The sequence below is a fragment of the Crinia signifera genome, chromosome 6 (genome assembly GCF_055691185.1).
Source record: "Crinia signifera chromosome 6, ASM5569118v1, whole genome shotgun sequence".
Classification (NCBI taxonomy): Eukaryota; Metazoa; Chordata; class Amphibia; order Anura; family Myobatrachidae; genus Crinia; species Crinia signifera.
Window position 1 is genome coordinate 222228626 of NC_139222.1, and position 62316 is coordinate 222290941.

The 62316-nt window shown below is 43.9% G+C and overlaps 1 protein-coding gene across 1 annotated transcript; it reads left to right on the forward strand.

Moving 5' to 3' along the window:
• Window positions 1-22049: 22049 nt before the first annotated feature.
• On the forward strand, window positions 22050-59921 carry VPS26A (VPS26 retromer complex component A). Its single transcript, XM_083148950.1, has 9 exons — window positions 22050-22206; window positions 29471-29620; window positions 44843-44918; window positions 51260-51416; window positions 51593-51757; window positions 53386-53492; window positions 54181-54249; window positions 55909-56051; window positions 57112-59921. Exons 1-9 carry the CDS (start codon window positions 22204-22206, stop codon window positions 57220-57222), a joined length of 981 nt encoding a protein of 326 aa, XP_083005076.1. The 5' UTR covers window positions 22050-22203; the 3' UTR covers window positions 57223-59921.
• Window positions 59922-62316: the final 2395 nt, after the last annotated feature.

Sequence of the window (62316 nt, forward strand, 5' to 3'; positions counted from 1 at the left end):
GGTGAAATCCAACAGCTCCGTGAAAACTGTTCAGATGAATACATACATTGTATTCTTCCCTATTATTTCTTAACCCTTTGAGTGCCAAGTGAATTTGTCAAAAATAGGTATTAAAATTGCAAAGAAATCATTTTTATTCATCATAATGACCTGTAATGTTTACCTTATATAGGGAATATAATCTTATTGTATACAATATTTTTTATTTGAATTTGTATAACAAATGTGAGCGACACTGGCACTTTTAGCGGATATTTTGAACATCTCTCACAGAGATGTTGTCACTCAAAGAGTTAATGAAGTCCTAAATAAGAATACAAATGTATTTCTCAAAATGGTCTTTAACCATAAAATCCAGGTTGTCTAGTTTTAATCCTCTAACTGGAGATCTTATTTATCAGCACATGATTCGGCAAGAGCAGGGGAAGCAGTATATTCACAATACGCTTATGATTCTGAACATATGGATTTAATTCATGTAATAGATTCATCTATTTGTGATTAGTCTCAGATTTATCCTCTTCCGCTACTTACTTAAACCATTTTATTCATGGTCTATTTCCCTATAAGTGGAAAGCTGAGATGGAAAAGTACTAAGGAAAACGATTTAACAGAAAGCAAAGTTTTATTACTCTCAGGGCCTCATCTCTTGTGTATGCATTACACTGGGTGCACATCCTTTATACCCCTTTCACACCAGCCTAAATTCCCGGGTTGAGTCCGGGAACAACCCGGGACTAGCTCTGGTGTGAAAGGTTCCAGGGACAAATTCCCGGGTTAATTTGCCGACAATTCAACCCTGCTAGGTAGCAGGGTTGCTCCCGGGTCCTTCCAGGGTTAGTGGCTGGTGTGAAAGGTGCAGGGACATGTCCCTGCTTCCCGTGTTGCCTCTGCTAGTGCTGATTTGCTAGCAGGGCAACTTACTGTTGTGGTGGACACTCACAGACACGCCCAGAGATAGCATACAGCGTGCAGGGAGACAGTGTGCATGTTCTGTAGCACCACAGACCCCAGAAGTGCATTTTAACCCCTGAAAACCTGCAATGTGTGCCATGTCTTGGACAAATGAGGAGGTGAGAGAGCTATTAATCATTAGAGGAGAAGATGCTTTCATATGCCTTTTAATTTGTTTTACACAAGTAAACAGAGGCTGAAACACTACAAATGTTTTGTGACTTAATTATTAATAATCAATAGTCTAATGTGAGCCTAAAAAAGGCCATTTTCAATGCTATTCTCATAGAAATGCAGGGTCATCCCGGGTTCAGTGTGAAAGGTGCCGACCCGGGTTGTCCCTGCTTCAAAAGCATGTGTGAATGGGTCCCAACCCGGGAATGTCCCTGCTTGTCCCGACATTTCTGGTGTGAAAGGGGTATTAGTGTTTACCCTCTAGTGCTGGTGTATCTGGGAGTTACTCCTGAAATGTATGTCTCACTGCCTGAGCGGGACAGAGATAAGTGGGCAGTGTGTGCTCCTTCCAGTTCAGTGGCATAGGAATAGCCCCGCAGACCCTGTAGTCGCGGGGGAGGTGCTGTGTAAGTGCGGGCACTGGGGGTCTGCGGGGCCTATTGTAATGCTGCTGTGCTGCAGCTGGGACCCACAGATTTACCTGTCTGCGCATCGGTCCTGGCTCCCCTCCAGGCTTCTGCTGAAATTAAAATGGTCCATCATAAAATGTCCGGCAATACAGCAGACAGTTCTGAAACTGTCTGCTGTATGGGGGCGGACATTTTGCGATGGTCCATTTTCATACCAGCAGAAGCCAGGAGGGGAGCTGGGACTGACTGCAGACAAAATCTGCGGGTCCCTGGCACAGCAAGCAGAGGGTAAGGCACGGGGGACACGGGTGGCATGGGCGGTGGGGGGGTGTTAACTTTACTGGGGGGGGGGGAAGCTACTTAGATAGTTACGCCACTGAGTCTGTTATACATATGAGTAAGTTACTGCTGCTGCAGAACATCTTCCACATTAACCACTATTGTCTTTGTATGATAATAAACTAGCGTTCTGGCTAAGGATTCAGTATTAAATCCCGGCGGTCGGGATACCGGCGTTCAAAATCCCGACGCCGGAATCCCGACAAGGGGGGAGACGTGGATAGCCCCCCCTTGCGGGCTCGCTGCGCTCGCCACGCAGCGGGCCCGGTGCCTCGCTACGCTCGCCACGCAGCTGGCCCGGGGCCTCGCTACGCTCGGCACACTCATTTATTCTCCCTCCGAGGGTGTCGTGGACACCCACGGAGGGAGAAAGTGTCGGGATTCCGGCGTCGGGATTTTGAACGCCGGGATCCTGACCGCCGGGATTTACACTGCATCCCCTGGCTAACTATCAAACTGTGTGGATTAACCTCACTATCAAACACAGCTACACTCTGCCATCAGGTTATGGGTCCAGCTACGTGTGTTTGTGATAGCTCAGAACAGGGGCACACAAAATATAAGTACAACAGAATAATTTTAAGAGACATTTTATTTAAACTCTGAGAAGATGCATAGCACAGGGCACAGCATACACTTAGCAAACTTGAAAGGTTCAGAGAACTACACTACATGGAAGTTTGCCATGGAGATTCAGTTGAAGCAGGAAAAATTGTGGAAGTTCGCAATAGACCCACAAGCAGATGCTAACCCAGATTATATAGATTGTCCATATGGACAATAGGTTTAGCTGTAGACACTGGCAGATTTAGGGGGGGGGGGGGGGCACCCGGGCACGTTCCCCCCCCCCCCCCATCATTTAATTTTGTAGCTGAGGACCAGGGCTTTCCGATGAGCCCAGCCCCGTGTCTCTAGCCCCCCGGGAACCAGAGATATCGCCTGGCAAAGCTGTAGCGTTTTTCCCCATAGGATAATATGGGACCCGTCAATTCCGACCCCACCTGGTTCCGACGGCTGCCCCCTGCCATCACAGAAGATTGTGGTTGATCTCATTCAATTACAAATCGCTGGGCCTTCAATATGATAACAGGTTGGTCCATCGGTTCCAGAGATATTGCGTGTAAACCGATTTTTTTATTTTTGAAATGTAATTTTATGGCTGTTGATGTTATTTGAGGGCAGATTACTCTGGAACCAGACATTCCAGTTTCATGGGACCAAAATCATTCAAAGCCCACTCAAAAGTTCTTCAATATGATTCTTGTCTCATGTAAATGGGTCAGTTGGTTCTGAAGATATAACCGGTTAAATTAGATAACTGGTTAAAGGGGGAGGGGTGGTTTTCTCTCCCCCTCACACCAGAAAATGCAGGGACTAGGCTGGTGTAAAAGGGGCCAACCTGGGAATGCATTTTCTGGTGTGAAAGGTGTATTATTTCAAATAGCCGGAACCTGCAGTGCTATGAATACAGCCAGGCTCTGCCACTGTCAGTGGCTATCACTTCTGCCTGGCGGCTGCTGTCCCCCAGTTACCGCAAGCATGTATTCCCCCTTGGCAATGAGCATGTAATCCCACATGGCAAGGAGCATGGAACCTCTGGCAATGAGCATGGAACCCTTGGCAATGAGCATGTAGATAAGCAGCACTTATGTAGCATAATTTTTAATAGGCATTATGGTGTTTGGCATAATACATAATGGACATAATGGCGTGTAACTTAACGTGTAATGGACATTATGGTGTAAATGTTTAATGCACGCCTTTGGCGGACAATGTCCCTGTTTATGAAGCGTATTGTGAATTTTGGTTTAATCTGTGTGGCATTATGTGAATTCTGGCTCAATTTGTGTGGCATTATGTGAATTCTGGCTCAATCCGTGTGGCATTATGTGAATTTTGGCTCAATCCATGTGGCATTATGTGAATTTTGGCTCATTCCATTTGGCATCATGTGTTAGGGGCAAGTATAATGGGGTCTAGTATTTTGTTGCATAATGTGTAGAAGTTGTGTATGGTGTTGTACACTACACTCAAGGACACGACCCCTGTTGAGTGGCCACACCCCCTTTTCGGCGCACGCACAACTACATCCTTCACTTTTGTCGCCATGGTGGGCCTACGTACTTTAAATGCCAGGGCTTATTTTTAATCCCATTCCCATCCTCTCTCTGCCGATCTCTTAGCATGTACACTGGCACCACTAACACCGCCCCTCCCCCACCTAAACCCTCTTTTATCATGGTGCCCCTCTGTCATTTTATCCTGGATCCGCCCCTGGCTGTAGAGCAGCATGTTTCTTCTATAATCAGTGGGAAAGTGTCAGCAAATGGCGTATGAGGACAGAGTTTGATCAAAATGATAAGCTTGAGATGCATGCTATGGGCGGTATTCAATGTGAATACCTGCGAGGTGCAGCGAATCCTTTTTTGGATTCGCTGCACATTCGCCACGTTCCGGAGCCGGCGGGCTCCGGTATTCAACGAGTCAGGGGCAGCGAGCCCCTGACTGGCGAATATGAGCTCCTGCGGCGATTTCACCATGATTCGCCAATAGTGTATTCAATGAGAAGTTGGCGAATCTATTTCTTGATTCTTATCGCCGTTCTTCACGAGTTTCCCTCGTCATCTTTTTATGGTGAACTTTTATATGAACTTCTGAAATAATTGGTTTTAAGTGTTCAAATTAACTCTGCAAGTGTAATCTAATATTATTTGCTGCCCTTGTGTGATTTTATGGTTGTAGAAGTGCTATATAAATATATATTTAATTTTTTCTGGTATTTTTTTTTCTCCCACAATGCATTGTTATTACCCATGATTCACCTCAATTACCCATGAATCTCCTCCCCACCTCACTCCTTCGTTTGGCCTTTGAGGAGATTACACAGCTTTTGCAGTCTGCTGTATTGGAATCGTTTTTTCAGGGTAATTTGCATTTTTTTTGCATTTCACTGCAATTTCTTAAACACTGACTACAGTAATGGAGCTGTTTAGGGATACGCCGGATTGGCTGAGATTCGACGTTAGGGGCGGCGAATCTCAGCCACGTTGAATAGGGTGACTCGTCGAGTCCCGGCGAATCGCTGCAAAAAAGCCGGCGAATTGATGGCGAATCTAAAAACAGTATCTGAAGGTGGTCTTGGATGTAGGGGACTGGGCGAACCTATTTAATGCAATTCACACAATGACTAAATCTAGCTCCCACATTGAAAAATGTATGAGATTGTTTTATGGGGTATACTTAACACCAGAAAAGATGAACAAATTCTACCCTGAACAATCAAATATATGCTGGAGATGTATGGAGGAAAGGGGAGACCTGCTACATGTCTTTTGGGCATGCAGCGGACTAAAAAATGTATGGCTTGGTGTAGAACATCTAATCTGGCAAGTAACGGGAGTAAAAATAAACCTGACCCCCCAAATGGTGTTACTACACATATAAAAATAAATATGTAATAAACCAGATATATATTGCAGTTAAAACTGCAATAGCTCAGAATTGGAAACAGAACTTAGCACCAAGCCTAAACTTAGTAATAAGTAAAATAAATTATGCATATAAGATGGAAACACTAGATATGCAAGAGAATAACTTAACCAAAAAATGGCAAGTGTGGGGAAAATATATTTAAAAACAAGAAACACTTGGGGGGACCCAAGGAGATAATAATAGAATTTAGATGAATTTAGAAGAACAATGAATATGGACCTGTAATTGTTAATTGTTAAATGTTAAATGTATGTATGTATGTATGTATGTAAATGAATATAAGTGTAATATATGTGATATATATGACATACACGTGTATGCCAGAATATCCAAAATGTATGTAAGTGTTTTAAAAATCAATAAATAAAAAAATAAAAATAAAAAAATAAAATAAAAATAAAAACAGTATCGCCGTGACTGGCGATAAAAGTCATTGAATACCGCCCTTAGTGTTTTCTGATGTCCTTAAAGACAGATTCTGATTATTGTTAGTACCCCTGGATGTTTTTAACCAATAGATGTTTGTCCAATCTTATTTTAAATGTATATATTGTGTCTGCCGACACCACCTCACCAGGAAGAGAGTTTTGCTGCCCTGACCGTAAAAAAATGTTTCCTTCTAAGGGAGCAGAATCTTCTTTCCTTCAATTTAAACTCATACCCACGTGTCCTGGACTCCTTCTTTACAGTAAAAAGGGCACCTGACAGTTCCCTGTATTGGCCCCTGATGTATTTGTACATATTAAGCATAACCCCCCTTAAGCGTCTCTTCTCTGGTGTAAACAATCCCAATTTGTTCAACCTGTTCTCATAGCTTATATTCTCCATTCCCTTGATTAGCTTTGTTGCTCTTCTCTGGATTTTTTCCAGTTCTATAATGTCTTTTTTATAGTGTGGGGCCCAGAATTGCTCTCCATATTCCAGATGTGGTCTAACCAATGCTTTGTACAGTGGTATAATTACTTTTGAGTCCCTAGTTTCCATACCCCTTTTTATACATGCTAGTATCCAGTTGGCCTTATTAGTTGCTATGTGACATTGAGCACTGTACCCCAGTTTGCTATCAATTATGACCCCTAGGTCCTTTTCAGTTTCTAAGTTACCCAATGCCTCCCCGCTTACTGTAGGTTATAGCTAGCACATTGGTTATGTCTCCCAAGATGCATAACCTTGCATTTGTCCACATTGAACCTCATTTTCCACTTTTTTTGCCCACTCATCTAATTTATTACGATCGTTTTGAAGTGTGGAGACATCCTCGGTTGATCTAATTACTCTGCTCAGTTTTGTGTCATCTGCAAAGATAGAAACATTGCTAAATATGTTAAACAAAATGGGCCCCAGTACCGACCCCTGTGGCACTCCACTTAGAACTGGTGTCATATTTGATACTGTGCCATTCACAACCACTCTCAGTTCTCTATTACACAGCCAGTTCCCTACCCATCTACAAATTATTACCCCTAGTCCAAGTTCCTCCATTTTATTTATCAACTTCTTATGTGGCACTGTATCAAAAGCCTTGGCAAAATCCAAGAAGATCACATCTACTGCATTTCCATTATCAAGGTTTTTTCTGACATCCTCATAGAAGCCTAGCAAATTTGTTTGGCATGATCGATTTTTCACAAACCCATGTTGGTTAATACTAATTAAGTTCTGAAGATCAAAATATTAATATTATTATTATTTTTTTTAATATTAAATGAAGATCAAAATATTTTGGGATACTATCCCATAAAATCCCTCAAATATTTTACCCACTATGGATGTTTAACTCACAGGTCTGTAGTTAGCTGGGTCATCCCTTTTTCCTTTTTTGAATATTGGTACTACCTCTGCTATTCTCCAGTTCTTTGGTACCCTACCAAAGTGAGTTCACAAAAACATAATACACAAATTGAGGACCTGTAAAGACATGGCATCTGTGGTGGCACAGGTGGAGGATAAGGAAGTGTGATGGCGATGTTACAAAATCTGATGCCAGAATTTAATTTCCTGGTGGTTGCAGAGAGAATTAGATTTGGGTATCTTATTTTGTTTCTCTGCAGGGAAAATACTGACTGCTTTATTTTTACACTGCTACATAGATCTCACTTTGAAGTAAAACCCCACCCAAATCGAATTCTCTGCACAAATTACATTTCCCTCACCTGCAGTGCACATGTGTTTAAGAATTGGAGGAGAAACAGTTGTTAAAGTTATCCAAGATGTATTATTCGTGCCATATTTGAGAAGTAACTAAATCAAGTCACTGCGCTTCTTAATAAATAAAGAAAAAATAATGGGGCATAGATAATGGCTGAATCAATCTGAGTCATACACCGGTTGTCCAAATTGCAACAATGTAGATTTATTACAAATATAACAAAACGGGATTTCCAAGTCCTTGGCGCAACACTTGAAGTAGGTAAGTCTGGAGATCTTTTCCCTCAAAGGTTTTCTTACTTTTCAAGGATATTTTCAACAGTACATAAAAAAGAGGGGGATCATTGGTTAGGAATATCTCAACCCCAGTATGAGGAAACTGCAATGAAGGAGATGTAGGTATAAGCGTACCCCTACTCACGGTAAGTTAGGTGGTGTATAGGCCCGTAGCGGTTTCTTTATGGTTTTCTTCCTTTGGTTTTCTTTTTTCTTCCTTTCTCTTTCCCTCTGTTAAGGAGTTTTGTTCTCCGTTTGGACGTGCAAATGAAGATAAGGAGTGAAGATTAGTAAGTGGATAATTCGATGTAATAAACACCCCGTGCAGGTTCAGATGTGAGAAAGGTGTGATTATCGTACCTTACTCACCCCAAAATAGAGTAAGATACACATATAAAGGTTTCTTTGTGAAGGATAATTGGTTGCTACAATAGGAAATGGGTATGCGTACCGCACTCACGTTAGTAGGTGCGGGGTATATACCCGTAGCGTTTTCTTTGTCTGTGCAGATATCCGTTAATCCGTGAAGGGCGATATTTTCTCCCAAGTAAATGGAAAATGAAGATATAGGGTGGAGATTAATAAATTATTGTAATATAATAAACACCCAGTGTAGATTCAGACGTGAGAAAGGTGTGATTGTCGTACCTTACTCACCCCAAGATAGAGTAAGATACACATAAAAAGGTTTCTTTGTGAAAGATGACTGATTACTACGATAAACCGTGGGTATGCGTACCGCACTCACGTAGGTAGGTGCGGGATATGTGCCCGTAGCGTTTTCTTTCTCAAACGTGGGTATTCTATTAGTCCGTGAGGAACAAGTGTTTCTCCCAAATGAATGGATAGAAATAAATGTGAAGATAAAATAGATTAATATTATATCTTGTGTGTACCCCTATACATATGTTAGAGGGTATGGGAAAAGTAGGTGTCTTTTATGAACCAAGGAGGAGGTAACTGCGGCGTACCGTGACTCACAATGAGGTGTGTAGATAAACACCCAGAAAGGTTTCTTTTTATAGAGGAAGATACAGCTTCACCACGTGATATATATAAGTATATGGCGATATATACCCAAGCATAAACCAATAGGAAATCTGCGTACCCAAACTTACAATGATGTAAGTTTTTTCACCACTTATAAAGGTTTCTTTACACTTTTGACGGAGGTCAATCAGTAGAGGTGTTTTTTCTCCCAGATACGACAATAAGTTGTTTAAAAATTGTTAGTCCTTTATTCCATAGTAAAAAAAGTTAAAAACGAAAAATCCTCCATCCCAACAATGGTAGGATTATACAAAAGTCCAAAGATTGTCCACAAATATCCACATTAGATCCCAGAGGGAATACAAAAATGCAAAATAACAAATGAAAAAATGAAAAAATAAATAAAAAATAAATAAAAATAAAAAATAAAAAATACCGATAAAAATGCAATGTTTAAAATACATACAGTGAATCCAAGATGGAAAGGATGATGGCTGCTCACTCTCCACAGAACTGGTCAACGCGTTTCGGTGTATACAAACACCTTTTTCAAGACCATGTCTTGAAAAAGGTGTTTGTATACACCGAAACGCGTTGACCAGTTCTGTGGAGAGTGAGCAGCCATCATCCTTTCCATCTTGGATTCACTGTATGTATTTTAAACATTGCATTTTTATCGGTATTTTTTATTTTTTATTTTTATTTATTTTTTATTTATTTTTTCATTTTTTCATTTGTTATTTTGCATTTTTGTATTCCCTCTGGGATCTAATGTGGATATTTGTGGACAATCTTTGGACTTTTGTATAATCCTACCATTGTTGGGATGGAGGATTTTTCGTTTTTAACTTTTTTTACTATGGAATAAAGGACTAACAATTTTTAAACAACTTATTGTCGTATCTGGGAGAAAAAACACCTCTACTGATTGACCTCCGTCAAAAGTGTAAAGAAACCTTTATAAGTGGTGAAAAAACTTACATCATTGTAAGTTTGGGTACGCAGATTTCCTATTGGTTTATGCTTGGGTATATATCGCCATATACTTATATATATCACGTGGTGAAGCTGTATCTTCCTCTATAAAAAGAAACCTTTCTGGGTGTTTATCTACACACCTCATTGTGAGTCACGGTACGCCGCAGTTACCTCCTCCTTGGTTCATAAAAGACACCTACTTTTCCCATACCCTCTAACATATGTATAGGGGTACACACAAGATATAATATTAATCTATTTTATCTTCACATTTATTTCTATCCATTCATTTGGGAGAAACACCTGTTCCTCACGGACTAATAGAATACCCACGTTTGAGAAAGAAAACGCTACGGGCACATATCCCGCACCTACCTACGTGAGTGCGGTACGCATACCCACGGTTTATCGTAGTAATCAGTCATCTTTCACAAAGAAACCTTTTTATGTGTATCTTACTCTATCTTGGGGTGAGTAAGGTACGACAATCACACCTTTCTCACGTCTGAATCTACACTGGGTGTTTATTATATTACAATAATTTATTAATCTCCACCCTATATCTTCATTTTCCATTTACTTGGGAGAAAATATCGCCCTTCACGGATTAACGGATATCTGCACAGACAAAGAAAACGCTACGGGTATATACCCCGCACCTACTAACGTGAGTGCGGTACGCATACCCATTTCCTATTGTAGCAACCAATTATCCTTCACAAAGAAACCTTTATATGTGTATCTTACTCTATTTTGGGGTGAGTAAGGTACGATAATCACACCTTTCTCACATCTGAACCTGCACGGGGTGTTTATTACATCGAATTATCCACTTACTAATCTTCACTCCTTATCTTCATTTGCACGTCCAAACGGAGAACAAAACTCCTTAACAGAGGGAAAGAGAAAGGAAGAAAAAAGAAAACCAAAGGAAGAAAACCATAAAGAAACCGCTACGGGCCTATACACCACCTAACTTACCGTGAGTAGGGGTACGCTTATACCTACATCTCCTTCATTGCAGTTTCCTCATACTGGGGTTGAGATATTCCTAACCAATGATCCCCCTCTTTTTTATGTACTGTTGAAAATATCCTTGAAAAGTAAGAAAACCTTTGAGGGAAAAGATCTCCAGACTTACCTACTTCAAGTGTTGCGCCAAGGACTTGGAAATCCCGTTTTGTTATATTTGTGATATTCTACGGTTATTGGGTGATAACCAGGGAAAGTACATCTCATAGGCAGCAGCGCGCCATTACAGGTCATATCCCGATTTTTTTTGCATAATGTAGATTTATTGTTACCAAAAGTATTTATAAAATATCATACATTTAACACATCCACTAAAATGTATCAATAAAAAACACAAGTGGCCACCTGTAAGGAAAAAAGAAAGAGTTCCTAATATACGCAAGAAAAGTTGTATAAAATATCAAAAATAGAAAAAACAATTAAATTCACTTGACGTGATGCAAGGAATGCTGTATAATTAATTTAATGTGTTCTGATGTCATTGTCGCTGCTGCCAGATCGGCAGAGTTTACATACAATCTTGTGTAGTTAATTAACAAGCGGCTGTTAATGAACTTTGCTTTGGAAATACTCTGTAGTGAAGAAATCGCTGTAGTGTAATATGTAGGCTTCCAATATACAAATGAGGTTGTGAGCGGCTCTGTAGCCTTAATGTTTATGTACCAATTTGTCTCGATATACGCAGCTGCTTGCCTGGACGCTGTTCACGGGGCTACTCCCGCTCAGAGGCTCCATCCTGGACCAGACATGAGCGCTTTTAGCAGGACAGTGGCCACGTTGTAACGACGGACTGGTGCTCGGTCGGGCGGCAGGCAGATGACTCATATCAGTTCTTCTGACTGCTTTAGGTGTTACTACCTCCGTGTCACAGCACAAATGGCGGCTGTCAGCTGGATGATCAAACTGCGGTTTGAAGGCAATTGTAACTCCACAGCAGCTGGATAAGTATGAAGACCTGTGATGCTTTTTGCTCCACTAGGGGCTTTCTCAAAGATTTTTTTGGTACTTGTTTCCTAGCACGGCGCCCGTCGGGGTTGATCGCATGCCTTAAGTTAAGGTACTTAAGGCATGCGATCCACGCGATTTTATGTCAATCACCAGCTTTAATTGCCAGTAAAAGAGAAAATCGCGTTCCCATAGAGAACAATGTTAAATGAGTTTTAAAGTTAAAATTGCGTTGATCGCGTCAGTTGCATGCCATTATAATGGCATGCGATGTGATCGACGCAATCAACGGGATTTTACATAGGGAACAATAAGAAATGGGCCAATATGGCCAATTTGTCATTGTATATGCCCCCTCATGGGTATAAAGTATGGTTAATGCCCCCCCATTGTTAACACCACCCCACTATTGACGCCAATCCAAAGTGTGGCGAGCGCAGCGAGCCCCGCGAGGGGACGCGTATACCTGTGAAGTTATACGCGTCACGCTTCGGGCTCACCACACTTTATAAAATCAACTCCACGCCAACGTGGATAGTGGGGGTATGAATAGGTCGTAGGATGCGTACCGCCACCCCTTCTAGGGCTCGCTGCGCTCGCCACACTTCGGGTTGGCGTCAATAGTGGGGTGGCGTTAACAATGGAGGGCCATTTCACCCATCAGGGGGGGGGGTTTGATATTAAAATGGGGGGTTTTGGGGCTTTTTACATTGAAATCAATGTAAAATTAGGTCTTAGGGACCATTTTACATTGGTTCCAATGTAAAAATCGCGTTGATCGCATCGCATGAGATTTGGTTGGCAAGTGATGTGGTCTATGCGATTTTTGTAGCTGAGGACGAGGGCTTTCCGACGAGCCCAGCCCCGTGTCTCTAGCCCCCCGGGAACCAGAGATATTGCCTGGCAAAACTGTAGCGTTTTTTCCCCATAGGATAATATGGGACCCGTCAATTCCGACCCCACCTGGTTCCGATGGCTGCCCCCTGCCATCACAGAAGATTGTGGTTGATCTCATTCAATTACAAATCGCTGGGCCTTCAATATGATAACAGGCTGGTCCATATCGATCAATCGGTTCCAGAGATATTGCGTGTAAACCGATTTTTTTATGTTTGAAATGTAATTTTATGGCTGTTCATGTTATTTGAGGGCAGATTACTCTGGAACCAGACGTTCCAGTTTCATGGGACCAAAATCATTCAAAGCCCACTCAAAAGTTCTTCAATATGATTCTTGTCTCATGTAAATGGGTCAGTTGGTTCTGAAGATATAACCGGTTAAATTAGATAACTGGTTAAAGGGGGAGGGGTGGTTTTTCTCTCCCCCTCACACCAGAAAATGCAGGGACTAGGCTGGTTTAAAAGGGGCCAACCTGGGAATGCATTTTCTGGTGTGAAAGGGGTATTATTTAAAATAGCCGGAACCTGCAATGCTCTGAATACAGCCAGGCTCTGCCACTGTCATTGGCTATCACTTCTGCCTGGCGGCGGCTGTCCCCCATTTACCGCAAGCATGTATTCCCCCTTGGAAATGAGCATGTAATCCCACATGGCAACGAGCATGGAACCTCTGGCAATGAGCATGGAACCCTTGGCAATGAGCATGTAGATAAGCAGCACTTATGTAGCATAATTTTTAATAGGCATTATGGTGTTTGGCATAATACATAATGGACACAATGGCGTGTAACTTAACGTGTAATGGACATTATGTTGTAAATGTTTAATGCACGCCTTTGGCGGACAATGTCCCTGTTTATGAAGCGTATTGTGAATTTTGGTTTAATCTGTGTGGCATTATGTGAATTCTGGCTCAATCCGTGTGGCATTATGTGAATTTTGGCTCAATCCATGTGGCATTATGTGAATTTTGGCTCAATCCATGTGGCATTATGTGAATTTTGGCTCATTCCATTTGGCATTATGTGTTAGGGGCAAGTATAATGGGGTCTAGTATTTTGTTGCATAATGTGTAGAAGTTGTGTATGGTGTTGTACACTACACTCAAGGACACGACCCCTGTTGAGTGGCCACACCCCCTTTTCGGCGCGCGCACAACTACATCCTTCACTTTTGTCGCCATGGTGGGCCTACGTACTTTAAATTCCAGGGCTTATTTTTAATCCCATTCCCATCCTCTCTCTGCCGATCTCTTAGCATGTACACTGGCACCACTAACACTGCCCCTCCCCCACCTAAACCCTCTTTTATCATGGTGCTCCTCTGTCATTTTATCCTGGATCCGCCCCTGGCTGTAGAGCAGCATGTTTCTTCTATAATCAGTGGGAAAGTGTCAGCAAATGGCGTATGAGGACAGAGTTTGATAAAAACGATAAGCTTGAGATGCATGCTATATGGGACAAAATTACATAGTTACATAGTAGTTAAGGCTGAATAAAGACTTGCGTCCATCTAGTTCAACCTTGGTTTTAGTGAGTATAATCTATTATTTTATCCCATAGTTATACTTAGGGCGGTATTCAATGAGGCAGATTCGCCAAGTTTTATGGCGAATCTGTGATTTTTTCGTGTGTGTCTGCGATTTTTGGAGCTCCAAAAGCGAATCACCCTATTCAATGAGCTATATTCGCCAATGGCGACCGGCGAATGAAGGACACTTCGCCATATGTTATTCGCTGCAAATCGCCGGGCTTTGTCAATTGGATTTTTCATTGTGATTCGCCATGATTCGCCAATAGTGTATTCAATGAGAAGTTGGCGAATCTATTTCTTGATTCTTATCGCCGTTCTTCACGAGTTTCCCTCATCATCTTTTTATGGTGAACTTTTATATGAACTTCTGAAATAATTGGTTTTAAGTGTTCAATTTAACTCTGCAAGTGTAATCTAATATTATTTTCTGCCCTTGTGTGATTTTATGGTTGTAGAAGTGCTATATAAATATATATTAAATTTTTTCTGGTATTTTTTTTTTCTCCCACAATGCATTGTTATTACCCATGATTCACCTCAATTACCCATGAATCTCCTCCCCACCTCACTCCTTCGTTTGGCCTTTGAGGAGATTACACAGCTTTTGCAGTCTGCTGTTTTTTTCAGGGTAATTTGCATTTTTTTTGCATTTCACTGCAATTTCTTAAACACTGACTACAGTAATGGAGCTGTTTAGGGATACACCGGATTGGCTGAGATTCGCCGTTAGGGGCGGCGAATCTCAACCACGTTGACTAGGGTGACTCGTCGAGTCCCGGCGAATCCCCATGCATGGCGAATCGCCGCAAAAAAAGCCGGCGAATTGATGGTGAATCTAAAAACAGTATCGCCTTGACTGGCGATAAAAGTCATTGAATACCGCCCTTAGTGTTTTCTGATGTCCTTAAAGACAGATTCTGATTATTGTTAGTACCCCTGGATGTTTTTAACCAATAGATGTTTGTCCAATCTTATTTTAAATGTATATATTGTGTCTGCCGACACCACCTCACCAGGAAGAGAGTTCCACAGTTTTGCTGCCCTGACCGTAAAAAAATGTTTCCTTCTAAGGGAGCAGAATCTTCTTTCCTTCAATTTAAACTCATACCCACGTGTCCTGGACTCCTTCTTTACAGTAAAAAGGGCACCTGACAGTTCCTTGTATTGGCCCCTGATATATTTGTACATATTAAGCATATCCCCCCTTAAGCGTCTCTTCTCTGGTGTAAACAATCCCAATTTGTTCAACCTGTCCTCATAGCTTAAATTCTCCATTCCCTTGATTAGCTTTGTTGCTCTTCTCTGGATTTTTTCCAGTTCTATAATGTCCTTTTTATAGTGTGGGGCCCAGAATTGCTCTCCATATTCCAGATGTGGTCTAACCAATGCTTTGTACAGTGGTATAATTACTTTTGAGTCCCTAGTTTCCATACCCCTTTTTATACATGCTAGTATCCAGTTGGCCTTATTAGTTGCTATGTGACATTGAGCACTGTACCCCAGTTTGCTATCAATTATGACCCCTAGGTCTTTTTTCAGTTTCTAAGTTACCCAATGCCTCCCCGCTTACTGTAGGTTATAGCTAGCGCATTGGTTATGTCTCCCAAGATGCATAACCTTGCATTGTCCACATTTGCCCCTTATTTTCCACTTTTTTTGCCCACTCATCTAATTTATTACGATCGTTTTGAAGTGTGGAGACATCCTCGGTTGATCTAATTACTCTGCTCAGTTTTGTGTCATCTGCAAAGATAGAAACATTGCTAAATATGTTAAACAAAATGGGCCCCAGTACCGACCCCTGTGGCACTCCACTTAGAACTGGTGTCATATTTGATACTGTGCCATTCACAACCACTCTCAGTTCTCTATTACACAGCCAGTTCCCTACCCATCTACAAATTATTACCCCTAGTCCAAGTTCCTCCATTTTATTTATCAACATCTTGTGCAGCACTGTATCAAAAGCCTTAGCAAAATCCAAGAAGATCACATCTACTGCATTTCCATTATCAAGGTTTTTTCTGACATCCTCATAGAAGCCTAGCAAATTTGTTTGGCATGATCGATTTTTCACAAACCAATGTTGGTTAATACTAATTAAGTTCTGAAGATCAAAATATTAATATTATTATTATTTTTTTAATATTAAATGAAGATCAAAATATTTTGGGATACTATCCCATAAAATCCCTCAAATATTTTACCCACTATGGATGTTAAACTCACAGGTCTGTAGTTAGCTGGGTCATCCCTTTTTCCTTTTTTGAATATTGGTACTACCTCTGCTATTCTCCAGTTCTTTGGTACCCTACCAAAGTGAGTTCACAAAAACATAATACACAAATTGAGGACCTGTAAAGACATGGCATCTGTGGTGGCACAGGTGGAGGATAAGAAAGTGTGATGGAGACCTCATTTCTGAAGTGATACAACTAACCCTTCCCCCTGACCCACTATTAGCTTTATTCCATGTATACCCACAAGACCTCCCGATTGGGAAGACATATGTCCTCGGACACATTCTTATAGCGGCAAGGGCAAACCTAGCTCAACATTGGAAGCAGCCTTCTCCCCCCCCCCCCTTCCCTCAGGTTATACTAAAAATGAATCATCATTTCCTCATGGAAACCGGCTTCCAACCCCACTCCCCCAACCCCCCCTCGCCCCACCCTAAATGGGCTCCCTGGCACACCTATGCAACTGAAAGGGAGGGTACCAGACTCTTCCCCTCAGGCACGCCTGGACAAACATCTATCTTCAGCCTAAATGAGCCCCCCGATTCAGATGCAGAACCTCCCCCATCCCAAACCTCTGTCTAAATGTGCTTTCTTACCCTAGACTAAATTTATAATAGATTCTGTATTTATATGTCTATGTACAGTCGCTCTGTGTAGTGACCTAATGTGTTTTATATGATCAATGTATAATACCCAGTGTGTAAAGTGTTACCGTTTTGTATTGCCCCTACCCCCGACTGCAGTCCCCCCCCCTAATGTCTCCCCTTTTTTCATTTCTGTACCCCATATACAAATATGTGTCAATAAAAATCTATTGATGGAAAAAAAAAGAAAGTGTGATGGCGATGTTACAAAATCTGATGCCAGAATTTAATTTCCTGGTGGTTGCAGAGAGAATTAGATTTGGGTGGCTTATTTTGTTTCTCTGCAGGGAAAATACTGACTGCTTTATTTTTACACTGCTACATAGATCTCACTTTGAAGTAAAACCCCACCCAAATTGAATTCTCTGCACAAATTACATTTCCCTCACCTGCAGTGCACGTGTTTAAGAATTGGAGGAGAAACAGTTGTTAAAGTTATCCAAGATGTATTATTCATGCCATATTTGAGAAGTAACTAAATCAAGTCACTGCGCTTCTTAATAAATAAAGAAAAAAAAATGGGGCATAGATAATGGCTGAATCAATCTGAGTCATACACCGGTTGTATAAATTGCAACAATGTAGATTTATTGTTGCCAAAAGTATTTATAAAATATCATACATTTAACACATCCACTAAAATGTATCAATAAAAAACACAAGTGGCCACCTGTAAGGAAAAAAGAAAGAGTTCCAAATATACGCAAGAAAAGTTGTATAAAATATCAAAAATAGAAAAAACAATTAAATTCACTTGACGTGATGCAAGGAATGCTGTATAATTAATTTGATAATGTGTTCTGATGTCATTGTCGCTGCTGCCAGATCGGCAGAGTTTACATATAATCTTGTGTAGTTAATTAACAAGCGGCTGTTAATGAACTTTGCTTTGGAAATACTCTGTAGTGAAGAAATCGCTGTAGTGTAATATGTAGGCTTCCAATATACAAATGAGGTTGTGAGCGGCTCTGTAGCCTTAATGTTTATGTACCAATTTGTCTCGATATACGCAGCTGCTTGCCTGGACGCTGTTCACGGGGCTACTCCCGCTCAGAGGCTCCATCCTGGACCAGACATGAGCGCTTTTAGCAGGACAGTGGCCACGTTGCAACGACGGGCTGGTGCTCGGTCGGGCGGCAGGCAGATGACTCATATCTGCCTGGGAGTTGGTGCGACCAACAGGGTTGTAGTTCTTCTGACTGCTTTAGGTGTTTCTCCCTCCGTGTCACAGCACAAATGGCGGCTGTCAGCTGGATGATCAAACTGCGGTTTGAAGGCAATTGTAACTCCACAGCAGCTGGATCAGTATAAAGACCTATGACGCTTTTTGCTCCACTAGGGGCTTTCTCAAAGATTTTTTTGGTACTTGTTTCCTAGCACGGCGCCCGTCGGGGTTGATCGCATGCCTTAAGTTAAGGTACTTAAGGCATGCGATCCACGCGATTTTATGTCAATCACCAGCTTTAATTGCCAGTAAAAGAGAAAATCGCGTTCCCATAGAGAACAATGTTAAATGAGTTTTAAAGTTAAAATTGCGTTGATCGCGTCAGTCGCATGCCATTATAATGGCATGCGATGCGATCGACGCAATCAACGGGATTTTACATAGGGAACAATGGGAAATGGGCCAATATGGCCAATTTGTCATTGTATATGCCCCCTCATGGGTATAAAACATGGTTAATGGCCCCCCATTGTTAACACCACCCCACTATTGACGCTAACCCAAAGTGTGGCGAGCGCAGCGAGCCCCGCGAGGGGACGCATATACCTGTGAAGTTATGCGCGTCACGCTTTGGGCTCACCCCACTTTATAAAGTCAACTTCACGCCAACGTGGATAGTGGGGGTATGAATAGGTCGTAGGATGCGTACCGCCACCCCTCGAGGGCTCGCTGCGCTCGCCACACTTCGGGTTGGCGTCAATAGTGGGGTGGCGTTAACAATGGAGGGCCATTTCACCCATCAGGGGGGGTTTGATATTAAAATGGGGGGTTTTGGGGCTTTTTACATTGAAATCAATGTAAAATTAGGTCTTAGGGACCATTTTACATTGATTCCAATGTAAAAATTGCATCGATCGCATCGCATGAGATTTGGTTGGCATGCGATGCGGTCGACGCGATTTTTGTGTCCGCGATCAATACAATCAAAATCGCGGGCGCCGTGCTAGGAAACAAGTACCGATTTTTTTCTTTCTTTATTAATTAAGAAGCGCAGTGACTTGAATTAGTTGCTTCTAGATAGGCTTACCTAATTATTCCACCTTAGGTGAGGAAACCTTAGAGTTAAGTCTTGAACATGTATGTACAGACACATTAGTAAACTGCAGTTGTAAATACAAATTTACATATATATAAAAAATGATTTTAAGTATTGTCAGCACCAAACTTCTAGATTTGGGAAGTAATCTCATTTTCCTAGAGAAACAAGGTTACAGAGTTCAATTTGCAAAAGGCGAGTGTATGATGCAAAATAAAAGAAGGATTGTAATTGCTTCAGCATCCCGGTGCAACCAACTATATGTCCTGGACAATGAAGAGTGTTCTGCAATGATGGCTACTGATTCAAACCAATCGATGGAGCTGTGGCACAGACGCTTTGGTCATCTGAGATATGAAAATGTCTAGAAACTGTTAGATGGGATGGTAACAGGGATCACCATGCGTAACGCTGAAAAACAATCAGTAGATTAGGGACACCATTAGCTCTATTGCAAATCAACTTATATGGTCCAATGAAGGTAGTATCAATCAGTGGGTACAGATATGTCATGTCTCTCATTGATGATGCCACAAGAATAACTGATGTATATTTTATTAGTGAAGTTGTCAACAAAATTGTGGAATACAAAAACCTGGTGGAGACTCAGACGGGGCTGAAACTTAAAGCTTTTGAAATTCGGCAATGGTGGAGAATATGAAAACAGAGTGTTAGCCGCATTCCTTAAAAAATATGGAATAATGCTTCAACTAACAATTGCCTACACACCGGAACAAAATGGTGTTAGTGAGTGTCAAACTGCACAATTGTTGCGAGAGCATGGACTATGCTGTGACGCAGGCTTGGAAAAAAGATTTTGGGCAGAAGCAGTGTCTACTGCAGTATACCTAAAAAATCGTGCACCTATAGAAGCTGTACAAGGTAAAACGCCATTGGAGGCATGGTCCAGCAAAATGCCAAGTGTCACTCATCTTCTTGTCTTCAGAAGCAAAGCTTACTGTATCTACATAAGTATAATTGAATGATGTTTGTACGTGTGTGTATGGATATTCTACGATAACTCTCGAAAGCTTTAACTAATCATCTTCGATTTATAATCTTAAGTGACAATCTAAGTTCGAAGATGGGTTTAATTGGATGACCCCTTGTTTTCATACATTGTGATATGTCGTTGAAAAGCTTATGACTTTCTGAATAAAACCAGGGTGGCTGAAAGCGCCGCCAGGCCCCAATAAAAAAGAAGCATGGTCAACAGGAGGGCATGGCCAATGGGAGTGGGCGTGGCCATGCCCCAGTTAAAAAAAGGGGGTGCGGGCTGCATGCTGGTGCACAGGCTGTTGCTGCCTTTCTCCCCTGCTCGGCACATGGCACTGAGCAGCATGTGCTGAGCAGGGTATAGAGGCTGTGAAGCTGCAGCAGCCTCTGCTCTCTACTCCCATTGCCCGGTCTCTGCAGCAGGGGAGGGGTATGTGACCCTCCAACAGACCCTAGCACAGGTAAAAAGTACCCGCCCCCTCTCGACAGCACTGAATAAAACACAATAAACAGACTCCCTTAAGTGGACCCTTAACCCATTGAGTGATGGGTTTTCCTGGCTTTGGCTGTTTGCGGTGGCATGGAGAAGTTTGGGGCCACTTGGGTGTCTCGTTAGTGTTTGCATGCTCAGCCGTTCATCTGTTTGGGCGCCCGAACACATGAAAGGCCGAGCGTGGCCAAACCGAGTGGCCCTGATACTCCCTGAGAAAGTGAGCTGGGGAGTTCCTCCTGAAGCGTATGTCCCACTGCCTGAGTGAGACAGAGGGCAGTATTCAATGAGAAAAATTCTCCGTGTTTTATGGCGAGTTTGTGCTTTTCTCGCGTTGGACGGAGACTTTTGCTCTCAAAAAGCGAGCAACCCTATTCAACATGCACTTCTCGCCGTCTTTCTAAGTGATTTTCGGCTTGTCTCTACGTGTAGCAATTCTCCATCTTTTCATGGAGAAGTGGAATATGAACTTTTACAATAAAAGTTTTTTTGTTTTAATTTTGGTGTAAAAAAATCAGGAATTTTAATCTGTGAAAGGGCATGCTATTTTTATTCATGTGCTTATTGACAGCGAATTAAATGACTTTCTTTATATAGAGAGAACAAATTTGGGGACAACTTACTATAGGATTGCATGTGCAATGCAATCTGGGCGGGATCTACAGGTGCCCATACACGGTACAATATTCACTGTGTGCTTTGAACTAGATCGCATCGCATGCGATCAAATAGCATGCAATTTTCATGTGATTTGCAAGCGATGCAATTGGGACCCAGTTTAAAAAGCACGGGCTGCACAGACTTTATGTGCTGTGCGATGGGATGCCCACAGGAACGCGCATCGCATTGCACAGCACCATTGTACCGTGCATGGGCACCTTACCGCCCAATATGCAATATTGCAATCCTTTTGGCTGAATTTGTGTCCCTGCAGACGCAGTGCCTGCGTGTAGTCTTCAGGGGTCGGGTTCCAGTTATTACCCATTTCCAAACCATTTTTCCTCATGGGCAGCTCTACCACTTCTCCACGCTTTTCGATGCTTAATACATAAAGCCCTACATTTCTGTCCTGCGTGATGTGACGTGTACCGCCAGTAGTACACTGTGCATGTTCTCCCTCATACAGTGCTCGCAGCTGCTGGCCTGGTCCTATGAGCCGGGATGAGGGCGCCGGCGGCCGGCACAGGGAGGTATTGCTGTTGCTGCAGCCCTTCCCCCGGCAGCGGCGCTGTGGGTGTTTACATCACCCGGGTTCGAGCAGCAGCAGCAGCAGCAGCAGGTCAGCTGACCGGTCACACGCATCTCGTGGCGTCAGGCGGTCGCCGCCCCTCCGGAGTCACGTGACTGGCACGGCGGGTGGAGCTGGTCGGTAGTTGCGGAGGGTCCGGCCCGGTGGGAGAACATGGTGAGTACGCGGAGATCAGTGGAAGGTGGGGAGGCTGCCCAGCCCGAGGTGGAACACCTGCACACCAGCCTCCGGGATACGACAGGCTGGTTATCCATCAGGGCCTACCATGGGGCGGGCCACCGGCCTGGGCTGTCACTGCCTCTGTACCCCGTGTCACTAAGTTCTGTGCAACTTCCACTGGTGACCCGGGGACATCTCTTCTAGCCACCCTGGCTCGCTGTACAAAGCTTTAATACATATAGTTCACCAGCAGCTCCTGTCAGTGTTGCACTGTGTGCGTGCGTGTTTGTATGTATGTATGTATGTATGTATGTATGTATGTATGTATGTATGTATCTATCTATCTATCTATCTATCTATCTGTGTGTTGCACTGTATGTATGTATGTATGTATGTATGTATGTATGTATGTATGTATGTGTGTGTGTGTTGCACTGTATGTATGTGTGATTGTGTGTTGCACTGTACGCATGCATGCATGTAGGTAGGTGTGATTGTGTGTTGCACTGAATGCTTTGCTACAGGAGCTGTACTTACAGACAAGCAAACCAGAGTGTAGTGTCTTGTGGGCACTGCCAGTTCTGGGTAGTGATGGAGGTGAGGCAGCTGAGTGTCAGTGATGGGGCAAGGCAACTGAGTGCCAGTGGTTGGTATTGGTGGGGGTGAGGCAGCTGAGTGCCAGTGTGCAGGAATGATGATGCCACCATCTCCTAGAACAGGCCTGGACATCCTGCGGCTCTCGAGCTGTTGTGAAATGACACATCCCAGGTTGCCACCTTTTTTCTTGCTACGGTTCCCATGCACTAGTCAGATTCAGATGGATCTGACAGACCAATCTGCCGAAAAAAGGCCAAATCTCTGCTTCATCAGATGTGCGGAGTCACAGATTCATCTAACAAAAAAATAATTGGTGCTGAATTAAAGATCCGTCTGAGCTGAAGCTGTCAGGAGTTTATCATAGGTCTGAGTCAGACCAGATGTATCTGAAGCAGGGCTGGGCAATTACGGCCCTCCAGATGTAAATGAACTACAGGTACTTGTGTAGTATCACGGCCCCCATCGCATGCCATATGTAGTGGCATGCGATGCGATTTTACCGTGCTTTTATGCATTTTTGATAAAAATCGCATGCGACCGCATCGCTTGCGATCGCATGAGATCGCATGAGATCGCATGCGATCTGATGCGATGCGATGTCATTTTTCACTGAAATTATGGACATGAGTTGAAATCATGTAAAATGCACCCCAAATGTCAAATGCACCCCAAATGTCAAATGTCACCCCCACTATCAACGCCAACCCGTGGCGAGCGCAGCGGTACGCGTCCTACGACCTTTTCATACCCCCACTAGCCACGTCGGTGTGGAGTTGAGAATAGAAAGTGTGGTGAGCGCAGCGAGAGGACGCGGATACCTTCACAGGTATCAGTGTCCCCTCGCGGGCTTCACAGGTATCCGTGTCCCCTCGCGGGGCTCGCCACGCTTTGGGCTCGGTGGCTCGCTGCGCTCGCCACACTTTCTATTCTCAACTCCACGCCGACGTGGATAGTGGGGGTATGAAAAGGTTGTAGGACGCGTACCGCCGCCCCTCGCGGGCTCGCAGCGCTCGCCACGCTTCGGGTTGGCATTGATAGTGGGGGTGGTACAGTGTGAAAAATTACATTTGGGGTGCATTTTACATGATTTCAACTCATGTCCATAATTTCAGTGAAAAATGACATCGCATCAGATCGCATGCAATCTCATGCGATCGCATGCGATGCGATTTTTCCGTATACGATGCCCATCGTGGGAGCCGTGATACTACACAAGTACTGAACTACACATACCAGCATGCCTTGCATCAGTTTCAGCATGGCCACATAGCAAAACTAATGCAAAGCATCCTGGGATGTGTAGTTCATCAGCATCTGGAGGGACGCAATTGACCAGTCCTGAAAGTGAATAGTGACAAATTAGCCCAGGGTCAGATCAGATATCTGGGAGAGTTCAAGGGAAATCTGAAGAGTAATGTAGCTTCAGATATGTCTGCGTAGTGGATGGGGTGCTTAAATCTCATACACTAGTGAGATTTGTTCCGATGGATAGGGCCAAATCTCATGTTTTGACATTGCATGTGACCCGATGCACGGTCCCGTGCGCGTCGGATCAGTGTCTGGAGGTCGGACGGGCTTATGTGCAGCCCAGAGCCGGGCGGGGGGATGAAGAGTGGTGGGCGGTGGACTCACAGAAGCAGTGAGCGGACATGGGCGGGGGGAGCCGAACGGCGGTGTTCTCAGAAAGCCAGGCAGGGGAGCCGGGAGATGAGCTGCAGAAAAAAAATACTTATACAAAGAATGGGAGGCCGCTGGTTTCAGCCTCCCATTAATTTTTATGGGTATTTTTTTTTCTGCAGCTCATCTCCCGGCTCCCTTGCCTAGCTTATTGAGAATACCACCGTTTACTCACCGCTTCTGTGAGTCCCCGCCCGCCACTCTTCATCCTCCCATTGCATAATATCATATGTGATTTATCACATGCAAAACTTGGCACATCATTTGCCAAATTGGAGAGCTGCCGTGTAAATGAGGTCCGACTTGTCCATCGGACAAGTCGGCCTAATGCTGGGGTAGCCAACCCTAGTCCTCGAGAGCTACCAACAGAGCATGTTTTGCAGGTCTCCTCACGAATCACAAGTGAGCTAATTAGCTCCATCTGTGTATCTTTTAAAATGTGTCAGTGATTAATGAGTGCAGCTGTGCAGCAGCTAGGTTGTCTGGAAAACGTGAACTGTTGGTAGCTCTCGTAGGCTAGGGTTGGCTACCACTGGCCTAATGCATAGGGACCTTTAGTACAGATCTGTACTAATATATAGTCTAAATCAAATGTGTACACAGTGCTGTGTGATTCGATTGGGACTGATTGCACAGTGTGTACACCCCTTTAAGTGCAGTTAGCCAAAATCAGATTTTCAAAATTGGCCATTAGCCTGAATTGCACCGTGTGTACACACCAGTAGGTTGCGAAACAAACAAAAACTGAGCTGCTGGTGATTAGGGAGGGGACATTTTTTTCCCCCTCAAATATTTCAGAGATAGTGCTGCAATAATAAAATGTGTATAGATTAAGTCTAATGGTCCGTATGCTTTTTGACAAGCCAAAAATGAGCTTCTATAAATCTCACAACATTTATTAATTCAGTACAGGTATCATATATAAAAATATAGCTAATGGATGCATACGTGTACGTGCATTAGGAGAATAAGGATCCTGTAAGCACCAGCAGAGAGTAGTAGATTACAATGTTGTACAATTACAATGCTATGTGCAGTTGGTTAGGTTGAAACATATTATGAAGTTGTTGTGAGATGATTATTATAATGTTCCAGTATTAGTAATACCCCTTTTACACCAAAGTTCCCGGATCCGACCCGGCAGTTTGAACACAGATCCAAGCCAGGTCGGATCCGGGATTGTCACCATTTACACTGTGGTGACCACCCGCAGTGTAGACTGAGGCGGCGCTTGGAGATTACATCATCTCCAAGCGCCAGGACCATGATCGCCCCCGCTGGGACCGCCGATCGCTGCAATGGGGGCAGCCCAACACCAAAGTAAGCTGCTGGGCTGCACCTAACCCTCGTGCACCCCCCCAGCCGCCGTCCGTGAGTTGAATGGATGCCACACACCGGCATCCATTCACCTCCTCCCTGCCGCCGCTGCTGGCTGCATGTGCCCTCCATCCGACGTCCCCCATTGATGTAAATGGGAGCCGGGTCGGATGACTCGGCGTACCTGTTTACACTGCCCTCTACCCAGGTCCTAGCCGTGTTCAACCCAGGTCAGGACCTGGGTAGAAGTCCTGTGTAAAGGGACCCGGCATGACCCATTTACACTGCCGCTGACCTGGGTCTGACCCGCTGCTGACCCAGGTTTTGCGGTCGGTGTAAAAGGGGTATAAGGCAGTTGTTAGCAGTATATACATTTAGCGATATCGTAGTAACAGTTAATGATGAGCAGTAATGCACTAGTTTAGTTAGATAGGCAGCACATATATGACTTGTCAGAAATGTAGGTCCCATTAGGAAGTATGAGTTGGTCGCATTGTCCCGATAGTGTTCCTTCTAGCACCCGCTATTTTTGAAAACCCATGCAGTTCCTCTTCCCTGCCTGGGGTGTCGCTGCCTGCTATGGTGCTTCTGGCACAGTGTGGTCTGTATGTCAGCACTTATATGCAAACCAGACCTGTGCTACAAACACCACAGCAGACAGTGACACCCCAGGCAGGGAACAGGAACTGCATGGGTTTTCAAAGATAGCGGGTGCTAGAATGAACACTATCCCGATGTTAGCTTGCATGGTGAATAAATATTGCTTACACAGTCCAGCGATATACCAAGTGTACTTTACTGAAGTCCTAGACGTCAGCAGTGGTTCATAATATGGTCCATATTCAATGCGGCCAGCTAGAGGGTTAAACGGCGGGGATCGCAGAAAACAAGTGATCCTCGCTGTTTAACCCACAGGCCGGCCACTCACTCTATTCAATGTTCCGGGGCAAGGATTCCCCCAAACAGCGAGGCTTGTGACTTATGCAGGGAGCCCGCTGTATTTAGCTGTGAGCATCGCTGTTTTAGCGGCCACATACGCCGATTTCCCTTCGCTCCAAAAATGGAGTGAGGGGGAATCGGCGTGGAGGTTAATCGGCGTGTGCAGGGGGTCAGTTGAATACTGACCCTACGAGCTGTGACAGCGAGCAGGCAGCACTGCTCGCTGTCACAGCTCACCTGAAGTATTGAATACTGGCCTTAGTGTATGAGTGTTGTGTTCTGAAGCAGTAGGCAGCCTGTAGCTGTGTACTTGGCTACCAGAGGTATCTCTCCTGCACCCCATTCTGATACCTCTAGCTGTGCCCCCAGCTCCAGTGCCTAATTTTTTGGCACTCCAGGCCTTTTTTTCATCTTAACATCCACTGCTGCAGATGAAAAAAGTACTACAGTAGGCTCTAGGTGTTGCAGAAGGTTTCCCTATGTATATAAGCAAAGTTTTAGGTACAGAAGATCTGTCATGCATATCTTACCGTGTCATTTGCCTTCCCCTGCAAGGAAAAAAAGGATGGGTGTAACTTGCGTCAACAGTTGGTGGCAATAATTAAAAAAAAAAAAGTTTGTGTAGCATTGCTCCTCACGGTATCTGGACTCATGATACATTGACTCTAGGTCGACCACTAATGGTTGACAGTGGGTAAGTCGACCTTTTAAATGGCTGACATTGACAGAAGGTCGACATGAGTTTTTCATATATAATTTTTTTTGTTTAGACCGACTTGGTTCATTCTTTACCATCCAAGTGGACATAGGGGTATGCAATTTGGGATCACGGCTGTCGATCCCCGCCAACAGCCGTGATCCTGGCCCGTTTGCGGTCAGATCGACCGCATAAGGACAGATGGGATTCAATGTCCCGTCTGCCGATGTGCGCAAAGGGGGCGTGGCCACGAAAACGGCCGTGGATTGTCGATCTGCGGCCTGGATCACGGGCCCGACAGCTTCTGAAGTCGTGCCCGTTCTGCCCTGAAACAGGCACATCTGAAACAGCGGTGGCACATTGCATACCCCCCATAGAGTGAGAATAAAATAGTGTACCAAGCGAGGCACTGTGCCCAAAGCATGGCGAGCGCAGCGGTACACTTACACTTGTCCATGTCGACATAGACACGAATAACTTGTGTTGACCTTTTCAGTGTTGACTATGTTTATGTTGATCTGTTGCCTGTGTCAACCTTGAGTATGTTGACCATTTAAGTGTCGACTTACGCACTGTCGACTATTATTGGTCGACGTAATGACTGTTGACCTAGAGTCAATCTATCATTTATACCATAACCGCTCCTCACAGTGGTCCAATTTTCATGGATGAGATACTGTATGCAAGAGAAACATACCAGAAAAAAAAGTTTGGTATATGCTTTTATAATACCAATGTCATATAGGTCAAAAAGAACTGATGACAGGTAGGGATTGATGGAGTCAAGATATTCCAAGAATACACCCGATGGTGAAAATAATCACACAGTTACTAGTACAAAACTAGTAACTTATTGACTCTTAACAACAATGGATCCTAGTGTGTGTGTTTCTGCCTGTTTGTGTGGTAAGTAATGTAGACTGTAAGCTCCAGTGGGGCAGGGACTGATATGCTTGATTAAATATTCTCGGTATAGTGCTATAAAAATCCATTAAAAATGTTCCCACTGAACATTCAAACCCTATTTGTATTGTAGTCTGCTCTCTCTTCCTGAAATGTAACTCCCTTCCCCACAGATGCAAGCCTGAGCATGACATTGCACCATTATTGCAGACACTAATCCTCTTCATTATAGCCTGTGTATGTCACTTTCAGTTGGTAATATGTGGTTCTGATTCAGTACTGAAGGGTTAACTAGACTACAGTCACTTTTTCCATAGGATGCTATTTCATGTTGCTTTCATGTCATCCTTGCTTGCTGACTATTGTAATTATGCACCTACTTCAGGTATTCAATGAATATCCGTAAAAAAAAAAAAAAAACACATCCAAATGTACAGTATTAAGTGTTCATTCTAGCACCCGCCATCTTTGAAAATCCATGCAGTTCCTCTTCCCCGCCTGGGGTGTCGCTGTCTGCTGTAGTGCTTCTAGCACATTGTGGTCTGTATATCAGCGCTGATATGCAAACCAGAACTGTGGTAGAAACACCACAGCAGACAGCGACACCCCAGGCAGCGGACAGGAACTGCATGGGTTTTCAAAGATAGCGGGTGCTAGAATAAACACTATATTAAAGCTTAAATCAATTCTATTTGATTTTTTTTAAATTCCTATTGTAAGACTTTATTAAATGTGTGTAGAATGAAGCAGACATTCTGCATGTGTAAGTCTTAACATTCTTCGAGAAAAATAACAGCCATTAATCTTATAGCAGTATCATATTGCATACAAGTGTCTGGCCTGGAATTTTAAACTCTGTTCCAACCTGGGTCCCACCTATTCACACTTAACCTGGGTCACCCATTATACACAAGGAGACGTGGGTTGCTCAAAACGGGTTATTCACCTTGACCAGGGTCGACCTGGCAATAACCTAGGCTTAGAAGTGCAATGTGAAAGGGTTAATAGTGACTTTCATCAATGTTCTAATTTCTTTGACTATTTTTTTCCTTCCTTAATCAGCTGACTTGAAATGCTTTGAATCTTAAAATCCCTCACACTATAATATATAAACATTTTTATTTTCTGCAGAGTTTTCTAAGTGGTTTGTTTGGTCCGATTTGTGAGATTGAAGTTGTGCTCAATGATGCTGAAACAAGGAAGGTATCTGAGATTAAAACTGAAGAAGGCAACATTGAAAAACACTTCTTGTTCTACGATGGAGAATCAGTAGCTGGAAAGGTAAATAGTTTGCTTTATGAATCCACATACCCACCCTGGAAACAATTCTCCTCCCAGCAGCAGGGGACACTGCAGTCTACACGTGTGGGATAGTGTGGGTGCATTGGAGGAGTCGGCACTTTAAGAAATTTGAATACAGCTGGCTCCTCCCCCCGCTATCCCCCAGCAGACTCCAGTCTTAGAAAAAGTGCCCGGAGGAGTCGGACTCCCGGGCTATGTCTCCTAAGGAGATTAGGCTTTTCATTTTTTTTTTTTTATTTTTTTTTTATATATGCTTGGACACAGACAGGCTGGGAATGCCTGTCTGCGACGTGGGACCCTGGAGGGACATGGTCGGGCCTGCATGCAGCCTCCCTCCACTGTCCAGCCACCGGAGCCTCCGTTCCGGGGACCCGCCCGCAGCTGCATGCGGTGTGCGTCGCGGGTCCTGGGCTATCTCCCCCGAACTCCAGGGACGCCGGTGACATGTAAGGGCGCTGCGCGCCAGACAGGGGGCGGCCATTAAGCGCGATGGTCGGTGGCAGAGAGAGCTGAGTCGCGGTGGTGACGTTAGCGCACCCTCCAGTATGCCGGCTGTTTGGGGCGGGCTTGGTTTTCGCGCCTCAGCGTAAGAGAGGAGGGCGGAGCTTGCTTCTCTCTCTTATCTCTGAGCTTTGGAGCTGTGAGGTGGTGTTTGCGGTGCTCTCTCTCTGCAGTTGCTGTACAGAACGGGACCTCTGTTACCTGTGCAGCTCAGCGCTCCCCAGCGGACTACAGGGACACTGTAAGTCTTAAGGGGTACATTACACACACAAGAATCGGGGGTTATTAATTGGCTCCTCTTCCCCTGTAACTTGCCAGACTTCAGGGCTACTTTACTGGGTATTTCCCTGCTGTTGGGCTGTATTTGGGGTGTTCTTGTGTGACTGGTGTTGTGTGTCTGTCAGTATTGTTACATTAACTGGGCAGGATGGCAGGAAAAGCAACTTCATCTAAGGCTGCTTTGAAGGTTTATTCCTGCAAGAGCTGTAAGCAGCAATACACACAACATGTTAGAGGGTGTTCCCTCTGTGAGATTTGCTATAAGGCTTCTCAAATTACTGCTGCTCCTGCAGCACCTGGGCAGACACCTGCTGTTTCCTCAGAGGTGCTGCAATCACTGCTGTCTAATCTGAATGCTGAAATGGCTGCCTCTAGGAAGGATAGAGAGGTGTTTCAGACTCAGCTCTCTAGATTGACCTCTGCAGAGCCTGCTTGGGCTCAATCCTTAATTCAGTCAGTGGACTCTTTGACTCAGTCTATGGCAGGTCCTGCTAGAAGACCTTCGCCTGCTGCTGTAACTAAAAGAAAGGCTATGCCCTCTCTGTTTTTGGCTGATGATTCAGACCATGAGGATTATATTATAGAGGAAGGAGAGGTTCTTCCCCCTGTGGAGGATATCCAACCCTTGGAGGTAGGGGAGGATGAATCACAGGGTGTGGAGGGGCTTATTAGAGCTGTTAGGTCCACTCTGAAATTAGAGAAGCCTGAGGTTACTCCCCAGGTGTCCATTTTTGGACGCTCTCAAAGACAAGAGTTGTGTTTTCCGGATTCGGAGGAATTAGACTCTCCTCTCCCCTCTATATGGAAGTGTCCGGATAGGAAATTCCAGGTGTCAGCTCGCCTAAGGACACTATATCCTTTCTCTCCTGAATCCAGGACCAAGTGGGAGACTCCTCCCACTCCGGATATCTCGCTATCCAGGTTATCTAAGCGAGCCACGCTGCCTGTCCCCGGGGTGGCCTCTTTGAAGGAGGCGCAGGATAGGCGTTTAGATTGTTCACTAAAGACCATTTATTCCACGGCAGGGGTCCTTTTGCGTCCTGCTTTGGCCTCTGCTTGGGTGGCCAGGGCTATGGAGCAATGGGCTGCTGATCTTGTGGCTGGTCTGGAGCAAAATATGCCTGTGGCAGATTTGTTGCCTATGGCGGAAGGCATCAGGGATGCTTCAACGTACATAGGTGAGGCAGCGGCAGACATTTCGACTCTAGGAGCCAGAATTTCTGCGTCAGCTGTGGTAGCCAGACGGTCGGTCTGGTTGAGGTCATGGCAGGCTGAGGCTGAAATTAAAAAAGCTGTTGAAGCCTTGCCGTTCACAGGGGATATGCTTTTCAGGCCAGAGCTCGATAAACTTATCTCCCAGGCCACGGGGGGTAAGTCTACATTCTTACCTACAGCCGCTCCTCCGCCTAAGAGGCGGTCCCTCACTCAGTCCTTTCGGTCCTTTCGAGGCTCCTCTGCCTTTAGAGGCAGGCCCAGAGGAGGTTTTACGGCCTTTAGAGGCCGCAGAGGTAGAGGGGCGGGAACAGCAGCGGCCGCTGCTGCTCCAGCACGTCGCCAGGAGCCCAAGGCTTCCGACAAGACCGTGGCATGACGGTCTTCCGGCTCTAGTGGGAGAATCCAGGGTGGGCGCTCGTCTGTTGTTGTTCCCTCAGGTTTGGGAGACTCACTGCAGGGACGAGTGGGTCTTGCAAATTATTGCACAGGGATACAGACTTCAATTTTCAGCGCCACCTCCAGTAAGATTCTTTCCAATGGGCCTTCCAAAGCTGGATCAGACAAAAAAGGCTTTACAGGATTCAGTTCAAAAGCTTTTGGACGCTTCTGTAATAATACCTGTGCCAGAACATCAGAGGGGACAGGGGTTTTACTCCAATGTGTTCGTAGTCCCCAAGCCGGACGGCTCCGTAAGGCCTATCCTAAACCTCAAGGATTTAAATCAATACATCTGTTACAACAGGTTCAAGATGGAGTCCATACGGTCCGTGATTGCATCACTGGAACCGGGAGAATACCTTATGTCGCTAGACATAAAAGACGCCTATTTGCACGTCCCTATTTGGAAACCTCACCAGAGGTTTCTAAGGTTCGCAATACAGGCTTCTCATTTCCAGTTCAGGGCTCTGCCCTTCGGCCTGTCGTCCGCTCCCAGGGTCTTTACCAAGATCATGGCCTGCATGGTGGCGGTACTCAGGTTACAGGGGATAATGATCATCCCATACCTGGACGATCTCTTGATAAAGGCTTCTTCTCAGGACAAATTGATAGCAGACGCTCTGGCCACATGTTCTTTTCTGGTCCAAAATGGTTGGATCTTGAACTTCGGCAAGTCTCAACTCAATCCAACACAGAGGCTTCAATTTCTGGGCCTTATTTTGGATACGGAGCAGGAGGCGGTATTTCTTCCAATGGACAAGATCGCTGCGCTGCAGTCAAAGGTACGACAGGTCCTAGCTCCCGGCAGAGTTTCGATCCTGTTGTGCACCAAGATGCTGGGGATGATGGTAGCCTCTTTCGAGGCCATCTCGTATGGCAGATTTCATACCAGAACGTTCCAATGGAACCTACTGTCACAGTGGTCAGGGTCGCATCTACAGATACACGGGAAGATTACCCTGTCAAGAGCAGCTCCTCAGTCACTTCAATGGTGGCTTCACACTCCCAATTTGCTCCAGGGACGGAGTTTCAGTCCATGCAGTTGGACGATACTGACCACCGACGCCAGCCTCAGGGGCTGGGGAGCTTTTGTTCTCAACCAGACTTTTCAGGGCCGGTGGTCGGCTCAGGAGGCAAGCCTTCCAATCAGGTTGGCTTTGGGTCAGGCACACAACTTGCTCAGGGGACGTCCGGTAAGAGTCCAGTCGGACAATGCGACTGCGGTCGCATACATAAATCGACAGGGAGGAACCAAAAGTCGTGCGGCCATGCGCGAGGTGCGTCCTATCTTGGAATGGGCCGAGGCGTTTGTCCCTCGATTCTCTGCGGTGTTTCTGCCGGGCGTGGAGAATTGGCAGGCGGATTATTTGAGCAGACAGGACTTCCACCCGGGAGAGTGGGCCCTTCATCCGGAGGTTTTTCATCAGTTGACGGTCCGGTGGGGCATGCCTCGGATGGATTTGATGGCCTCCAGGTTGAATCGGAAGGTACCTCGGTATTGTGCCAGGTCTCGGGATCCGGAAGCTCTGGCGGGGGATGCATTCTCCATCCCATGGGATTTCCAGCTGATATATGCGTTTCCGCCGTTTCCACTCATAGCAAGACTGCTCAAGCGCATAAAAAGAGGGTCCGCTTCAGTAATTCTGATTGCCCCGGACTGGCCGAGACGGGCCTGGTATTCGGACCTCAAGCTTCTTCAGGCGGATGTGCAGTGGCGCCTCCCACTCAGACAGGATCTTCTACAACAAGGACCATTCATCTACCCCGGCTTAGAGTCTCTACGTTTAACGGCGTGGCTGTTGAAGCCGACTTGTTAAGGAGATGTGGAATACCGCAGTCTGTAGTTCCAACTATGCTGAAAGCTAGGAAGGAGGTGACCGCTTCTCATTATCACAGGATTTGGAAATCCTACATAGCCTGGTGCGAAGCTAGATCAGTGCCAAGGGCAGTGTTTCATATTTCCCGTTTGTTGGAGTTCTTACAATCGGGTTTAGAGAAGGGTCTCAGACTGGCGTCTTTGAAGGTCCAGGTGTCTGCCCTATCGGTGTTTTTTCACAGAAGACTGGCTCTAATTCCAGAGGTACAGACCTTCTTAAAGGGGGTTGTTCGCATACAGTCTCCCTTCGTTCCGCCCTCAGAGCCATGGGATTTGGAGTTGGTTCTGAAATTCCTGAGATCTGATACTTTTGAGCCCTTGGACTCGGTGGATCTAAGGTTCTTGACGTGGAAGACGGTCATGTTGATGGCGCTGGCTTCGGCCCGCAGGGTGTCGGAGCTTGGGGCTCTTTCCTGTCGTTCCCCGTTTCTGGTTTTCCACAAGGACAGGGCGGAACTCAGAACTCGCCAGGGTTTCCTTCCGAAGGTGGTTTCTTCGTTCCACGTGAACCAGCCTATTGTGGTTCCAGCCCTTTCGCGAGATATGAAATCCTTGGACGTGGTGCGCGCTCTGCGTATCTACGTTTCCAGAACGACATCGTGGAGAAAGACGGATAGTCTTTTCGTGTTGTATGGAGCAGGAAAGAAGGGTTGGCCGGCGTCCAAGCAGACGCTGGCTCGGTGGTTGTGCCTCACAATCAAGGAGGCCTATGCTAGGGCTAACCAAGTCCTCCCTTCAGGGATTTCCGCCCATTCAACAAGGGCCGTAAGCACATCGTGGGCTGCGGCCAGAGGTGTTTCGCTCACACAGGTTTGTAGGGCGGCCACTTGGGTAGGTGCTAGCACCTTCGCCAAGTTCTATAAGTTTGACAGCTTTGCCAGTGAGGAGGCATCTTTCGGCAGAGCTGTTTTGCAGGATTCTCAGCGCTCTCCCTCCCGGGTTTAGTGCTTTGGTACTATCCCACACGTGTAGACTGCAGTGTCCCCTGCTGCTGGGAGGAGAAATAAGGAATTTGGTACTTACCGGTAATTCCCTTTCTCCGAGGCAGCAGGGGACACTGCACGCCCTCCCAGCGCTTTATTCCTGCCATCTTACAAGTTGTTTTACTTTAACATTGAATGTTTGCCGATTGCAAGTTGTGAATTCTTGTTATGAGTTATTCTTGCTAATCTTTCTCTTCTGCGAAGTGTCTCCTCTGTTCCAGGGATCGAGCCCTGGCCCCTATCCTCTCTCGGTCACAGTTTCTAAGACTGGAGTCTGCTGGGGGATAGCGGGGGGAGGAGCCAGCTGTATTCAAATTTCTTAAAGTGCCGACTCCTCCAATGCACCCACACTATCCCACACGTGTAGACTGCAGTGTCCCCTGCTGCCTCGGAGAAAGGGAATTACCGGTAAGTACCAAATTCCTTATTTATCACTAAAGGAGCCCATACGCGCTCCAGCGCATCTCACAGTACGGTACAAAAAGTATGTGCTGCACATACTTTTTGTACTAGCTACACATCGCATCAGATCGCATTGCATGCACAAGGCATGCGATGCGATGTGTACTATTTAAGTCCCAAACGGATCCGTTAAACGGACCGTATATGGGCAGCTTTAGTCATCCATCCAGTTTAATCGTGTGACCAGATTGGAAAGGGCAAGGTAAAAAAGGAGCGGTGGACATATTTCACACTGATCAAATAAAATAACTGTCTATGGTCTGGAATGTTATACATATGGCTGAAAAATGTGAAAACTATTAACTTTCTGGACTTCTTGCCTAATGTGATAGTGGTTCTTATAGTGCAGTGGCTCTCCAGTACTCCAACAGGTCATGCTTTCTGGATTTCTCTCTGCAGAAACTGGTTGGATAATTACTGGTCAGCAAAGTAGATTAATCCACCTGTGCACAACTAAATAACTCTACAAAGCATGACTCAGGGACTTAGAAGTTGAGAACCTCTGTTCTAGTACAATGGTCAGATTAACAATTGTGTCCTAGAATTTAAGGGGTTATGATGAGGGTGGTTTTATTGCTCTCCCCTAATTGTCTTGTTTTTGCATATAGCTGAAGTATTCTGGTGGGAGATGAGTTGTACTTAATGGACACCATCAAGCTTAGGTTCCCAGTGGCATAAACAAGAAGTGGTGGACTCCTATGTAACATTTTCCCATGTTGACTTGTGCAATGTAAGGAAGAGTGTAACTTGACTTTAGCACTTTTTTAATCTGAGGAAGTTTTGACTCTTCAAAGTTGCCACCTTTTGCAGATCTAACCACCAGACGCCCTTGTGGCATTCTTTCTACAATGGAAATAAAGTATTGTTCAGGAAGTTGTTCTCAACACTTGCTTTGCTTCCACCCTTTTCTCCAGTTAATCTCTGCTTTAGAATGTAAGCTCTCAGGATCAGGGCCCTCTTCCCTCATGTGCCCTTCCTTCCTTTTATTATTTATTAACAGTTTCTTATATAGCGCATACAAATTCCGCAGCGCTTTACAGAGTATAGTTATAAGCAAACACAAAACAAATTACATTACAAGACAGTTTAGGACAAGTACATGGTTAATACGGATAGTTGCATCAGGGGACAGGGCACTGAAGCAATTATCAGGGTGGCAGTGGTTTATATATTCTAAGAAAGGCACATGAGGAGAGAGGGCCCTGCCCGTGAGAGCTTACATTCTAAAGGGGAGGTTTAGACAGACAGGGGTATATGCTGTACCAGAGATATTATCTGAACCATCTCCATGCTTCCTTAGTTGGCATCTAATCCCTTGGTTTAACACCACCCTAATACTTATTTCAGTATTGTCTGCTGATGCAGCTATGTCTGTATACCCTGTACATGTCATATAGGGGGAAATTTACTAAAGGAAATTTGTAAAAAAATAGGTGTATTTGTATCCAGAAATACACTTATTTTTGACATTTACTATCCCGAAAATATTTCAATTCGTAGTCGTATTGAAAGCATATCAATACGACTACGAATTGCCATATTTTAGGGATAGTAAATGTCAAAAATAAGTGTATTTCTGGATACAAATACACCTATTTTTTTACAAATTTCCTTTAGTAAATTTCCCCCATGGTGTCTTGAACTGTAAGTCACTGTTTTCTTGTTTTGTTCACTTGTTTATGAACTCTGTAACTGGGTGCTGCAGATCCCTTGTGACGCTATATATAAATAAATTATAGTAATAATAATATTCTCAAATTAGTTTAAGGGGTTTTCCATCTGGAGCCTGTGCAGGCCATTCCATGATCTGAAGCATACCATTTTGTTACTTTTCCTGAAGGTAGTTCTGACATAGGACCCAAGATATACCAAATATGCATAAATTGCTTTGGTATCCCCTTATGTTCTGGGTGCCAGTCACTGTCATAGACTCTGGGTCTAGCAAAAAAGCCACAAACAGTGGGTAAGTTGTCTTCTCCATATTTAGCAACTGGTGTCACACATTGAGTAACCATTATTTCACCTACTAGGAGAGGCGAACAGGTGATTCCCCCCACACCCCCAGTACAACAGCAACTGCAGGTTGGGCCTATGGTCAGACTCGGGTGGCCACATTGTATTGTGCTCAGACCGCAGGCTCCGTTTGGAGCTTTGAGTGGCTTCCTTTTAGTTTATGATGACTGCCTGGGAGCACTTTTCTGATGGGTGGTTCTCGCTGCTCAGCGCTGCAGTTGAATTTTATAAATTGACTTTGGTGCAGTAAGCTCCGCCCCCTCCACATTCCCGCTGCCCCGGATACGCTTAGTGTATGAAAAACATGGCTGGTGCCACACACTAATAAGACTAGCTGCACTGGTACATTGCCACCAGTGCTGCTACCAGACCGCGGTGCAGGCGCTGCCTCCCGCCACCTGATTTCTAAAACAGAGGCTGCTCAGCCGCAGCCCCAGTTGGAGGCTGGCCGATGGCAGCACTGCTCCGTGCAGCTGCAGCAGGATGAGCGCACACTGACCTCACGCCCTTGCCACATCCCTGTTTACAAAGCCGCTGATGGAGACTATAAGAGTAGAGGCATACAAAGGCTGCGGGAAGAAAGGCTGCTTACCTTCCAGACCACAGGTGCAGCCAGCAGTGGGGATCGCAACACAAGCCCTGACATGTCCTTCTCTATCTCTGCAGACAGGTTGCCCAGAGACCCAGACCCCTCTTCTTTAGTAAGAGGGGAAGGACTCCTCCGGAAGTATGCCTAAAATTGAAGGAAAAAGAAATAAAACCTACTAAGTGGCCCATGCGAAATTGACTATCTCTTTTTCTCTCTTCATACTTAACCAAAATTGATAAATGAGGTACCATTTTAAAGATTATGGGGCAGATTTATTAAGCTCGGTGAAGTGATAAAGTGTCTGGTTTTTATCACCAGCCAATCCGCTCCTAAGTGTGAAGTTACAGGCTTGGTTTGAAAAATGACAGGTAAGAGCTGATTGGCTGGTGATAAAAACCAGACAATTTATCACTTCACCGATCTTAATAAACCTACCCCTAAGTTCTCTGCTAAATGCTTCAGCATCTCCCCATTGTAGGCCCCTTAAGATGATTAGTTTTGCTCGGCTACTCCAAATGGCTACAAATTAACCGGTTCTTCTTTCATCCTTTCTTCATTACAAACCACTAACCTCGCCATAAAACTCATTTTATTTGCATGTGAAATTTTAGCACGGGCCACCTAGTAAATAATACTAATATAATATGTAAACCTATTGTATAATAAGTGACCCATAAATTCCAGGCATAAAACACTATGGCCAGTATTCAATGCTCCCGATTCACCGTTTTTTTTCGGCAATTTTGGGCTGTTTTCACTCCTTTACACTGAAAACCTGATTCACCCTATTCAATATTCGCTGAAAACGACCAGTGAATGCCGTTTCATGCTTGCTGCAATTCGCTGGTGTATTTCAATGGGGTTTTCACTGGGATTTGCCGAGAGTGTAGTCAATGCTAGGATGGAGAACTGCTTTCTCTCTGATTTTCGCCATGATTCACCGTTTTGCATACGACATCTTTTTAAGGTGAACTGGAAAGTGATCTTTTAAAATAAAAGGGGGGGGGGGGGAGCCCTCCTTCTCCTTCTCCCCCACAAATTCTGGGGCAGGCAGGGAGGCTTACATCTCCCTGCCTCCCGCTGTCCCCCAGCTCAGGGGTTAAAATAATTCGCCATCAGGGGCAGTGAGCCCCTGCAGCGTTGAATAGGGTGACAGGGAGGGCTGGCAGTGAATGCTGCAGCCCTCTGGAACCCTGCGAATGTGCAGCGAATCCTAAACAGGATTTGCTGCACACGGTGAAAAAAACATTGAATACCGCCCTATGTATTTTTGTACATAATACTTATAATATAGACGCCAGCAAATGACTTTATAGAGCGCAGCGTAGCATAGAAGGGTGTAGAGGCAATGAGGGGTGAACCCCTTGGCTAATTGGTTATATCCTATTGTGTTGGGATGGGCATGGACTATAATAATTGAGACTGTAAATGACAAAGGAAAGAAGTGGGAGTAATAATTTGTAGAGCAGAAGTCTGGATTAATTCTTAAACCCCCACTCCCCTCAAAAGAAAAGTCTAGAACTACCCCTGTTCTCAAACTCCACAGATCCTGCATATTGAGCAAAAGGTTTTCAAATTGGAAACTGGCTTGAACTTTGACAGGAAGTGGTCTCAAGCAGGGGTGGCCAAATTAGTCCTCGATCTACCAACAATTCATGTTTTCCTGACCACCTGTGGATCAGTGTTGGTCAGGAATGAATGCACCATGTGTTTGAAAATGTGGCACCAGCTTGGTGGCCTGGAATACGTGAACTAATCAGCCCTGGTCTAAAGCCTCATCAAACACAATTTTCTGAGCGTTAACAGCTTGCATGAAAGGAATTTCACAATACAGCAGCTCATACTAAAACTGGTTGAAGTTATCAGGTCTGTTTTAGCTATGAAGAGAATGCTTCAAGCTGCATGTTGGACAGGTTGAATGACTGTAAGAAGCCATTGCAGTGATGGCAAAATAATAAACAGAGGCTTGCCTGGGTGAAGGTTGCCACTGGACTACAGACTACGAGAATGAGGTCTTGTGGACAAAACATGGTTTCATCACATTAAGACTTTTGTATTCCATTGAGTAGGCATGGTTCCTCAGTGTGCAACACCAGCTGGAAACAATGGAGGTGGTAGCATGATGGACTGGGGTTCTCTTGCTGGATCCTAAAGTGATGTTGCCATTAGTGACTGTGGTGGCACAAACCATGCAATACCATCTATCTATGCCTGGTTGGTCCAGGGTTCACCCTATAGCAAACCTTATATCCAATTTAATTGTACCCAATCAAATTGTACAACCAAAATTGTACCCCTGCATTGCATCATTTATGCAGGATTGTGTAGTGTTTTATAAGGTAAACCTTGTTTTACCCATTACACCGCATTGTTGATAGTTCTGAACACACAACCACAAAAGAGCGGAGTGCAGCGCTATCCAATTGTTTGCTCATATTAACCAATACCATCGGAGCGGTTTCCCTATAAGTGCAGCCGCTAGTTCCGCACAATATACTTGGTGCACAGTTAACCACCCTTCACTTGTAATCCTACAGCCAGAGAATCACCTAAAACATGAATCCAGGCTATGTATAGATTTTTTCAGGATCTCAAAAGCAAAATATTTCTCTAAAGGGCAAAACCATGTGTACTGCAGGTGGGGCAAATGATTAAGATTTGGGGTGGTTATTTTGTTTCTGTGCAGAGTAAATACTGTCTGCTTTATTTTTACACTGCAATTTAGATTTCAGTTTGAACACACCACATCCAAATCTAAAGGTGCCCATACACTAGTAAGATTTATCTGCAGATCTGTCTGGTTGGAACAAAAACATGGTTATGGGTGAGTGACAGTTTGTCAGTTTTCCAGCATTTCCAAGCAAATGTTTAACGGTCATTTGCTCTCATCCATAACCATGTTTTTGTTCCAACCAGACAGATCTGCAGATAAATCTGCGTGTGTATGGCCACCTTTACTCTCTGCACTTTACATTTGGCCCACCTGCAGTAAAACATGGTTTTGCCCAGTTTTGAGCATTTATTTTTGCTTTGCTAACAAAGCTGGATCGGACCCTTAGGCAAAAGTGTTGGGTAGAACTTTCCATAAAATAAATAAGGTTATGTTTGTTAAAAACTTTCATATCCTTATCTCCAATTGTTTTTGTTCTATGCTTTAATTACAGATAACATTGAAACATTAAACATTCTAATGTACGCAGGAAAAATAGGATAAACTTTTGATGGATGGTTGTATGTAGAATCCCAAACAATTGGGATTATTCAGCATGGATTGCTAATGAGAGAGAATGCATATAGAGCGTTTTATCACCTGGCTGCTTGCGCATAGCTCGCATTGGGCATACGCGGCCTCAAACGGTCACTGCAAAAGCTTAGCAGTCACAATCCATGTGCAGTTGCATGGACAGGAAGCCAGCGTTTGAGGTCGGTAACATGCCATTTTCTGGGTGTGTTTTTAAAAGTGCCTGTGTGCCAAGGTGTTGTTAGGGGAGTCTCTATTCTGACATTTCCATAGTGTTCCTGCTGTTTTAGCGGGGCCCTGCGCCCTGTCCGATTTTTAAAGGGCAAAATACGCCCTGCCCCTCTGGCAGCTCCCCGCTAAAACATCCTGCCTTTTTCCCCTCTGGTGTGACCGGGGAAGCCCGGTGCCGCTGTAGATAGCGATGCCCGCCGCTTACCCAGCAGTGTAGAGCCTTCTGGGTGGCCGGGTCCGCCCCCCCTTCAGTGACGCCGGCGGCTGGGCCCGCCCCTTTTCTTGACACCGGCCGGTCCGCCCCCTTACACTGCCCCCGTGCAGCGGTGCCCTGCCCGCCCTAGTTCCTAGAAGGAACACTATTCCAGTCTGTCTCAATAGAAGATTAGTGGAAGCTTCAGAGTAATAATGCTTTCAGATCGCAATGCCAAGTTGGAACTAGGATCTTAATTCCAGGTTTTAACTGGGTCTGACATTTTCACACCAAAACCTGAGGTCGCCCGTTATACACAGGGTGACCCTTCTTAAAACCCGGGTCGAAATGCTGGTTTGGTCGACCCAGGATTTCTAGGTTTGATGCTTTCCTAACGCACCATGACCCAGCAATAAGCCATGTTTTCAGTGCGATCTGAAGAGTATTACATTTGCACAGATGGCAGGTATTTTTCGATGTTCTGGGATTGCAAATGGATCTGCGAATGCACAACTATCAATTTATTCTGTCTGTCTGGGCCAGGACTTTCTGCTCGGAGTGCACTGAGTTTCCTTTATATAACGATCCATGCTGAATGAGCTCCTATAGCTGCATCTGTATTAGCAAGTGGTGAACACTACTCCTTTGCAAATATTAATATTGATCTTGCTCTGCTGTAACTCACGGTGATAAAGATGAAACAATTATATTACAGATATCTTTCATCTAAAGGTTTTTTTATTCATCTACCATTCAAGCATCTCATACTTTATTGATTTGATACTGAATTGATACTGTGAAGCTACTCTGCGTAAAAAAAGTATCTGTTAATTGTTTTGATTAAATTTGGTTTTATATATCCAATCTTATGTTATTTTGTGAAATCTCCCGTTGATGATTTTTTTTTTTATAGCACACATGACATTTATATTTTTGTCCTTTTTTGGTAGTTTAAATAAGAAGTTATTACAGACCTCTAATTCTTGCAGCTGTAACGTACTTAATACTTGTAATACTTTACTGGTCTGTATTTTTCACTATTTTAGAGAAAGGTACTGTACAAAAATCTGAAAACAGATGCTAACCATATTTAATTTCATTGTAGTCCTTAAAGTTCCCATACGCGGTACAATAATTGTATGCGTTTGGAACTAGATCACATCTCATGTGATGGGATCTACAGTTGTGTTCAAAATTATTCAACCCCCAATGCTGTAAAGGGGTTGAGGGACTATAGTGTACATTTGGAATTGTATTCAGAATGAAATCCTACAAGGACGTTTTAAAGAACCAAATGCAACTAAAATGACATCAATTGTTTATATAACACAGTAGTAAATGTGTATTTTGTGGTTTCTTCATTGCCACAATTATTCAACCCCTTAAAGACTACCACTCTGAAGAAGAGAGGTTAATTCTGGTGTTTTCAATCAGGTATTGAAAACACCTGTGGATGTCACCGAGCACCAATCAAGCATAATAAGCACCAATTAGGCAGCTTTAAAATGACTGTGGTACTCAGCTCCTTCTAGACATTTACTGGTGTGGTTACAAACATGGTGAAGTCAAGAGAATGGTCCAGGAAGACAAGAGAAGAGGTGATTTGTCTTCACAGGAAGGGCAATGGCTATAAGAAGATTGCAAAGAAGTTAAACATACCAAGAGACACCATAGGAAGCATCATTCGCAAATTCAAGGCAAAGGGCACTATTGAAATGCTACCTGGTCGTGGAAGAAAGAAGATCCTGACTTCGACTGCTGTGCGCTACCTGAAGCGTAGAGTGGATAAAAGTCCCCGTGTGACTGCTGAGGAACTGAAAAAAAGATTTGTCAGATGTGGGTATAGAAGTTTCAGCTCAGACAATAAGGCGCACACTGCGTAATGAAGGTCTCCATGCCAGAACCCCCAGGCGCACCCCCTTGCTGTCTCCCAAGAATAAGAAGAGTCGACTGCAGTATGCCAAAAGTCATGTGGGCAAACCACAAAAGTTGTGGGATAGTGTTCTGTGGACTGATGAAACAAAATTAGAACTGTTTGGGCCCATGGATCAACGCTATGTTTGGAGGAGGAAGAACAAGGCATATGACGAAAAGAACACCTTGCCTACTGTGAAGCATGGCGGAGGGTCAATTATGCTTTGGGGCTGTTTTGCTTCTGCAGGTACAGGGAAGCTTCAGCGTGTACAAGGTACCATGAATTCTCTTCAGTACCAGGAGATATTGGATGAAAATGTGATGCAGTCCGTCACACACCTGAGGCTTGGGAGACGTTGGACCTTTCAACAGGACAATGATCCCAAGCATACCTCCAAGTCCACTAGAGCATGGTTGCAGAGGAAAGGCTGGAACATTTTGGAGTGGCCATCGCAGTCACCAGACTTAAATCCGATTGAGAACCTCTGGTGGGACTTAAAGAAAGCAGTTGCAGTGCGCAAGCCTAAGAATTTGACTGAACTGGAGGCTTTTGCCCATGAAGAATGGGCGAAGATACCCGTAGATCGCTGCAAGACACTTGTGTCAAGCTATGCTTCACGTTTAAAAGCTGTTATAACTGTAAAAGGATGTTGTACTAAGTACTAAGATTGAATGTCACTTGGGGGTTGAATAAAAACTAATAATGATGTGAGCACAGAAAAGACATTTGTGGTTATTTCATTATAAACTTAAGTTTATATTTCTCTGACCTACAAGTGCCTCTTTCATGTAAATGTAAGCAAGATGACTGAATGATCAAAATCAATGTCAAACTGGCCAAAACATTCAATTTCAGTGGGGGTTGAATAATTTTGAAGACAACTGTAGTTCAAAAAGTATGTGTGTCACACAAAAAGCGTCATAGGTTAGATTCCCACCATGGCCCTAACTGTGCGGAGTTTGTATATTCTACCCGTACTTGTGTTGGCTTTACTCCGGTTTCCTCCCACAATCCAAAAATATCCTGGTAGGTTAATTGGCTCCTGATAAAGGCCCCATGTGACCACACTGCTAGGAAAAGATGTACTGCCAGAGACCAATTTAGTCTTCTGTGTGTAGAGGGGGGGGATGAAGACAACTTGTAGCAGAGTTGCCCACAAAGCGGTATGTGTGACTACAGTCTTCTCTTCTATAGTAAATTGGTATGGCTAAGTAAGATGTGATGAACTCAAACATTTCTCACCATCTTCCTTTATATCTGTATAGGTCAACATTGTTTTCAAGCAGCCTGGTAAACGACTAGAACATCAAGGAGTTCGAATTGAGTTTGTAGGACAGATTGGTAAGCTTGGCAATGATACGTGTTGTACTTGATATTTGTAATGAAAGTATGTCACCAGTGCCAGTATTTATTAGATGGTAATTTCTTGGCCAGCACTAATGTTTATTTCTCTACCGTCCAATGGGATACTGGGCTTCACTACTATGGGGATTGAGACCTCCGCAGGAGAGACAGGCACATAAAAGAACTTTCAGTGTGGGTGCACTGGCTCCTCCCCTCAATCTCCCTCCACTAGTCAGTTTTGAAAAATGTGCCTCAGGAGAGGCAGTGCTTCTGGATGCTCCAGAGTTTTTTCCATACAGGTTCTAAGAGACCACGGCTGGATCCTAAACATGCCCAAATCCTCGCTGGTTCCAACCCAGAGGATGGTTTTCTTGGGCATGATCCTGGATACATCAGAACAAAAAGTCTTTCTGCCGATGGAAAAGGTCACTGCAATACAACAGCTGGTCAGGGAGGTCCTACAGTCACCTCTGGTACAGATCCATCTTTGCCTCCGGCTTCTAGGCAAGATGGTGGCTTCATTCGAAGCAATACAATTTGGCCGCTTCCATTCCAGGACTTTTCAATTGGATATTCTGACAAAATGGTCCGGCTCCCCCCTGCAGATGCGCAGAAGGATTGGCCTTGCAACAAGAACCAGGATCTCGCTACAGTGGTGGCTAGATTCATCCAATTTGTTGGCAGGCAGACGGTTCCAGATCCAGGACTGGATTCTGGTAACCACGGACGCCAGCCTGAGGGGCTGGGGAGCTGTGACACAGGGAGTCCGCCTACAGGGTCGATGGTCTCCACTGGAGTCAGGCCTTCATATCAACAAGCTGGAGTTGAGGGCGGTCTACTATGCCCTGTTACAGGCAGCTCCATTGTTACAGGGAAAGGCGATCCAGGTCCAGTCGGACAATGCCACCACTGTGGCCTATATAAATCGGCAGGGTGGTACCAAGAGCATGCCTTGCATGAGAGAAGCGTCAAAAATTCTGTCCTGGGCGGAACAGAATGTCCAGGCCCTGTCTGCCATTTTTATCCCGGGGGTCGACAATTGGGAGGCGGACTTCCTGAGTCGTCACGATCTTCACCCGGGAGAGTGGGGCCTTCACACTCAAGTGTTCAATGCCATAGTGGATCTGTGGGGGCTCCCTCAGATCGACCTGATGGCTTCACGATTGAACCACAAGGTAGCAATGTACTGTGCACGGACCAGAGACCCAGGGGCGATAGCGGTGGACGCTCTCACCTGGACCTGGGATTTCCAATTGGTGTACCTCTTCCCACCTCTCCCATTGTTGGCTCGGGTGCTAAAGCGGCTCCGGCATCAGGGGACGGAGGCCATACTGGTGGCACCAGACTGGCCAAGAAGGGCCTGGTACGGGGACATTCAGGCCATGCTAGTGGAAGACCCGTGGCGTCTGCCCCTAAGAGAAGACCTGCTCCTCCAGGGCCCGTTCGTCTTCCAGGACTTACAGCGGCTACGTTTAACGGCCTGGAGGTTGAGCGGCAGATCTTAGTCCACAAGGGTCTCCATCCCTCTGTCGTCACTACAATGATAAAAGCCAGGAAGCCGGTGACGGCTGCTCATTATCATGTAATATGGCGCAGATATATTGCCTGGTGTGAGAAGAATGACTTGCCTCCGGCCAGTTTTCGATTAAACAGTCTGCTACGTTTTCTTCAGGCTGGCCTGGATAAGGGACTCAGATTGGGTTCCTTAAAGGTCCAAATCTCCGCACTATCTGTGTTTTTTCAGAAAAAGATTGCGGCCTTGCCGGAAGTGCAAACCTTCTTACAGGGGGTGCTGAGGATTCAGCCCCCCTTTGTGCCTCCCACTGCACCATGGGATTTGGAAGTAGTTCTTACTTTCTTAAAATCAGCCCGGTTTGTTCCACTGGAAGAGTCTGAGCTGCGACACCTCACTTGGAAGACTGTTGTTCTGCTGGCTCTAGCTTCGGCCAGGAGGGTGTCCGAGCTCGGGGCCTTATCTTGTCGGAGCCCTTACCTTGTGTTCCACAACGATAGGGCGGAACTCAGGACTAGACCGCAATTCCTTCCAAAGGTGGTGTCAGGGTTCCACCTAAACCAACCTATTGTGGTTCCTTCTAGCGCGACACACCCAGATATACCAGATACCTTGGATGTGGTCCTCACCCTTAAGGGGTATGTCAAGCGCACAGCTAGGATCCGTAAGACGGACAGCCTGTTTGTGCTTTATGATGCGCAGAAGAAGGGTTTACCTGCTTCAACGCGTACCATTGCTAGGTGGATAAGATGTACTATCCAGCAGGCTTATGCATCAGCTGGTTTGTCGCTTCCTTTTTCAGTAAAGGCTCATTCAACCAGGTCTGTAGGTACCTCTTGGGCGGCTGCTCGAGGGGTGTCGGCAATGCAGCTATGCAGGGCCGCAACTTGGTCAGGGCAACACACATTTGTGAAGTTCTACAAGTTTGACACCCTGGCCAGGGAGGATTCCCAGTTCGGGAATGCGGTTCTACAGCAGAATCCGCACGTTCCCACCCGTTCTGGTAGCTTTGGGACCTCCCCATAGTAGTGAAGCCCAGTATCCCATTGGACGGTAGAGAAAATAGGATTTTGGGTACCTACCGGTAAATCCTTTTCTCGTAGTCCATATGGGATACTGGGAGCCCGCCTCAGTGCGGCTTTTTCTGCTGTCAGACCTACTTTATTGTTAGGCTTATTGCCTTGTTTTCTATAGGATAAATATGACTATAGATTTGTTCTAGTTACAGGTGTCCTCTTAAGTTGTTAGGATTCACCTCTTTTATATGTTTTTTGTTCGTTTGGGTGTGCTGGATGAATCTCACCACAATACATTATCACATACTCCTCACATGCTCTCCTTCGGCACAGTTTTTGCATTAACTGACTAGTGGAGGGAGATTGAGGGGAGGAGCCAGTGCACCCACACTGAAAGTTCTTTTATGTGCCTCTCTCTCCTGCGGAGGTCTCAATCCCCATAGTAGTGAAGCCCAGTATCCCATATGGACTACGAGAAAAGGATTTACCGGTAGGTACCCAAAATCCTATTTTTTACTAGTGTTAACACTAGTCTGTTTTAGCAGCCTGCCTGTGCCGTAGTAATGTGAATAGATGCCTTGCCCATGGCATCTATTCACATTAAGCAGAGAGCTTGGGGAAGACCAGCACCTTCCATCAGTGGTGTTGGTGGTCAGGCACACCCCTTATAATGATGCCGGTGGGGCCGTCCCAATCACAACAGTGACATTGGAGGTGCTGCACCCCCGCCAACAGTTGGACTGCTGCCGACACCGCTGCCTGTCATCTATTTTGACAGGCTGCAGTGTCTAAGCAGGGAGAGCTCCTCTAGTGGCCAGTGCCTTCCTTATTGCAGGATGGGCCCTGACCGTCAGGAATGTGTCCCGTTCCCACCCCGTCCCCAGCCCTGGGCTACAGTGTTGAGAACCCTTTAATAGTGTCCCTGCCCTTCTTGCCTCTGCTCCACTACATGGTGCCTCTCTCATATTTGGTGAAGGCGTATAGCTATACATGAGACCATAACTTTACATTACATCACTTTTCTAGAGAAATGAAGCATTGTTTCAATAAGCTGTAAAGATGCAGATTAATTGGTCCATGACTGAATATGAAGAAAGAGAGGGGACAGACGAGCAGCACTCAGAGGCTATGCGAGTACAGGTTGAGTCTCCCATAGGCCAAATTTTGAAATATGGAATCTTTTTTTAGTGCGACTGATAAAGTGAAACTTTTTGATTTCTGATGGTCCATCGGTACTTATGTAGTATCTGGACGCCCGATAAGCGCATCGCATCCGACCAAATCGCATGCGATGCGATGGACCCGATTTTCCATAGTATTCTATGGGAAAAAGGGTCCTTTTTCATTTCCCCACTATCCAACTACGCATGGAGTTGGATATAAACCTGTGGCGAGCCCGAAGTGTGGCGAGCGGACGCGGATTCGTTAAAAAGTATTCCGCATCCCCTCGCGGGGCTCGCTGCGCTCGCCACGCTTCGGGCTCGGTGGCTCGCTACGCTCACCACAGGTTTATATCTAACTCCATGCGTAGTTGGATAGTGGGGAAATGAAAAAGGACCCTTTTTCCCATAGAATCCTATGTTAAAATGGACTCAGTCCATTTTAACATTGAATCCTATGGAAAAATCGGGTCCATCGCATCGCATACGATTTGGTCCATGCGATGTGATGCGATGGACCCGATTTTTTTAATCGGGCGTCCAGATACTACATAAGTACCAAAATATCTTCCAGTCTGTGTGTATATGAAACGTATATACATTCTGTGTTTAGCATTGGGTTCCATCACCAAGATATCTCATTATGGTACGCAAATATTCCAAAATAGGGATACATCTAATATCCAGAATACTTCTGGTACCAAGCATTTTGGAAATGAGAACCTCAACCTGCAGTAATACAGGTGTACGTTTGTTACTACTTAGCATCTGAATATTGCCTTCTGTCCTCTCTATTTATATATGAATTATGTTCATTCCATGTCGGGAAGGCAACGGAACAAGTTTCATTCCATATACAGTCGGGCAAAAAAGTATTTAGTCAGCCACCAATTGTGCAAGTTCTCCCACTTAAAAAGATGAGAGAGGCCTGTAATTTTCATCATAGGTATACCTCAACTATGAGAGACAAAATGAGGAAAAAAAATCCAGAAAATGACATTGTCTGATTTTTAAAGAATTTATTTGCAAATTATGGTGGAAAATAAGTATTTGGTCAAAAACAAACAAGCAAGATTTCTTGCTCTCACAGACCTGTAACTTCTTCTGTAAGAGGCTCCTCTGTCCTCCACTCGTTACCTGTATTAATGACACCTGTTTGAACTCTTTATCTATATAAAAGACACCTGTCCAACACTTCAAACAGTCACACTCCAAACTCCACTATGGCCAAGAGCAAAGAGCTGTCAAAGGACACCAGAAACAAAATTGTAGACCTGCACCAGGCTGGGAAGACTGAATCTGCAATAGGTAAGCAGCTTGGTGTGAAGAAATCAACTGTGGGAGCAATTATTAGGAAATGGAAGGCATACAAGACCACTGATAGTCTCCCTCGATCTGGGGCTCCCCGCAAGATCTCACCCCGTGGGGTCAAAATGATCACAAGAACGGTGATCAAAAATCCCAGAACCACACGGGGGGACCTAGTGAATGACCTGCTGAGAGCTGGGACCAAAGTAACAAAGGCTACCATCAGTAACACACTACGCCGCCAGGGACTCAAATCCTGCAGTGCCAGACGTGTCCCCCTGCTAAAGGCAGTACATGTGCAGGCCCGTCTGAAGTTTGCTAGAGAGCATTTGGATGATCCAGAAGAGGATTGGGAGAATGTCATATGGTCAGATGAAACCAAAATAGAACTTTTTGGTAACAACTCTACTCGTCGTGTTTGGAGGAGAAAGAATGCTGAGTTGCATCCAAAGAACACCATACCTACTGTAAAGCATGGGGGTGGAAACATCATGCTTTGGGGCTGTTTTTCTGCAAAGGGAACAGGACGACTGCTCCGTGTAAAGGAAAGAATGAATGGGGCCATGTATCGTCAGATTTTGAGTGAAAACCTCCTTCCATCAGCAAGGGCATTGAAGATGAAACGTGGCTGGGTCTTTCAGCATGACAACGATCCCAAACACACTGCCCGGGTAACAAAGGAGTGGCTTCGTAAGAAGCATTTCAAGGTCCTGGAGTGGCCGAGCCAGTCTCCAGATCTGAACCCCATAGAAAATCTTTGGAGGGAGTTGAAAGTCCGTGTTGCCCAGCGACAGCCCCAAAACATCACTGCTCTAGAGGAGATCTGCATGGAGGAATGGGCCAAAATACCAGCAACAGTTTGTGAAAACCTTGTGAAGACTTACAGAAAACGTTTGACCTCTGTCATTGCCAACAAAGGGTATATAACAAAGTACTGAGATGAACTTTTGTTATTGACCAAATACTTATTTTCCACCATAATTTGCAAATAAATTCTTTAAAAATCAGACAATGTCATTTTCTGGATTTTTTTTCCTCATTTTGTCTCTCATAGTTGAGGTATACCTATGATGAAAATTACAGGCCTCTCTCATCTTTTTAAGTGGGAGAACTTGCACAATTGGTGGCTGACTAAATACTTTTTTGCCCGACTGTACTATTTGAGTGAGTGCGTTGGCTTCTGATAGAGCTATCTATAAGCAAGTGGGAGGCACAACTTAAAAATGCCTATCCATTAATTTTGAATCCAAATAATACAAGAATCACTTTAACATAAGTAATCTGTTCATTTTTATTTGTCTTAATATTAACTTTTTTTTTGTAATCCTTTTGTTTTTCTAGAACTTTTCAATGACAAAAGCAATACACATGAATTTGTAAACCTGGTGAAAGAATTGGCTCTACCAGGGGAACTGACACAAAGCAGAAGTTATGATTTTGAATTCATGCAAGTGGAGAAACCTTACGAATCCTACATGGGTTCAAATGTTCGACTGAGGTGTGTGTTTTGGGTTAAGCATTGATTTATGAATGTTGAAGATGTCATTTCATAGGTATAAAGATGCATAAATGGCAGCACTGTCGGACCCGGAGTTTCATCCTTTCTGTGCAGTGTTCTGCTTTTCTCTGCTGAGATGCAAATTGGGTAATAACTGGTGTACTTTGCTTTTCCAGGTACTTCCTCAAAGTGACGATAGTGAGGCGTCTGACGGACTTGGTAAAGGAGTATGACTTACTAGTTCACCAACTTGCAACATATCCAGATGTCAACAACTCCATCAAAATGGAAGTTGGAATAGAGGACTGTTTGCACATAGAATTTGAATACAATAAATCGAAGTGAGTGCTTCTATTGCTCATGAATAGAATATGAAGTGCTTTCCTCTGTTGATATAATTATGGAAGACAAACATGAATTGGTTCATATTCTGAATAGGTCTTACTTTAACAGTCAACAGTAAAGTATACATATATTCATTAATAACTTTGTTAGAGTTCTGATTGCGATACAAATACAGAATACTGCCCCCTGGTGGAGACATACATTTTTATATTATAATTTTTTTAAGTGACAGGCTGGGGTTCTGAGTGTGATGTCTTCTTGACATGAAAGAACCCATTATTATGAACAGTACAGGGATAAGTGGTCTAACTTCCATGCGCTTTCAGCAGCCTTTAGGGAACAACCCCCAACAGATGAGTTTTACCTTCTCACCACAATAACATACAATACCAAACAAATGTGTTAGAAGGCCCTATTTGGCGCTTGAATTGATGGAAATTCCTTCTTTTCAATTTATGCCAACAATTTAATCCATATGACACCCAAAAAGAAAGAAAGAGAATGCAATAGTGTAATACTGCTTAACAATTTAAAAAAGAACAAAAAAATATTTCCAAGAAACGTACCAAAATTAGATGTCTACAACAATAGGTAGACAAGTGGGCATGATGAGGGACATTCATGTCACCAAATGGCATGCAGCACCTCCTCTTTCACAGATTCAGATGGTGGATAAAATAGAAGGCATCACATAGTGTAATATCGTTTTAATCATAAAAGAACAAAGTAATACAACAGGATTTAAAACAGAGGACACGCACCCTATAATATTGTCCACAACAAAATGTAGACAATAGCGCTAGATGTAAAAACCAACAGGCATCCCTGCAGTGCTGATGTGGGTCCTATAGGTTCTCCTCCTGTAGATAGCAGCCGACCGGTTTCGATATCTCCTGATATCTTTATCAAGGCATAGTCACATGGCAAACAAATCTCATATTTGTACCGCCATCCATTAAAATGATGATAAATCCTAATGCCAAACATAAACTACATAATCAGTAAAGCCCCGTACACACGGGGGAGATATATTGCTCTGTGTCTCCTGTTCATCAGCGACCAGAGATGGTCGCTGATGAAAAAGAAACTGCCGGGGGGGGGGGGGAGCCCGGCAGTGGAAATCAACTGGTCGCAGGAGCATGTTCCTGCGATCACTACAGGGGTAAAAACGGGAGCGCGCACCCGGCGATATATCGCCGGTGCACACTCCCATCGCGGGCAATATGGTCGCTCAGCGACCATATTTCCCGCGATATTACACAAAATCGCCCCCGTGTGTACGCACCTTTAAACCTATTAGTATGATTCTTGGAAATATCAGAATCTTTTTTCAATTGTTAAGCAGTATTACACTATTGCATTCTTTCTTTTTGAGTGCCATATGGATTCAGTTGTTGGCATAAATTGAAAAGAAGGAATTTCCAGCATTATTATGAACAGAATTGTGGCGGTTTTTTTTTACCCCTGAGAACCTGTATATTTGTAGCTATTTTAAAATATTCTGATATTCTTTATTTATGAACTTGTTTTATATAGATATTTTATATGCCTCTGTTTAGGTTGATGGCATCACATGTTCTGGGTTATTGAAATTTCACCATTTTTGTTTTCCTTTGTGTCAAAGGTACCACTTAAAGGATGTTATTGTTGGGAAAATTTACTTCCTGCTGGTTAGAATAAAAATCCAGCACATGGAATTACAGTTGATAAAAAAGGAAATTACTGGAATAGGTAAGAATTGTATTTCCTCTGTGTTGTTACATGACTTATAATTGAGATCTAGGTGTGTCCTCATAGACCTATCCTTTGTGATCCAAATGGCAGAAGACGTATGGTGCCGTTTCATGCTTTTTTTTATTTTTTTATTGTGTCTTATTTAACATACTAGGTACTTAGGATTAGTTCTAGCGCAGTTAAATTACAAAGTCTATGGCGGAATAAATTTGGCTATGTGGTGCGATTGGTGTATAGGTGTGTATACATCTGTACTATATATATCAGAATCACATAGTAAGTCTCTTTCCAAGTAATGCTCATTCTTGAATTTAGCCTAGGTCTTTCACTTCTGTGCATACATGTCCTACAGAAAGCATGCCGTTTGTACAATTGCCCATAACAAATGTGTGACCCGGTGGAGACCCCTTTCCGACTGGTGGCCTGATCCTGCCTATTGCTATGTTGGTGACTTAGTAGTAGTAGTACGTTTATTTATAAGGCGCCGCAAAGTGTCCGCAGCAACTTAAATACCAATGCTATCTGATCCAGCCCTTACAGATGATATAATTTCTACACAAATGGTGATGCAAGTAATTCACAATCTGGCACATGGGCAGCACTTGAATATAAATTTTAAGAGTTGATCTGTACTTGTATGAAGGTCTGTTATGAATGTGCTACAATGGTAATTTATTTTTCACAGGACCTAGTACTACAACTGAGACTGAAACTGTTGCAAAATACGAAATTATGGACGGGGCACCAGTAAAAGGTAATATTGGCTATTTCTTGGTGTAGTATTTATAGCAGGGTCTACTGGTTTAAACCACCTTATTTTAAATTATGTAACTAAAGTTACAACACCGTGACTGTGTAAAAAAAAAAAAGCCTATTGTAAGGAATCCGTAATGTTATTCCACATTTTTGTTGCTTGTGGTCTTCATTTACGTAAGCTGAACCAATGCAGTAGATCACACACACCACAAAGCTATAGGAAGGTTAATCGGATAAGAGGTTATCAGTTAACGGTGCTTGATGCTAGGCAGATTTAACAGTTAACACCTTTAATCTTGAAGAGTAAAGCTGGTTACACACTTATTCGATACCCGGCTGATCGGGTAACTTCCGATAACCAGGCTGTGTGTTTATCCAGCCATGACCCCTGTGAGGTGGAGGAAGCAGGAGGGGGTTAGCGGCTCTTTCTGTGGGGATCAGGAGATTACGTGCAGGAGCATTAAAAGCCATTTATTGGTTGATGCTACTGCATCCACACATATACAATCAAACAGCCGTTCACCCGATATTGGGAGAACTGACCAACCATTTTATAGGTGTGTACCCAGCTTAGAACACCACCAACACATTAATCAATGCTTGATGCTGGGCAGATTTAGCATCTGATTCACCTCCCTATATTTTTGTTGGGTATGTAATTTACTGCATTGGTGAAGATGAAGATCACAAGCAACAAGAATGCTGAATAATACCAGAGCATAATACTGTAACTTTGGATTGTTCGTGTTAGAAAGCATTAACACATGGTTGCGCAAGGTATCTAATATATAGCAATGTTTCACAGTATAATTCTAACAAACAGGGTTACATTAATGCAAAACCTAGTAGGCTGGCTGTAGTTTCTCAATGTTAGTCTGGTGACATGGCTAATAGTTTAAGGGCCTGACTTTGGTTCACTTGCAAGAGCAAATTCTCTCGAATGGACAAAACCATGTGCACTGACGGAGTGGCTGATGTAACATGTGCAGAGAGAGTTGTCAGTTTGGGAGAGAATTTGCTATTGTGAGTGAACCTGAATGAGTCCTTAAATGTCAGTATTGCGATGTACCTTTTTATAAGGTTTTTCCTATTTATCCATGTTTAGTGCCTTAGTTACTCAGTTTATCCTGAAAATGTTAGATCGGACAAATACAGATTACAAGGGCTATATATATCTTAACGTGAAAAACTCATGTTGACCTTTAATTCCCATTTTAGACCTAATGCTTCAGACCACCTTAGCCATGTTGACATTTCATGTGTTGACCTAAGCCATGTCTGTCGACCTTTAGTGATCAACCTAATGTGTGAACCCTTTCATAGTGTCGACCCTATGACCCATACCCACACTGATACGGTCAGCAAGCAGTATGTGGACCCCGGGACATCAGCATTACATGTGAGCCAGCAGTACAACTGTGCACAAGACTACTAATCTTCCTGTGGACTAGAGGTTCCCAATCTCGGATAACTAGGCATTTGTATTGACCCAGGCTATTTTCATAACTTTTTTTTTTTTCTGGTCCTCTAGCACGATTGATTGTACATGGAGTTTGTATCTATTATTTTATGTTGTCAGGGCCTTGGGCTGTGTTATAAATCACGGTTTGTCATTCCAATCACATGCATTAATACTGGTTGCACTGTAACTCTTTAGGAGAATCGATTCCCATCCGGCTGTTCCTTGCTGGATATGACCCTACACCTACAATGAGGGATGTGAATAAAAAGTTTTCTGTGAGGTATTTCTTGAACTTAGTCCTTGTCGATGAGGAAGACCGAAGATATTTCAAGCAACAGGTAGCTCTTTGTGTTCTATATTTAATGTTAATATTTGTATTAATGCAGGGTTGACAAAAGGATGTAAAGTGTTTGGTAATGCAGAGTGTTTGTACGAGAACGAGTTCAGTCAGGATTAATAGTTAGGCCGGCTACTCATCAGGCTGATGGTCAGGGAGATTGCCCTTTGCCCTGGACCATGCCAGATTGCCAGTACACACCAGGAAGGTTTCATGATCAACAGAGCGATCGCTGTCCTTAATATGCATGGTGTGTAGCATGGTCAACCAGATGATGTCACAAGTGATCGATGGGTATGCTCAATGAAGCATACACATCAGACAATATGCATAATTGATCATTCTGATACAGAAGGTTGTGCTGATATAGGCCTGATATGTGCCCACTCTTAGGTGCAGTTTCTAAATGGATTAAAACCTGCTCAGTGATTTGTTCCCTGCTACAAGGAAATGAATAAATTAGTGTGTGAGGGAATCTGTCCCATATTGGCTATGAGAGATGCAGCATAATGGCCCTAAGCTGCAGTCGCATTGTAGAAAACCACAGTAAGTGATAGTGTGGAAGGTGACATGGCGTTTGGAGGGCATGGTCTGGGCTACGGTGGCGTGTGTACAGACAGATTTTTCATTGGGGTGATTTTCACTGGCTGCCTGATGTCACGCAGCTGATGTGAGACAAAACATGGCGGCCTGGCAGCTAGGCTGCGCGGATGGAAGGTTTACCCTAGTTATACGCATGCTTTGCAGCACTTTGAAGTGCTCACATTTCAGCAATGCGATTGCAGGGAGGGACGCGGCATACTGGGCGGCCTTGTGCTCAGTGGCGCCCTACATGCTGGAGGAAGCAGCTGCAGTTTTGCAGAACTGCAGCTGACGCTGAATTAGGCCCTATATACCATATACAGTAGGTTGATCTCTCTCTCAGGGGGCACTGTGAAAACAAAATACATTTTGATCAAACGTGCAATATCTATCTCTATCTTGTAGCTACGGTATGATAAAAAAAAGGAGAAATGGTCTAAATTTAAAAAAATGTTTTGTTTTAAAATGTCATTTTACAGGAAATCATTTTGTGGAGAAAAGCACCGGAGAAGATAAGGAAAAGAACCAATTTCCACCAACGCTTTGAATCTCCAGATCCCCAAGCATCAGCGGAGCAGCCAGAGATTTAGGAGTTTGTACCACACAAAAAGATGAAGGACAGAACCAGATAGGAAAAGGCCAAACTTCCCTCCAGATAGTCTTCCTTCATCCGACACTGCTGTTCATTGTACCACACTTAACATTCTGCGGGTCTGTATGTAATTCCACTTGTACATATATAAATACCAAGTGCTTTTGCCGAAACACTGGACCTTTCTCAGACTAGCATTTTATATAACTCATTTAATTTTTAATTTTGGGATTCTGAATAGGAACATGCTTAAAACAAACGTCTCACTTTATTTTCATGCATGTAGGCTGCTGTAAATTACAAAGAAAGCCTTACTCTTAGTGTGTTTAACATGCACTATATTGGATTGTTCAAATGGCTAGAATTCTGTTTATATTTGTTTTGGACAGGCAGGTCTCCAATTACTGTGAATCATCCCAAAATTCATAGGATTCACTTTGGAAATGAAGGCTTTATTAAACATTTTGAAGACATTTTTTGTGTATGTGTCAATTTTTATTTTTTATACTTTTTGTCCAAGTTGTTTGCCACATCAGATATGTATATTTATTTCTACAAAATTTTTTGGTTTGGTAGTTCCGCTGTATGTTTTTTTTTTTTTTGGGGGGGGGGGGGGGGGGAGTGTTTTTGTTTTATGGGTTTCACAACTAAATATTAACTTTATGCCACCTGTGAACATTACGTGGTTAAATGGCAGCAATCCCTCCTTTCATTGTTGATTGAGACATGGACATTTAAATTCCTAAGGACCATACTCACGGGACAATTCCAGGGCTATTTCAAATCGATCTTACTAGATTGCTTAGAAATTCGGCATGGTTGGCGTTTGGCAATGGCAACAGTGATACGTTTTTCATTGCCTGACGCCACCTCCCACAAAGGCAGGTATTCAATGCGGCCGGCGAGGGGGTTAAACAGCGAGGATTGCAGAAAGCCAGCAATCCTCGCTGTTTAACCCCCGCGCCGGCCGCTCGCTGTATTCAATGTTCTGGGGAAATCCTCGCCGTCATAGGACAGCGAGAATTCCCCAAAACAGCGAGACCCACGGCTAATGCAGAAAACTCGCTGTATTTAGCCATGAGTCTCGCTGCTTCTGGAGCCACATACGCCAATTCCCCCTCGCTCAAAAAATGAAGCGTGGGGAAATATGCGTATGAGGGGGCTGCGTTGAATACTGACAGGGTGAGTGGTGACAGCGAGCAGAAAGCTCTGCTCGCTGTCGCCGCTCGCCCACAGCATTGAATACCTGCCAAAATCGAGTGAGATCGCCAGTGTTCTCACCAGGGAACACTGGTCCACACAAATCTCTCTGTAAACATCGCTAGTGCATAGCATGTGTGCTGAGTGATCTGTTCTTAAGCATGTCTGTCTGCATGGTGCCCCGTGAGTACAAGGTTTCACTCTTCTGAGGATACTCCATTTTTAACTGCAATTAGTCACCTCAGTAGATGGTTTCAAATTGTGTACTAACGGGTTTATACTGCAGCTTGATGAGAAATTATCATGTAATTACTTTGTAGATCATCTTTGGTTGGAGCTCTCTTTTAAGCTTTAATTATACATATAATACAGTTGCTCTCTCCATTAAATCGCATTGCATTGCCCTCTAAAATTTCTTTTCACAGACCCATTTGAAATATGCATTGTGCAAGTGTGAATTGTATTTATCACACTGGAAGCAACACAAGATTCAGATCTGCTGACACTGGAGGGTTTGAGCTACTGGGAGACATACATTGTTTAGGTGACCAAGGATAGGATGAGTATACAAAACTTACAGGACTTTCCCTGTCATTTAAATGCATAAAATGAATAAAAGAAGCCCTGAAGGGTTTTTAATGATTGTTTTTGCTTCTACGGCCTTAATGCATTTTCCACAGTCATTATTTCTAAAGGGTTCCCCTTAAGTACATTAAAATGGTTATGTTATAAAATATCTACAGTGTCTAGGTCTACAATCATTTGGTTGACCACTAATGGCTACAGGGTCAAAAGGTCGACATTGAAGAGGTAGGGTCAAAAGGTTGACATGGTCAAAGGGTCGACATGAGTTTTTTATGTTTTTAGGGTTTCTAGGTCGACATGGACACTAAGTGTACCGCATCCCCTCGCAGGGCTTGCTGATCTCGTCATGCTTTGGGCACGATGCCTCACTGCGCTCGGCACACTATTTTATTCTCCCTCCATGCCCTAGTGGATGGTAGGGCATGAAATACCGCCTGTCGGCACATGTTGGCTGAAAATATAGTAAAAAAATGCATGTCAACCTTTTGACCCTGTCGACCAATGAGTCATTCTAGGATCAGTCCGGATACCCATTAAAATAAGAGTATTGGAAATCTACAGGGGAAAAAATGCATACTCATTTACAGGATACAATAAGCGTTCTACAAATATATCAGAGTGGTTTTACTGCAATGTCAAGTATATTTAAACCTACATATTATGTTCCTTGGAGGATACTTGCAACGAGACAAAAAAAATAATCTGATTGCTAAATCTGATTAGTGTATTTGTTAGCAGGTGTAATTACTGTTACTGTATGTAGGATTTTTTTTCTGGTGGTGGATTGTATTTTCTTTTATTGTAATTTCAAAATTCTTTTCTTGTTCACAGTGTATATAAATTGCTTTACTATATTGTTTTTATATATACATGTTTTGGGGAAAATACTGAAATAAAATATCTTAAACGCTATGAAGTCTTTTTAATACACATGTTCAAAGAAGAGTGTTTAGCAATATAGTATTCAGGTGTAAAGGCTTCACAGGGCCTCTGGTTAAACTGGACATACACTTTACATAATTGATGCCAGTATGCCGGCGCATGCACTAGGAGCTTATATAAACTCACTGTAGAGTAGGAAAGAAGAAAATAAACATCTGGAATACAGATTTAACTAATAAATGCATGCGCAAAAAAAAAAAAAGATGCTTCAGTGATAAATCAAGAATCTGCCAATCAGAAGCAGTAAGCTAGCCGTGGTGATTTTACACTGCACAAACCATCATGAGTTCGACTCTACATTAGTGCTAAAATAACTTTTTTCTTAAATGTGAAAGTGATATGTCTAGTGCAGTGATTTTCAACCTTTTACCCTTGCCGCACACTAAATTTTAAAATTGCCAATGCACACCATGAGATCCCCACAGGGCAAAACACGTTGGCCCCCAAAGGAAAAAAACAACCTATTGGCTCCCATATAAAAATCAATCACACTGGTCCCCACAGGTAACAAAAATAAAATACATTGACCCTTTACATGAAAAGAAGAGATCAGTAAATAACAGTTGAACTGGTGGTGGCAGTAAACAGGTTTGGGCATCTCTAGATCTGGGGGCACACTTAAGAACAGCTCAAGGCACAGTAGTTGAATGACCCCCCCCCCCCTGTTAATTTATTTATATTAATTGATATAGGTATATTCCATTGCCCTGCACAATTGGGAACAAAACTAATAAAACAACTGACAGGTAAATGGGCCTTGTTTGCAAACTTAAAATCTTGAGGATCCCTTTCTATGATCTATTCTGATATGCTGCAGTCCGTCCTCATTTAATTTGGCCATATAGCACCATGATTAATGGACCCTCTTAATGGCTGCTTTATTAGGTACATCTACTGTACATGTTGGTGCAAACATCTAATAAGCCAATCATGTGGCAGTAACTAAATACTTTAAATCAGGCATGTCCAACGTTGGCCCTCCAGATGTTGTGAAACTACACATCCCAGCATGCTTTGCCACAGTTTTGCTATTAGAGAATGTTAAAACTATTGCAAAGCATGCTGGGGTGTGTAGTTTCAAAACATCTGGAGGGCCAACGTTGGACATGCCTGCTTTAAATCAAGCCAACATGGTCCGGAGGTTCATATAGTTCAGACCAAACATCAGTATAGGATAAAAACATGATCCAAGTGACTCTGACAATGGAGTAATTAGGGGTACCATAAGGCATGACTTGGATATTTCAGAAACTGCTTATCTCCAGGGAGTAAGCTTTAAAGATTACAAAGCATGGTATGTATAACACAGCAAGCATCAGTTATTTACCCGATAAAATGCCTAGTTATTGAGTAAAGTCAGCAGAAAGACCGGACTGGTGCAATCTGTCAAGATAACACCTAACCATGTGTTCTAACCGTGCTATGTCCAATCACATCTTTGAGCACACAACACATGGTACCTTAATGTATAGGGGTTACAGCGGCTGGAGATCTAATGCGGTTACACACCTATCTGCCAACAAACTGAAAACAAGATACAAGCACCCCAAAACCATACAAATGATGAAGGAAGTTCTAAAGATACACTGAGTGGCCAAATTATTATGACCACCCCTTTAATACAATGTTGCATGGATTCTTCTTGGCATGGACTCAATGAGATGTTGGTAGGTGGTATATTAGGAATTTGAGACCATATCCGATGAACTGCACTTTCCAATTCCTTAAGATCTGATGGTACTGGATCCAGCTGCCTGATGGCCCGTTCGATCTCATCCCACAGATTCTCAATTGGATTGAGATCTGGTTATTGTGCAGGCCAACTAAGCAAGGTGAAGTCTCTGTCATGCTCTTCGAACCATCTGTGGACAATGTCAGCTTTGTGACAGGGAGCATTGTCCTGCTGGAAAAATCCATCCCTGGCAGGGTACACCATTAACATAACAGGATGTACTTGATCTGCGATAACACTCAAATACCCTTGGCCATTCAGACTTTGTTCCACAGGAACCCATACAATGCCAAGGAAATATCCCACAAAGAATAACATTGCCTCCACCAGCATGAAGTGTTGTGGCAATGCATTTGGGGTCCATGCTTTCGTGCTGTTTTCTTCATATTCGCATCCTGCCATCTGCATGGTGTAAATGAAAATGCGATTCTTTGGATCACATGACCCTTTTCCAGTCGTCTACTGTCCTATCCTTGTGCTCCTTTGTGAACTGGAGACATCTGCTCTTGTTCAAGGCAGACAGTAGAGGCTTTTGAACAGGTTGCGGCTTCCATAGCCTATATGGTGTAATGTGCAGCGAACAGTTCGTTCAGGGACTTTCACAGTTGCTCCTTGATTAAGATTCCCTGTGTA

Bases quoted from the DNA above. Each gene is read 5' to 3' on its own strand.
- VPS26A (XM_083148950.1), top strand. The intron at 29,621-44,842 runs GTAAATAGTTTG...ATATCTGTATAG, and splicing joins GAGAATCAGTAGCTGGAAAG to GTCAACATTGTTTTCAAGCA. The intron at 51,758-53,385 runs GTGAGTGCTTCT...TTTGTGTCAAAG, and splicing joins TTTGAATACAATAAATCGAA to GTACCACTTAAAGGATGTTA.